The following is a 71,733-nucleotide window of genomic DNA, read 5'->3' as shown; positions in this document are numbered from 1 at the left end:
TGTCTTTTAAATACTTACAGGAATGATGACTCTAACACTTCCCTGGACAGCCTGTTCTGACGCTTGACCACCCTTTCAGTGAAGATATACCTAGTTCTAAATCTTTCTTGGTGCAACTTGAGACAATTCCCTCTCACTCTATTGCTTGCTACTTGAGACAAGAGACTGACCCCCACCTCACTACAGACTCCCTTCAGGTACTTATAGAGAGTGATAATACACTTTATAAAAAAGGATTCTGAGAGTAGTTGCTAGAAAACATGCAAATGTCAATTATAATAGAAGAGATTCTATATTTATCTGTTTTGATTTTATGTTTCTTTGTTTTCCTCAGACAGATACAAATTACTGAGGTCTGAAGAGAGTAGAATATAATCCAGGAGGTTCATGTTAATAAATCCTGAGTTGACAGTCTAGTGCTGGCATACTGTGTGGGTCTCTGCTCTCTGCAGTGCCTTGCTGAAATCAGCTAGACTGTGTGTGGGTGTATAAAGCTAAAATTAGGGGGTTTTGACTGCCACAAAAAGCAAAGCGAGTGAGTGGGTTTGTCCCAGTTGCCTGCAGATAATTCATTATGAGTATTTACTTCCTTTAATCAAAGTCTGGAGTAAGTGTAGGATTTTATTGGAAATTTTTCTGGCAGTTCATGTCAAGCACTGTGTTATTGTATATTTTGGTCTTCTTACATTGCTAGATTTTTTTAAAATAAGCTGTAAGGAAATTAATGACCTGAATAATTTTTATTCTCTGACCATGGAAAACGTTTATTGCAAGAACACTGCACTAAAATAAAAAATTGCTAATATCCTGGGCTTATACATATTAAAAAGATTTGCATTTTCTTCATATTTTACAGGAGAACACGACCAGCTCCCTACCACCACAGTACTGCAAAGCTATTCTGCTACACAGGCAGGCAAGTTGCCTAGCTGCAGCTGTCTTAAATCATGACTTTACAGTTTCTTAACTCAGGTGGGAGCTGTTTGAAGGCTTGCACAAAAAGTGAAATAAGGTAATAAGCATTACATGATAGGCTGTACTTTATGTTCAGCATCTCAAACAGTTTGAAGCAAGTAATATGTGATTTTCTAGTTCCCATGTCAAGTAAAAAAAAACTGCAACTGAATCTTCTTAGAAAACATCTGCCTTCATTAATTTAAGCCAGCATATGCAGATTTGTTAGTTACCTACAGGTATACTCTAATCAGAACCACACTGAGCTGCTTCCAGAGATCCTTCTTGTTTTCCATTCTTGATCCATAAATGTGGTTTTGGACAGATTTTCTGTGACTGTAATTCAGAGTTTCTCTGAATTGCTGTAGGAACAGCAAATAAATAATAAGAAGTATAATTTATCTCCTTTTTTTTCCTCCTTGAATCTGTCTAGGTATGTTGTAGCATTTCTTAACTGAAATACAGATGTAGAACCTGTCACTCTCCATGAAGTGTGTTCATCTCTCCATATGTGATTTTTAAATCAGATTGGTTTTATTGAAAACTTGTCAGATCCAAAGTGACTGGGAATTCAACATGTTTTCTTTCCTTATAATGACTAAGAGCAATCCTTGTGCAAGGCTGTATCATTTAGATATAATCAAGATCTGTGAGCCATCTACTTAAAGAGAATCACTGGAACTGGCAGCTTTCCTTAAATCTGAAAATGGAATTTTAGTACCTATCAAAGGCAGCTATTGTACTGCCTTTGATAGGTACTAAATGAGCAAACTTCATCTGGGAAATATTTATTCTCTTGTGTACTACGGATGCAATGGAGGTAAGGCTAAATTCCCTTGTTTTGGTAAGTGGAATGAACTGTTCTAAATGTAGTATTTCCACTTTCCATGGCAAAGAGAAATGTGCTTTTGATAAAGCAAACAACACCTTGCACTACTCCTACTATCTCATATCTACCCTGCTATGTCAGATGGAATTGGAAATGTTTCCCTGCAGAGCATGAGCAGGAGCACATCTCCATCTCACTGCCTGTTCTAATGGAGAGGGAACGAAGGGAGGATGTATTCTTCTCTTTGGAATTGGAAGTAATTCCATAGAAATTAATGGAGCTTCCCAGCACAAGATGAATGTGAAAGAACCTGGCCTAGTGGTTATAAATTAAGTGTAAGTGAAATTCAGAGAGAGTTTTGTGCCATAAGAAGCCAAATGAAATGTATTCTACTTGACTGGCTGAGAACAAAAATGAATCAAATTATTAATGAATACTGCAGACCAAGAAATAAGATCTGCTTCAGTGCTTCTTTCTTTCCTCTTCTGCTGTTTTCACACTGATTGAGGTTATTGAGAAAGCTAACTCATATGATCTCCTTTTCCATGCAAGTGATCAGGAGAGTCCTTTCATATACAAATTATAATATCTGTAACCTGGAAGGAAAGAACATACTTAATACTTATTTAAAATAAGCTCCAAATTATAAGTCTAATTCTTTAAAAAGAAATGACAACATTCTAATTTAAAACGTGTGTCTTTTTGTTCTAGAAAATTTCTAGGGTAATTTCAGGTGATGCTGAAAGTCTGAATATTATTGTGGTGTATGCCAGACATTGTACTCCACTAATAACTAGCACTCAGCCTGATGGGAATAGGGAAACACAAAAGACTGTGAATCAGTGCTTCTAAAAATAGCCCTGGCTACTCCTTTCCTCCTCAAAAGAAATATAAAACCTTGAAAAAGATGAGGCTGAGAACAAGGTGAAGCAGCTGAATGGAGAAAAGCAGCTTTTGCAAAAACACACCACTTTTCTAGAAAGCGGCTCCTTTCTGCCTGCCTTACTAGCAGGAAAATAAGTAGTGTGCTAATTTGATTGCTGGAGTGGTGTTGAGATGGTAAAAGAATCATATAAACCTAGAAAGATGCAAAAAACCCCACAGAAAATCAAAAATTTTGTTTAGCTGGAATTGATTTATATGGAAAATTTTCTCTGCAGCTCTCCTCTAAGAGATAATCCTGAAGAAAAACTCTTGTTCCAGATGGGCATTTGCAGCTGAAGTTCATTTTTTTGTCTCATAGACATTGAGGGTTGATTACTATGGGATATACTCCTCCTGAGTTACTGTTCAAGCTCAGGACACACTGAAGTTTTAGTTCCCTAAAAACAGATGAGCATATACAATTATGTTTAAGAGCTTGCACTGTGTGACTGTCTTAAAATGCATCTTATGAAATTTCGTCAGTTAAAAAAAATTTTTTTTTAATTTCAAGGCTACAGTTCATCAGTCTTTCATGTGATTTTCCTCATCCTAATATGTGAGGGTGTGTTTGTCCATATACCATTCAGCTTGTGCAAAATTTCCTCTTCATTCCACATGTGGCCTAATTGCTCACTGGCCACTAACTGAAGAGAGGAGGAAGATTGTGCAAGCAGGGTAACAGAACCTGATTCCCTTCCCAAAGTCAGCTGAAAGGGACTTTCCTTCAGAGGTTAAATATATCTACTTCACATGGAGAGAATTATTATTACTTCTCCATTTCTCCATAAGTTATTATTACTTATCCTTTTGCTGATTTATGCTTAGAAATTACAAAAGAGCAGGAATATATAATTTTTTGGAACCTAATTCTGTATCTATTTCAGGAATTTGGAAATACCCTCAAGCAAGCATGTTAAAAAACCCTAATTCTCCTAATGACCCCATTGTGCAACCAGTGTGTCATCTTTTGCTATGTACAATACCTTTGTAAAAATGTTTTCAATGAGTGGCTGACAAGTCCCTTTATAAGTAATGCTCAGTCTTCTAAGCAGGCAGAATAATTATTTTGTTCTTCCTGAATTTGCAGAAAAGGTAGCCAAATTAAACACACATGATTGAGAAATGGTATTGCTGTTTTTCTCAGTTTCCTTGGGTGATTAGAGGAGAGTTATCTGATCCCTTTCACGGCTGGAAAATGCTGGAAATGCTAGTGTTACATATTCATTACAGGGTTAATCTGAATAACTGGTTAAACTGAGTGAAAAACAGGTTTATGACCTCAGTGATGTTCTGAACTATCCACAGACTCACCCACCCCCTTGCCTGGGGCAATACTGGGGACCCTGAACCTGAAGGAGTTTTTGGTTTGTTTTGGAGGACTGTTGGCTCCTCACAAGTTCTACACCTTCAAAACAGGCAACACTCTAACCTTTGAACCTGGGGAACACAGGTAGTCTAAAACAGAAGCTTTTCAGTGCCCAGTAGCCAAGTTTTGGACAGCATGCAAGTAGTATCCCAGATTAACTTCCTAGACAAGAAAGGCATTAGTACATTTGGCGCTGCGCCTTAAAACCACAGAGCGATTTTCTCAGTTACTGGAATTGCCACTGGAACATTAATTGCACATTCCACTTTCATATAATAACCAGTGTTTTTGCTGTTCATTACCTTGGCCATGAAAGTTTATGTGCCATTTTGAAGTCTCCTCTCTTGTTCCCGTTGTGTTACACACTTCAGTAGTGCTGGGGCTCAGGTTAAACATTGTACCCTCACTACCTTTCAACAGCTTCATTTTACAACAGAGGTCTGAAAATAAAACATTGTATCTACTTGAGCCAGTGCTTTTCTCCATGTGTAGTCCCAATGCCACAGGTGAATTTTTTTCACGGGAATTCACCTGGCAATCAAAGTGTCCAGAACTTTTTGCCGCATTTTCTACATTTGGGCGTGCATCTTGTCTACTTTTAAATTAAAACTTTACCTGTGTCCTCTTTGAAGCTGAGATAAATTCAATCCCTGTCAAACTTAAGCATGCAGCAACTTAAAAAGAAAAAAGTCTCACCTTTCAGAAAATTATAACAATTACCTGAAAAGTAGGGAATTCATTATTAGTACTATTGCTTTTACATTTGAAGAGCTCACACACAACATGAAACATCTTTGTTTTGGAGCAATCAAATCCAGAAATAAATTATCAGATAAACAAATTATTTATATTTAGGGAATTTCCTCCGATCTAATTTTTAGGAAAAAAGAGCAAGTCTCATTTATTTGAAAAGGCAATTGTACAGCACTGAGAACAATATACTTTGTCAGTTGGTAGCATTTTTTTAAAGGAACAAAAAGGAAGAATGAACTTATGTGTGGGTATTTTTTGAATACTTTATATACTTCTGATCTGCTCTGCTTTTTCTATTTGTAAAATAAAAAAACCATTGCTTTGGTTTTCAGCTGTTTACAATGGTGTTTTCTTCATGACAGGATTTTGCTGAACAATTATTGGGAGATTTTCCTCCCTCTGAATGCTGCAGAAAAGGTTTTTTTTCAAAAAAAATCAAAAGATGAGAGAAAACACAGTAGAGTATTGTATTGTTCTTTTCTGAAAGGAAAAAGAAGGTTACAATATTGGGACTTAGTTAACTTCCTTTTGACACTAAAAGGCATCAATAAGGTCCTTCACAAAAACTTATTCCAGACAAATTCTATTTCCTGAATTGCATACGAAAATGACTATTTCAATGAGAATTCAATGTTCTTTTAATAATAATGTAAAAAATATGGTAAGCCTGAGAAATTGGTCTTTTACTTCCTTAACATTGTGAAGTACAAAAAACCAGACTTGTAGATTTGGGGTTAACCTAGGGAATTTTATCACTTGCTTATTCCTCAGTGTACGCAGTATATCCAGTTACTTTCTTGATTTTTGCTAAAAACAAATATACATGTGGGTGGATGTAGAAGCACATTTTAATTCAATGACAGCCCAGTGGCAAACAAGGTAAGTGTTCTAAAAGTTGCATAAGGATTCATGGAGTTAGGATTAGCAACGTGATTCTAATAAATATTTATGAGGTATAATTTTTCAGTCAGCCTACAAGGCAACCTGCATCATTCTTTTGTAATTGAATTCAAATGACATCCTTTCCTACTGTCTTAATAAATGATAATATTTCAAAGGACTCTAACCATTCAAACCATATATTTGAGTTTTTTAAGGAAATAAAATCTGTCCTATATCTTACTAAATAAAATAAGGAAAAATATGGTCCTGCAATTTTAACCAATGATTTATCCATTATCTCTTAATAATTTTCCTTTGGGGCTTTTTTTTCCCCCTATGGATTATAATAAGGACAGACTAGAAAAGGATATTTGACATACAACTAAAGTAGATGCTCCAAACTTTTAGGTCAGTTATGTGTTATTGGAATTAATAGTTAATTTTTTAGGTTGGTTTATTACTCACAGCATCACCTTTATAGTTAAAGACTGAAATTTCTGTTTTAGCAAGAGTAATTAAAATTAGTTACCTAGGTTACAGTGGTTCATTAATATGTGGAATCAAAATGACATTTTGTGTTGAGTCATTAACAACTTGCTGCAAATAACTGCCATAGAGTGCTCTAAGTGTGTCTTTTATGCTTGAGTCACCTCTTAGTTTATTAAAGAGTGAGTTGAGGCTGTGAAGAGTGGCCTGTGACAACGAGCTCAATGTTCTTTCACAGGATCTCTGCAACATTAAATTGAAATGGAACCAAACACATGTGGCAAATAAAACATGCTTTTAGAAATTATTCTGCTGTATGGGAATAGGTGGCAAATGCCATCTGAAAGCAAACAGTGGAGATGTTGGGATCAGAATATGCTATGAAAGAAAATCCTCACTCTATTGATAGGGTGGGCTCTACAATGAACTTCAGTCATTGTGCAGCCATTGCCAACTATTGTACATAAAAGTAATTTTGGTCAATTTCAGTTTCATCCTTACCCAGAAGGGTCTGATATTCTCTGGCCATTTATTAGAAAATTAAATATTTTAGATGTAAAAATCTTAAACTGTGAAGATACAATTAAATTCCTAATGTTTCAATAAGTTGTCTGGGCTTTGCAGTGTGCAGAAAGAGAGAGAAAAAACTCCAAAACATTTCTTGAAGACTACTTATTCATTCTAAGTTAGATATTTAAAATATTTCAAGATTCTAAATGGAGAAATATGAAACTTAATTTCCCTGTTCATGGAAAAGGCAAATGACATATATATGATTTGCATTTATGCAAGCTGAATGAAAATAATCTTTAAATTCAATACTTCTCTCTCTCTCTCTCCTGTTGACCTACATGGTGTAAGGTAATGGAAACAGACTGCTGGTTTCACATTGATTATTCACTACTAAATAACTTCTAGCTTTAGCTTTAGCATCCTGGAGAAATGAGGGATTTCTCTCTCCTTCTATTCTATTTTCAGCTCTCCAGTTAAAAGAAGGCTTTATATTCTATATTTTTTCTGGTTGTGTACTTATCATGCAATATTTCAATCTAAGAACACAGTCTCTTTCCAGAGATTGAAAGCTGGATATCATATTTATCTTTGTGGGTAAATGCTCTTTTTATCTCTGCTGGAAAATACAGCAGTATGTTAACGAGATGCTATTTTGGAATCCACCCTCATTTTGCTCCACAATACCTTCTTTTTTCCTTTTCTCTTCCTAGGTTTTGTTCTTTCTCACTGAGAAGCATTCTGTAATAAAGATTATTAAATTTGCTCCTACCCTCTTTTTATTTTAAAAGGTTATTCCCTTCTGTTCAAACCCTATGACATTTTATTATTTTACAAACTGAGGCAACGGCAAATATTGACCCTTGCTAAAGAGTGAATTTCTGTTTGTCTTCGATAATCTGCTGAATAGGCTGATTGATCTTTGTGTTACTGGAACTCTGACATTGCCCAGCAGCCAAGAAATTCTCAACAGTGGTTTCTGGTTTCCTGTCAGGAAAGCTAAAGCAATATGTCTAGGAAATGTCCCAAAATGCAATGTTTTCAGAAAAAAATTCAACACTTAGCATATAATTTAGGAAATGACAGCCAAACAGCATCTAATAAAGCATTTAGAAATGTAACTTGATGCTGTGCCCATCTCCATGTGTGTTACAGCAATGAAATAAAATTATATTCATTTTGCAGGCCAGAATCTGGTGTCCTGCAAAAGGACCCAGTGAAGGCTAAATTACTCATTCAAGGATTAACTAATCACCCTATAATTAGTGTCTGAGGAACAGATTGAAAGCTTTGTTGAATCATGAAGAAGTGACGGTTGTAATTCAAACTTTGATTTTCACAGTTCCACAGCACTTCAGGTTTGCTTATTGGGAGCACAAGTCCAGATTTCATTGCTTTTTAACAGAAAAAAAATCATAGTTGAATTCTGCTTGGGATTTATTTTAATAAAATCAAAAGAAAAATCTTCGTTAATTTTTGACTTTTTTGGTGGGATGGTGGTGAAATCGCTAAAGGGAAAACCTTAAGCCCTTCTTAGTTCTGAAAATTTTTATGATTAAGAATTAAAGGATAACTTTTAGAAGCAGCAACCTCTCTGAGTTTACTGTCACAGATAAGAGTGCATTCCTGGAAGGAAAAAGTTGACTAGGGAGTAGGATTTAAAAGGAAGAAGATAATAATCTGAGATCAATATGTTTGTTTCTTCTGCTCTCACATGTGCCTTTTAATCACTGGAATATAATCTTGCCAGGGAACAAAAAACTGGATCTGAGAGACTGAGATGTTTGTAGATATTTCAACCATTGAAGTCTGCGCACTCTAAAGGCAATGGACTGAATGAACACTCATTACCACCTAACTGCTCCTGCAGAAACAAAAATTGTCTCCAGGAAAAAGAAAATTCAGAAAGCAAAAGCACATGCAGGAAAAACTCTGCTCTCCTTCTGCCTCCCACCACTGAAATGTCTGCAGCCATCTGTCCTTCTCTTGCCTGGACAGGCCATCTGGAGCAGAATAGATGAGACCTAAATCACCAGCAAGGCTGACAGGCTCACTTTGTACCCTTGCAAGGAAATCAAATGCATTACAAGTGAAAATTGAGGGTTGAGAATTCCAAAAATGATTTAAAAACCCCTCTCTTTTTGTCAGTTTATTTCAGTGACAACCTTTTCATTTCCCCATTAGTCTAATGCAGTCCTGTTTTTAAAGAGGGATAGCAGTATACAGAAATTTTCATAGAAATAGATATCTTAATAAAGGCTTGGAAACATGGTCAAGACTAATAAATAAGCAGGATGTGTTCAGAAAGAGTAAAGGGCAGGAGGGTCTTCTCTTGTCTATGGTTGTGGTGCTGGTAGAGCAACCACCTTACAGCACACTGTTCTAACCATACATATCCTAAGCACAAACAAAAACATACTATCAAAAGAGTCAGAAAATTCTCATGAATTAAAAAGTAGGGATAGAAAAACTATTAATTTTAAATTTAATTTTTAGTTTTAATAATGTAACTATTTAATGTCACTGTATCATTGGCATTTCTGTATCAGGTACACGAAGTTCCTCTGTTATTTTATGGAAGTTTGGAAAACTAACCAGAGTTTTGTCTGAAAAGTCATTGCACTTCCTCAGACTCGGGCAAAAGATGATTGCATCTACAGCAGTTTAGCAGAATTGATACCTAGATGGTGTAAATGCCTGCATCCTATTACTGTGCATGGCTCTCATTAAGGTGATTGAGCAGACCTGCAAATCTATGGAAAGAATTGCCGGAGTGTCAAGAAACTGTATTAATTGAAGAGGGGGGTCTAAACATCAGGGTTTTTTCATAATGGACAAAAGAAGAGAATTGAAAGTGGGGAGGGACAAAATTTTGTGACAGGGATTTGGCGGTTTTCTTCTGCTGCTCCCCATTCCTTAGAAAAACAGACACCACTTTTCATTCTCTGCATCACTCTGCCACGCAGACTTGGGTGTACCCACAGACTTGGAAGAAGGAGCAGTCGTTCGACACAAAGACAACCCAAGACTAACTGGTTAATCATGAATTTGAACTTTTGCACCTAAACCAATTTCTAAACAATAAAATGTGCTGACATTGCTGGGATGTTTTTCAGCTGTAAAACCATGAAGATTGCAAGCCTGAACTTTAGCCACAGCTTCCCTTTCTAAGATGCTCTTTCACAAACAACCTCATCTTTAAAAGTGATTGCTTAGGCATTGTTTTGTTGTGTTTGCTGAACATAATTGTTCAATTTGAACTGTAGTCTTTAACCTCTATTTAAATTTAGTAGAACTGTAATAATTATAACCTTGGGTAAAACAGATTATTAGTTGCTGACCCTTCAAATAAAAATATTTAAAAATGAGCATGATCTAATCACAGAAGTCACAGCATGGCTGATGGATTCCAAGCGCATAAATAATACTGGGTAAAGATTCTGTGAATTATTTAGTCCTGCTTCAAAATGTAGAACTTCATCCCTACTTTTCTGCTCCTGGGAGCAGGTTCTCTGATAACTTCCACTGAAATTTGGGCTCTCCATATTCCAGATCTGTGTGGCAGACTCATGACATATCTCCTCTGTGTGGAAAGATCTCTATTATGCCCAAGCCAGTAAATGTTTCACAGATTTTGGTTCAGAGCTAAAACGTTATGAAACTCTATTCCATTAACTGAGTGTTTATTTGCTTGATTATCTTGCTGTGGTTATTTAGGCTACAAAATGTTGAAATGCCCTAAATGGCCTAGCTCACTACACTGTCCTAGACACAGAAGTTATTTCAAGAGGTGGGTGGATACATTTCCTTCTCTGTGACTCAATTTATGTGATCAGCAGGCTGGGAGTTACTAGAATCAGAAATTCAGACTAAACCATTGAATCTATCAGTAATTATTAAATGTATCTCCTCTGGCCCTGATTAATTTTTCTCAAAATTTAATTTTTCAATGCACTAAAATATGCTTCTTTTTGTGTGCTTTTAACTTGCAGTCTGATCATTTGTTTGGAGGATTCCCAGTTTCTGCATTTGGAGAAAAAAAAAAAGGAATAACCACACACTAACTGCCTTCTCCTAGCTGTTAGTTTCCAAAATGAAGTATCCTGACCCATTTAGTTTCCTTCACACAAAAGCCACCCACAGAGCTGCCTATCTTTATTTCACTTCTTGTTGTACTTTTTCAAACTATACTTTTTGAAGATGCAATTATCAGAACTGCAGCCATGACTTTATCTATTAAAAAAGGGAAGTCTTTTTATAAAACACTTAAAAAGTATATTTCTGACTTAATTCCTGATCTATCAAGGAAGCCTGTGTGCACACAAACAACATAAATTCGTGCAGGACTGCAACAGGAACGCAAATATATCTTCTGGATATTTTCATATCCCCTTTCTGCAAATCCCCTATGCCTCTAGGCAAAAGAGAACAGCCTTGGAAAGTTGATAGCTTAGTGTTGACTCTTAAAGCATTTGGGTCATTTAAACTCTTTCTAGACTTAGCTGAACATAAGGAGCTCTAAAATCATCAGCTAAGAATTTTGAACTAGGCCAAACCAAGTGCAGGAATAACTAAAATGATAATATGATTTTTAGGAAATTAAAGCAAGAAAGTATTTTCTGTTGAACAACACACAGTATAAATTAATAATTTTATTTTTTGTTACAGAAATCTATACTTGCAAATGTTTTTTTTTTTGGTGTATTTTCTACAACTGTCCAAATTTACTAAAAAGACAATATAGGAAAAAGATGAAACAAAGGAAAGAGAAAGCACTAGACATTTAAGTCATTAACAGGCCATGTAAATGTTGGGTAATTGTATCAGTATTAGTTGGTCACTTTTGCACAGTTTTTCCAATACAAACTTTTTCCTGTGAATTTTTGTTTGCTTTCCACAGAAGTTGAGTTGCATTTTTTTTTTCTTTGTCACCTTTATTTTTGCTTTATTTCAGTGACAAACTTTGGAAAGTTTTGTTTCCAAAGGGAACTCTGGGGAGGGTACCCAGTGATATAAAAGGGTAGCTTTAAAAATCCTCATGACAAACAGAGAAAGAAAATGTTAACTCCAAAGTAAATAAAATAACCAATTTATCCCCAGTATAACAAAAAAAGAACAGAAGGATGTTAGTCTTTCAGTGTAGTACATGGTAACTTAATAAGTAATATTGCCCTCCTAGGCTGTCAAGTCCAATTCTCTACCACCACTAAAACTCATTTCTCTTCTAATACATGTTGGAAAATAGATGCTTAGCTAGAAGGAACACTTACTTACTTATATAGAAGGTATTATGAATGAAAAAACCTATCCCTATCACAAAACTTATTTTCCAGATTGCCTGTATATGACTTTATGTGCCTTTGATTTCATGTCACTAATCCTAAATTTAAATATAATTTCATATTCATTCATCACCCTGTTTAATTCTCTCCAAAAGCATTCTGAAATGCAGAACCTATTTCCCTTGCATTTTTTCATTGTCTCTCCATTTCAGTTTGCATTAAATATTTACCATGGATTCTGTCAAAAGGTCTTGGGGTAAAAAAGTAGACACTTGGTCAGAAAATGTTCAGATCCAAGATGATGCTGATGTTTTAGTGGATTTATTTAATTTTTGTTTGTTTGTTTGTGGTATGGTTTTTTGTTTGGTTTAATATTTATTCCTAAGTAAATTTAAATATTTAAGACCTTAGTGGTTTTGTTATATTGAGAACACAAAAAATAATTTCAAAATCACAGCTCATAAGACTTCAATATTTATTACTGGTGAAAATCACAGCTCATAAGATTTCAATATTTATTACTGGTTTTGCCACAGGCACCTGGAAAAATTATTCTTAACAAGTTTTCACTTGTGAAAAACTCTCCGAGCAACAAGACACAATTAGAGTCCCTAATTAGATTTTGGCAGACTGATTTCCACAGCAGTTTTCTGTTGCTCTTATTAAGTATATGGAGCTCCATGAATTTCATTTTTGTCACTGTGTTTTCAGATCAAGATAAATTACCAGCATTTAGAAGTAAATTAAAATGGTCACATTTTTGCAAGATATAGACACACAACCATGTGTCTACATCCCTACAATGGAACCAGCAGGTTCTAAATGTAAAACAGATGTAAATTCCTGATGCAGGGATTATTTTCATTTTTTCATTTATACAGACCATAGGACTTGCATTCTCTTCTGTGACTGGGACCTTTGGGTACCAACACCAGCAATAAATAATGTGAATAAATGGCTATCCTAAGGCTGCCTTAGAGCTTGGTAGGATACTTGTTCTTTGCTGTCTTTGGGATAGGAAGTGAACTGGCAGGAAAAACCAACCTGTTGGGTTTTGGGGGCCCTCAGATAGTGCTACAAACAGTCTCATTTTACTGTAGGTTATGCCAAAGGCTATTTTTGCCCTTTTCAGCCTTAATTTTTGTAACTGATGATATGGCCTGGAGTCTGGAAAGAAGGTCTTGTGGCATAATGAACCACACCACCCCTAATCCATAAACACACTTGGAAACATACTGCAAGGAAAACTACCCACTGAAAGAAGCAGTTTTTGCTAACTCTAACAGATGTAGCCTAAAACTGAGATTCAAAATCTACTTTAAATCTAGAACTTAATATGATTATTAAAAACACAAAAAATCCAAACCAAAATAAAACAAAAAGTAAGTAAAAAAATCCAACAACTCTTCAATATTAGTATTCTTTTTATGTAGCCCAGAAAATTCACTGGAATTTTTAACTATTTCTAGAATTTCAGTCTGGGTCTTTATGTATTCTGCACAATAGATATATAACTCTTTCATGTCAGAACACTGCATGAAAGAGTATTATACTTACTTCCCCAAGGAGTAACTGCAACACTGTTATAATGTTTGATTATTTTTTATTTTTATTTTTTTGGCCGAACATATATATTTACTGTCTGTTCTTGGAATTCTGAGAGGCTGGTGAATTCTTTGTCACAACAGAATCTTTAGAATTTCACTTGTTCTAAGAAACCAGTTGCACTAGCAATATTTGTGAAAGTGTTCATGCCCATGACCGAGCAAATAGATAATATTAAAGGCCACTATTTCTTTTTCAATATATTGGGAAATTCAGTTATGACCAAATGGTCTTGCTCTTTTTCTCTCAAGGATATGAAGATTTTTTTTTTCCTACATAAAGATTTTTTTCCTAAGTTTGGGAAAAGCTCATCTTAGGAAAAAACACTATACACAGAATTTTTTTAAAAACAGATCAAATTAATGGTTACTTAAAGGATAGTCAAATAAATGGAAATTTTGTTGCGAGAAATATAAGCAACAAAAATTATGGCAGCATCACTATCTCTACACAACTGTCACTACATGACCCTCTGCATAAATGAGGTTGTATGCATGGAAATACACTTATTAATTTTCAGCCCTCCTTTATTTTTTTCATAACAGAAGCAGAAAAGTAGGAAGATGACTCTTAGGAAAACTTTAGATTATTATGCAAGACACTGCAAGACACTGAAGAGTTTTTCTGAGCAGGAGCATTGCTTCAGCTCTTAAGTTCAAACTGTTTAAACACTATCTCACAAACTAAACAAAGCTGTTATTAAGAACTGAACAAAACAGTGGAATTCCAACAACGGTAACCTTTGCTAAAGATATCTGTGACTTACGCAATTTAAATGAGGCTGTGACAGAAAGCTTAATCAGAAAACATCTGTCTTCTAAGACATAAGATTCTTGTTTCTCTCAAGTCTGTTTAACAAACTCTGATTGCTTTTTCCTAATTGCAGTAGAATGAGTGAGACCAGATTGTTTCTATTTATATATGCAAAGGAATTGCATCTCTGAGGATAAGATTTTAGCCACAAAAAAAACCAAAACAAACAAAGCAAAATCTTCAAGCCTTCCAGAAAATCTTCTATCAATTTATTCCTCCACTGAAGTGATTACCACCCAAACTGCATGATTTAGTTTTGTTCTCTGTTTTTTAAGACTTGAATGACGTTTTTAAAAGCGAGGTTAGGGAAGGAGTCCAAGAGTGTAAGCTTATCCTGAAGTCCTCTCTTATTATTTCTTAGTCACTCACCATTTCCAACAATGTTCTAATGAACAGCTATTAATCCAAATGCAGCAAATAGAAGTTTCAGACTAGTTCTGATGTGAGTAGTTCAGGCTGTAAAAATTCTGATTTCTATAATAAAAATTTGATATTTGTTAGTGATGATTATGTCTCCTGCTGCATTTATTTTCACCTGTACAAGTTACAGTGAAACAAATCCCATGGTTCCCAAAGTTACTTTTTTATCAATCCTTATTTGTGCTACACATACACAGTGATAAAAATGATTTTTTACTTGTACCTTATCCTTGCTACGTAGATTTCAAACAACTGCGCATTCACTGTTTAGAGGACTATGAACACCATCTAATGCAAGATATTGTCTTTTCCACATAAGATGCTTACAATAGTATGGTATAGAAAATAGTTTTATTTGTGACACAATAAAAATTACAAATTGCCTAATCTCAAGATGATAATTATAGAACCATAGAATCATAGGTAATCCTGAGGTCAAAGGGACTCACAGGGGTCACTGAAGTCCAGCTTGTGGCCCTGCACAGCCCCAAGAATCAGACCATGTGCTTGAGAGTGCCGTAAGTTTCAGGCTTGAAGTTGTATTACAAAAGAAAATACCAAACTTTCTCAAAATACTTCCAACCTGACATTTGATTTAATAGTGGGATTATAAAGGATGTAATGAGGTTAGGTCACATGACCCAAAACTTAAGTGAGGTGTTATATTTTTCATTATTTATTGGTGTGAGTTTTATGTGTTTCTGCTACACACTGAAGAATGCTAATTTTCCCAGGGTCTAGATCACCCTGACAAAACTTGATTTTATCTTTAATCATAATTAATCTTTATCATGATCTTTAAAAATCTTACACAGACTGTGCATTTTCTTGGAATTTTCAGGCTTCTTCTTATGCTTCTTATTCTGAGCTTTTTAACTCCAGGCATTTTAACTCCTCATTGACATTACAAGAAGGGTTACTTATAAATTACTGTGCAGGATTTTGGAATGCTGCTGCCCTGTATAACAAAGTGTGATTAATAAAAATCACCCTGCTAAGTCCAAACGAATGAGAAACCAAAGGTATTTACAAAAAATACCAACAAAGTAATTGCTACACGTAGGATTAATAATGAAACCATGTTACGCTCATTTATCAATTTTTATTACTACAATTAAGGGAAACAGAAAAGGCAAGGAAGAGAGCTGAAGCACTAATGGCAAAAGATTTAAGAAGGAAAACCACAGGGAATATTTCATGTATTTCTCTGTAGTCAAGAGAAAGCTGATCACAGAATTTTGCCTGTGGCTCCAAAGGGGTTGCTCGGAGCTAAGGGAAGTTTGTGCCTTGACTGCAGCTCACTGGGTTTGTTTCGAGGACAGGTGGTGAGAGTAGGAAAGAGCTCTTGTAAAAAAATGTGAAAGAATCATTCTGCTTCTTGGGCTGTCAATTACAGCCTAAATAAGGCAGTTGGGCTGGCTTAGATAAAAGTGAAGACAAAGTGACAGCAACCAGAGAGCAAATAGACCTGACTTGACAGTTCCACAATGTAAAGACAGAATGTTGTTGGTACTAATGATTAAACTTGCAGTAAAAAAGAAAAAAAATGCAAGATTTTCAGGACTGATAAGGTACTTTAGTACTTTATTGTTGATAAAAAGTGTTTACATAGATAAATGACAAAAAAATTGTGACAAAACCAAGCAGCCTTTCTATCTGAAATATACAAACTATGGAGGCAGCCAGGTGAAATTTGGTAATGTGGGTAGGAATACTGATTGGAGGAGACAATCTCGAGACACATCATTATGGAAGAGATAAAACAGCTAGTAAAACAAGAGTTTTTATTGCTTTTACCCAGTTCATTCAAAGACTGGGTACAAGCAATAAAAAATAACACAAGCATGTGGCAGTAGATAACCTGGGGAACAGAATGTGGATTTTTAATTTAGTATTGCAGACTGCAAAACTGGATATTAGGTATCATATTCATATGTGTATTCTTTTAACAGCCAGCTCTAACAAATGATCTAAGCAATGCACCACTCTCTACCTCCCTGCATAGTCTCTGACACAGCCTCAGTGATGCTGGCATCAGGCTCAGTTCTTTCCCTTGATGACAGCAGTAGTGTAAGATATTTTGCTTTCCTCAAGGTATTCCTTCCTGGCATTCCTTCCTGCCTGGTGTCTTACAGCACCCTTTGTCCACAATTATAAAGCCATAACAGTGTGAGGTGTCACTCTTTCAAATGGGTTTCCGGAAGCAACCCAGAAAAAAAATCACTAAACCTCTCCCTCCTCCCCTATAAAAAAAAATTGCTGTTACTTTTCTCCAGAAAATCAGTGCCTTGGTTTTGTTAACAGAATATTGTCATGCACAACTGTGCCCATACAGTATGGGAAACCTGTCAATTTTGTATATGCAGTTTCTATGTTGGACTTTATGAAATATGTGAACTTTTGAAATGACTGACAGATGTGTTTCTTACAGCAGCTTTGGAGACACTGATGGTTTTGCAGCTGTTACTCTGATGAGATGATCTAGTTGGATTTTGTGCTTGCTGATCCATAGAAAATTCACTTTGGGATGCTTAGACTGAAAACAGGAATGAGGAAGGAGTTCTCATCTTCTTCCAGAATAACCTATAGTTGTTTAAGGACCTACTGAAGAAACTCCATTGCAAGAGGAAACACAGCAGAGCTGTACACATCCAATGGGATTTCTTCTTCTTACAATAATAAGTGAAGGGCAATATTGTTAATTATTCAAAGAAGGGATCTACATATTGTGCAGCAATCTTTTTACTGAAGAAAGTAATATTTAAAGAAGAGGCTTCAAGGACTATGATCAGAGCAGACACCTGTGCAAAGTCATCTACATAACTGTGAGTTATGCTGCTGCTCCTGCAGTGTCCTGCTGCTGGAGATTCAATTAAACTTGATACATCTATCTTCCAAAATTCCATTTCTTATGTTTCCACAAACATTTCTATATATATGAGTTAATATACTACTCCACAGGTTGTCTCACGCTCATCATAGTAGTGTTGTAAACTCCTACAAAATTGCACCTAACAGCCCAAGTGATCAAACCAAAATTCAGGTTGAGCCAGAGACATGGCATTTGCCTTAGGCAGAGACAGTGATATGCAGGGCACTACTTAATGTTCCTCCACACAAAAGTTAGGGCCAGTCTTAAGATTTCTTGTACCATGGATCTTGCTTTTGTATCTGGCAAGATTCTGTGAGTTGTCATCACATTGATCTTCTAATGTCATTCCCTATGCTTACTGCATAGAAACAGATCTAAAACCATATAAAAAAAATCTAATAAAAGTGGAATGTGGGAGAATCATGAGCCAATTAATAGTCAGTTATTCCAGTTAGCAGAGTAAATCAATAGCTTTAATACATAAAAATAAAGTAGCAATAATGCCACTTCACATATAAAATAAATTTTACTTTAATGTGAGACAGCAACAAGACATAAAAATACAATACATTTTTGCTCCATAAACCCAAGATAATGTCTTATATTACTGTCAGCTTAAGCTTCAACTTTAAATAATATATGTAAATAAATGTTCATTGTTGTATTCCTGTTTTGCATTCTGCTCAACAAAATAAATTACATATATTAAGTTACAAAGCAGTTACTGGCAATTCAGAAACAATTTTGTGACAAAATACATCCCACAATCTATCCCTCTATCTGGTACTGTAGCTGCTCACTCATCCTCCCCCCAGCAGAATCTGGGGTGGGAGGGGGGAGAATTGGAAGGGTGGAAGTCAGAAAATTCCTGGGCTGAGCTAGACAGCTTAGTAGGGAAAGCAATTGCTGTGCACACAAGCAAAGCAAAACAAAAAAAAAAAAGAATTGATTCACTGCTTCCCATGGGAAGGCAGGTGTTCAGTCATCTCCAGGACAGCAGGGCTCCATCATGTAAAGGTTACTTGGGAAGACAAACACTGTCATTTCAAATATCCCTCACTTCCTTCTTGTTCCCTCCACTTTGCATGCTGAGCATGATGTCATATGGTCTGGAATATCCCTTTGGTCACTTGGGGCCACCTGTCCAGCTGTGTCCTCCCAATCTCCCATGTAATCCCAGTCCCCTCGCCATGGTGGCAGTATGAAAAGTAGAAAAGGCCTTGGGTCTGTGCAAGCTCTGCTCAGCAGTAACAAACATGTATCTGTATTATCAACCCCATGTTCAGCCCAAATCCAAAACATATTCCCTATGAGCCACTGTGAAGAAAATTAACTCCCCCCCAGCTAAAACCTGCACAGATACCCATTGCAATAACATCTATCAAAACATAACTGACATGTCTGTGTTTCAGAGCTCAAGGCACAGAATTTCTCTCTCTCCTATGATAACCCTTACTGGGAAATCCTTATCTATGCTCTGCATCAGTGATAATCAGGGAAGCCCATGATGTGGCTATAGATTGTTATTGGGTGTACTGTGTTCCACTGTGCAAATAAATGTTCAACATCCAGCAAGATTTTGACTAAGTAAGCATTTGCTTTTGGTTTTACTATCAATTATTTGCATCACTACCTCACTGATTAACCAATCATTTTGTATTTCTAGCCCTGACGTTTACACATCAACTGACTCGAGGTTTTATACCTGTGGTTAAAAAATACTGATATGTCTGCCTGCAGAGTGTTTTGAAGCAGTTTGCCCATGACTGAAGGAAGTTATAAGGTTGCTCTGTCAGTCTAAAGGATAAGCTCTACTTGACCACGAGCTGCGCTGCGTTGGCAAAATAATTTCTCTCTGTTATTACTGAAACAAGATGAAGAGCATATATTGAAAGGATAAGGGGGAATGGCCTCAAACTGAAAGAGGACAGGTTTAGATTAGATATTAGAAATAGCTAACACTTAATATGAGAGCGGTGAGGCACTGGAAGAGGTTGTGAAGTTGTGAGTGCTCTTGAACTCTGGAAGAGTTCAAGGCCAGGCTGGACTGGGCTCTAAGCAACCTGGTCCGGTGGAAGATGTCCCAGCCCGGGGAGGACAGTCAAAACTAGATGGTCTTCAAGGTTCCTTCCAACTCAAACCATTCTATGACTCTTTGATGACTTCTGAAACAAGATGAAGCCATTAGTAATATTTATTGCATAAAAACCATAGTGCAGTGACTGAGACAAAATTGTAATGTGGGGAGGGAGTGGGGCAACTCTGTACTTCCATTCTTTTGCCCTGTGCCTGACTAAACTCCACACACACTAACAACACAGACCTGGATCCTTGTGCAAATGGATCCTGCTACCACATCAAGTGTGCCCAGGCAGGACCTGGCCTGCTGCCAACCCCTTGGCACACATCTATCCATGACAGCACTCTCCAGAGGAACGGAGCAATTACTGGCTTAACCCTATCGCCCAGCAACTTGTGGCAGCCAAGTTCATTGCCAAAGCAAGAAAGAGCAGAGAATCGATATGGAGCTTCTGCTGCCAACTTTTAAAAAATACCTTTTTAAAGCAATGGCCTTGGGAGTGAACTAGTAATGGAGTGTGTAGAGCATCACATTTAAATTCAGCAAATCCTAAAGTACAAGTGTAGCCAAATTTTCAGGCAATGCTACCTATTCTGCTCTATGGAGAACTCTTGGGTGGCAGAAAGACAGAACCACATAATTGTTATTGTTGGGAGGGACCATCTTCCAAGCCAGGGTCACCTGGAGCAGGTTACACAGGACTGCATGCAGGTGGGTTTTAAATGACCCTCTGAAGAGGGAGCCTCCATGGCATACATCCCTGGGCACCTGCTCCAGTGCTTGGCCATCCTGAATATAAAGAGGTTATTCCTCTTTTACATGTTGAGGTGACGCTTGTGTTTTAGTTTATGGCCATTACTCCTTGTCCTGTCGCTGGGCACCCCTGTGAAAAATCTGGCACCATTAACGAGTTCCCCTCTCAGATCTCTTCTCTAGACTAAGCAGGCCCAGCTCTCATATGAGAGAAGCTGCCAGCCCTGACTCCCGTTTCCAACCGCTCTGCATTAAAACAGCTGGAAGCACAACGACATCCACCCGCGGCACAGCGGCAGCGCCACCTGAAGAAGGGAGGGTAAGGGCGGGCAGCAGCGCTCGAAAGCGGGCACGGGCAGGGCAGGAGCCTGGCCCCTTGTGTTCCGCACAAGGCGGAGGTGACTGCGCACAGAGAAGGTGTGCACACATGCCGGCCGGGCGGGGCGGGACGCGGGGCCCGGCCGATCCGCCTCACGGCTCCCTGCCCCACCCCCCTCCCGCAGCCCGCTGATAGCAACGGTGCGCGCGCAACAGCCAATCGGCGGCCGCGGGCTCGCTCCTCTCTCGCTTCCCATTGGCCTGCGGGCCCGTGGGGGCGGGGCTGGCGCGCGCCCGCCCGCTGCGGTCCCGCAGTGCCGCCGCCGCGCCGGGGCTCGCGCGCGCCACAACCGCCGCAGCGGCCGCGCGGCTCCTCCCGGTGCGGGGCGGCGCGGGAGCCGTGGGGCCGGGCCGAGCCGGGCTGGGCTGGGCTGGGCGCAGCGCGGAGGTGACTCTGCTTGCCCGCAGCGGGGATGCTGCTGCTGCTGCGGCCGCCGCCGCCGCTAGTACGGGGACTGCAGGCGGGAGCGCGGGTGGCCGCGGCGCCCGGCGGCATGTGAGCAGCGGCGGGAGCGTTCCCCGAGCCCCGCGGCAGCGCTAAGGGGGCCCCTCCCTCCGGCGGCGGCTCAGCCCGCCCGGAGGCGCAGCGCGGAGGCGGGCGGGCATCGCCGCTCGGCCGCCCGCGAGGAGACAGCAGGAGCGGCCACAAAGCGCCGCCGCCCGCCCTCCTCCGCACGCCGCGGCGCTGCCCCTGCCAGCCCCGCTCCCGGGGACGGACGGAGGGCGGGAGCTCCCCTCGCCCCCTCGTCACCTTCTCGCCGCCCGATCCATGGGAGGAGCGGGCCGCCTCCCCCTCGGAAGCGCCGCCGCGGCTCGCCGGGACTGAGAGAGCGGCCGGCGGCCGGCGCGGCGGGAGGATGCCCCTGCTGCGGAAGGTGCTGCGCGTCTCCAACCGCTCCATGCTCGCCTTCATCTTCTTCTTCTCCTTTTCCTCGTCCTGCCTCTACTTCATCTATGTGGCCCCCGGGATCGGTGAGTCCGGAGCCGCCTCCGTAGGGAGCGGGGCTGCGGGCGGGGGCCGGGGGCGCGCCCGCCTCCCCCGGGCTGGCACCGCGGCGGGGAGGGCACGGGCGGCGCCGGGCCAGGGGCGGCTCGGCTGTGGGAACGCGATCCCGCCCGCCCGGGAAGGGTCGGGGCGGCCGGCGGGGGCGGCGGTAACGTGCGCGCATCCCGCATCTTTGTTCTGCTGCTTTCAAACGCTCTAGAAGGTTCATCTGCCATCGCGAGGTAGGTGGATGCTGCCCTTGCTTCTCCGGCTGGCAAAGCGAGGCACTGAAGCGGCTCAGCGTTTCGTCGTGTTACAGTGGTACGAATTGGGAAAGAACTACAAAACTGCTGGAGTCACTTAAATGTATTAATCTTTCAGATTGTTAGTAACTGCATTAATAATAAAGCCCGTGTGAATAAAAATGAAGGATCGGTTTGAATATTTGTTTTTTTACTTCTGTTAGAGGGATCTCTCTCTCTTCACAGGTTTTACAGTTTGGTAACTCTTCTGCTTCTGAAGGAATCACTTCAGAGGGAGACAAACCCTCTGATTTAGAAGAAGCTTCATAAAACAACTGTTCAAGTTTGTTTCTAACACAAACCAAAAAAATTTGCTGGTTTTCTTAGTTCACTCTTCTGCTGTTACTGGGAGACCATCAGGCTTTTTCTCAGTGGAAGATCCTTTTAAAACTGGTTAGCATTACCCCAGAGCTAAGGCCAGTGGTATCCTATATGGTGCTCTGTGGGATTTCCTTGTGTTGTGTGTTCCTTGATTAGGGAATGTTTTCATTTTTTCCCCCAGGGAACATTGCCACATATTTCTGCACATCTCCTTGCTTATTAGGTGCTACCTAAGTACTTGCCAAATCATCTCTCTCTTCCTTAGTGCTTAAAACTTCTCTCTGCAGTCATTACTACAAAATGTCCACACTGGTGTGATCACTGAATCTTCAGGAATTGTTTCCTGTTGATTGTGTCTTTATGTTTTTTGGCTCCCTCTTGTTCACTATCTCCTATTTAACTTGTAAACACTTTCAAGGTGCAGTTGTTGCTTCTATACTTAAATAGTTCTATATAGTTCACCTATCATTCTGTGGTTTTCCTTTACTTCCATACTTCCTACAATATTTACAAGTTTGCCAATTATTTTTCTAGTTCAAGTAAATACAGAAAAATATTAGAAGATATATTTATAGGATTAGAGTTCAGAACTTTTTTGTCTGTCAGTGTTTTCCTCTTGAAAGGGATCTGGTGTAGTCTTCCAAGTGAGAATGATGCTGATGTCCACTTAGGCATCTTAGGTCTTTGAGATGCTGATGCAGGACATATATGTAAAGTAGCCTTTAATTGCAAGTAATTGATACATGATTTAAATAGCTGAGTGCAGTTTCTACATCTTTGTAAGTGAAACTTATAACATCTAATGTAATGTATGCAGCTGTAGTTTTACTTTGTTACTTAAATGTTTCTTGCCAGTGGCTACTTTGTTAGGAAGAACCTGTCTCACAAAGCAAGGCTTATGCAGTCCCTTGCTCAGAATCAGAGCCTTTAGTGATGAGGCTTTAAATTTCTGACTTCATCTTTCTGCTCAGCTATTGGGAATTTCATATCTTTCAGCTTCCTTTGTACCGGGAGTGAAATGAAATCAACAGTATGTACGAAAAGTGTTCTTGGGGTAGGTTAATTAGATCTGGTCTAAGGGAAAAAAGAATAATACTCAAACTAGTCTCTCTTCTTGTCTCAGACACAAATACTGTAGTTGGCCTTTTCAAGATGTGGTTTAACAAAAATCTTGGCTAGTTACATGAGTTTGTGAAATTACAGCTCTTTCCAGCCACTGATCAATGCTGTGCTGCCCTAACTGTAGTGTGAACTTATCCAGCTTAAGTCAAAACCAGGCAATAATGAACTTATTCCTTGTCTCTGGCACTTCTTAGGTCCATCTTGAAATGCTGCTGTCCTCTGCTGGTCTGAAGGATCCTGGGGAAGAGAATAGAAAATGGTGAAGGGCAGTGGGAAAGTTTTACATCTCAGCCTATCAGCTTGCAGATGTAATGCTGATTTCCCAGGAATTGCTCGTTAAAATGTTACTGTGTGGAATGGAGAGAAAGAAGGTCAGATATTATCTAAAAACTAACAAGCTTCCTGGCAGTATAGTGAAAATGTAAGTTGTAAGAACAGAAGAGTCTCAAAACACTTAGGAGCACCCAAGTTTATAAGCAGATGATTCATCTAATAATCTTATGCTCGTGGCATTTGCTTATTGTGATAGAATAGAATAGAATATTTCACTGTACTTGCACCTTTTTACTGTGTGTAATGAAGTAGATACATCTAAGTCAAGGCTGATTCTGTGTGTGGAGAGAAGGAAGGCTAAAGGTTGCTTATTGAAGCTCAGCCACCTTACCTGTTAGCAGCTTTTCATTAAAAATGTTCTGCATCTAAGTCATAAATGGTTGGGATCTGTTGTAATTTATGTGTAAAGAAAGATGTGTTTTACTGAAGATATTTTAGTTCACCAGAACATTTTCTTCCTCAACAAGCTACAAGGCACAATGTCAGAGACAAAGAAAATACTGATTTTGTTGTAGGGAACTGGAGCTGCTCCGTGGCTGGCTTCTTCTTGTGGTAGTCAGAGGAACTGAAAAGAGAGGGAGAAGTTGGACTCCCAAATGTTTTATGGAGCAGCAGTGTACTGGAAGGTGGGAGAGGAAAAATACACAAGTTATGCAGCAGAATGATTTTGTGAGATGTCAAAGTTGATTGAAATTTTGAGTTCTTATGGGCTAATGGAGTGGGAGTCCCCCTTAGTAAGCAATTCATGGTTTATCAAAGGGAAAAGATACCTGCACATGTAAGCCCTTAGCACTGGAAGAATTCTCAAAGAGGTCACTGTCACATTCCCTCTGTCCTTCAAACTATTTAGAAAATAGAATTACTGCATTTTTTTGGACAAAACCGCAAATTTTGTAACAAATGGAGTTTAGATCAACTTGAAGTATCGACAATTTGTTTAGAAGAAAGAAGTCGGAATTACTTATATTAAGGTATTTAATTATTTGTCTAATGCTTAAAAGTTTTCATTTGCACCATAATTCCAGATATTGCAATAATATCACTGTTCAGTTTTTGCAGAGAACCCTCAGAATGTTAGTTCTTTGGGAAACAGAAGCTTTTATTATTCCGTGTACTTCAGAATACAAGGGGAGGAAAACCACATTTTCATGTTTTCAGATGTGGTTCTGTGTTTTGAGATGAAGACTGCAATTAATATAAAATATGTATGGTTTAAATGGTTGAGAAGAATTGTTGGGATTGTTTTTGTGCCTGCTTTTCCCTTTTCTGTAAGCACAGATAATTGGATGAGGTAGAGGTGATGGAAACCCTACCTCAGCACCTTGGTAGTCTTTTGATAATCAGAGGAGCTGAAACACAACAGCAGAATGATTTCTAACTATTAATTAGAGAAGACAAATATTTTTCTAATTTTAATTTTTCTTGTTTAATTCAGTGGATGTTTCAGAGGGAAACCTCAATAGATAGGATGGCAAGTTAAAATGGTCGAAAACATTTAAAATGCTTAAAATTTAAAAATTTCATTTAAATGTTTAATGACACTTCTGTGAGATAGTCTCAAGTATTTAATAAAAGGAGATAAGATGTGCTGCTTCTCCAGAATGACCACTTTTGTGACAGTAGTTCATTTTGTGCTCCTCTGGTAAAAGCAGAAACTGAAATTTCTGATCTTGAATTAATAGCCTGTGATTCTGCAACTTCATTGAAAGTTACAAATATTCGTGTATTAGTTAAAGGCTGAAGAAGCTAGAATAAATTCCTAAAAGCAGGAATATTTGGCACCAACATGGGGATTTTTTCAGTGTTATAGATAAAAGCAGTAATAAAAGGGACTCAATTTATGTCTGGTCCTGACAGCCATCCAGAACCAATTTGTAGGTTTGAGTTTACATCATGGAAAGGATCCAAAGGTTAGGAGAATAAGACAAATTAACAAGGCAATGGTGACCATGGGAGAGCATTTGCTGGTCTAATTTCACTGCCAAACCACTCTGAGTACTGCAAGAGAAAATTCTTTTTTTCCTGTTTTTCCCATTTGCCCTCAGCATTAAAACTGAAATTACATTGGACAGATCTCATAAAATGATCTCTTATTCATCCCTGGGTTATTCCTTTCTGTGTTGTTGCAGCAGAGAACCTTTGCCAGATTGGGAGGAAGAGTCTCTTAGAGCTCTCCATATTGTAGTCGATTGCAGTCTAGTTCTTCAGCCAGAGAGTGCTTGAGTACTAGAACAGGCTCTCCAGGGAAGAGGTCACAGCATCATCCTGACAGAGTTCAAGAAGTGCTTGGACAACGTTCTCAGGCACATGGTGACGTTCTTGGAGTGTCCTGTGCAGGGTCAGTAGTTGCACTCCATGGTCCTGATGGGTCCTTTCCAACTCAGCTTATTCTGAGATTCTAGCTTGTCTACCTTGCAGTTCAAGTAAGAACTGGTTATGAAACAGTGCAGTGATCAAAGAAGATGCAGTCTGCTTTGACATCAGTAACTAAGAATTCTGAAGGGTGAAATGAGTTTGAGGAGGAAAAAACAGCTCATGTTTTCTCTCTTGTGATCTTCTGCTTCTTTCATTAAAATCTTGCTACTTTTTTGTTAGTCCCAACCAAAAGGCAGCTTGCATGGAACTTGGAATAATGTCTATTGGTTTTAGCTCACAATTTTATATAAATCTATTTCCTGTTCTGTTACTAGTTTTCCTAATAGGAAGAATGATATCACTCCTTTTTGAACTTGTGCAGAAATAGAGAAAAGAGTCCTGAAAATGCTATCAGCAAAATAAATGCTTATCATGGCTTTTAGGTGCTGAGCCCATAAATATGGGCACAGCCTTTGTGCTGCTATTCTTTGTTACTGGCATCTGTGGCAGTTGTGGCATTTCTAAAGACTTGCTGTTTGATTACAGAATAATTTAGATTGGCAGGGGCACCTGGAAGTCACCTGATCCAACCTCCTGCTGAAAGCAGATCCTACTGGATCACATTTCTCAGTCATGTCCACTTGAGTTTTGGAATAAATCCGGGGATGAAGATTTTGCTGTGTCTCTCAGAAACCTGTTCCAGGGTCAGACAAGTGTGACAAAATTGTAATATGTAATTGTAATAGCCCACCTTATGTTCATTGCCTTGTGTTTTTTGACTGACTACTTTCAAGTGTTCAGTTTAGTCTTCTCTTTACAAGAATACTGTATTGCTGAAGACAGCAAAAAAAAAAAAAAAAAATGCACCCTCCTCTTAGCCATTTATTTCAGACTGAGCAAACCCATTTATTTTAGTTTCTGCTTGTACATAATATGCTTGATTTTGGAAGGTTTCCTCTGGGCTTGTTTTGGTATTAATGTTTGGTTGTTACTGGGATGCCCAAACTGGACAAATATGATTTTACAAGCTGAAGAGACAACAATTGCTCCTATCGATGTGCTGGTTATACTGTTGCCAGTACAGGGCAGGATACTGTTGACTGTGCTTGCCACAATGATAGGTGGCTGGTAATACCTTGTCTGAGGGTTTTGTAATAGAGCCTGTGTATAGGTTTGCTGCACTGAAATAGGACTAATACAGCTTGCTTTTTTCTCATGCTGTGTGGAAGTATCTGATTAAAGGCTGATGAGTTTTGCAGGGTGTGGTAGATGTTCATGTTAGTGTTTTTCTTTCCCTGTCATTGCCTTCTTTTATTTCTTTCTAGGGAATTATTCTCATGGGTCTCTTACAAGTTTCTTGAGTAAATGAAACTTGTCTGTCCCGTTGTTTCATAATTTCTGCAGGGAAATGCCTGCACTACAGAACTGGTTGTTGTTTGGGAGCTATTTTCAGCTATATTCCATTGTTAAAGTTCACCTGTTATTAGAGGCTTCATTTGGAGCAGGAGTAGTTTCATTATCTACAGAGGTCTTCTTCTTGCTTGCATTGCAGTTTTTCATATCGCTCTGACAAATTGCATCAAATCCTTTACCTGTGAAATTGTGGTTTACTTTCTGATTAATAGGGACTTTTTTTATCTTGTGCAGAGAGGAAATGGAGGTTTAAATACTCTGCTTGATCTCTGATTTCCAGTGATCAAATGTTCCTCAGCATTCTGACTAAGTGCTTGAGCTCCTTGAACCCCCTGAACTCGGGGAGTGTCGTGGGCACATTTTCTGCCTTGGTCTGGGAGGCACAAAGACTTCTCCATTATGTTGGCCCAGCACAGTCATTCCTAGCACTTGATTCGGAATAAATTATTGTAGCTCTGTCATTCATGACTGTCTTTCACTTTTACCAACAGATTAACTTTGACTAAACATGCATATTTATTTCTGAATCAGTTGTTCTGCATTTTTATCTGATAGTTTTCCTAAAGCACTTAGATATTACTTGTTATTTGTCAGGGAACTTGCCTGCGTAAGATTTCAATCAGTATTCATTTTGTGATGTGGTTCTTAGTAAGAAAACAGAAAAAAACCCAGATACTTATGGTGTGCAGCTAACTGCACAAGGACAAAGTAATTATGAGACATCATGTGAAATGAGTTTTCACTTCAACCAGCCATTGCATTATTTGAATGCATTCTTCTCATGGGTTGAGAAGGAGAGATTGTATACCCTGGGGACATTTATGGGGGACATCTGAATTGTGATGCCTTACTGACAGGGCCAAAGCTTTAACCATTTCCACATCTGTCTGTGGTGAAAGATAGCTTATCTACTGGCTTTTGATTAATAAGACTATTTCTACAAGTGACTATTTTTACTTGCTTTTCTATAGCTCTTACTCTTAGGTAATCTTTTGTATTCAAATTATGCAATCGTATTATGGGGAGCAGCATGAAATAATTATGCTTTGTGTGGGATCCAGTGCTAGATTCTTGTGAGCACAGTGCAGAAATTTGGTACAGGACTTTAAAATACAAAAGATGGTTTTTTGCAAGGTATTGCCAATGGTCAGTTCACTTTCTTAGATTTGTGCTTGTCCTTCTTTACCTTCAGTTCATTGTGCATTTATTGAATTATTCTACAGCTTACTGTATAATCAACGAATAGCCTGAGAGGATAGAATAGTATCAAATATGTTAGAAATTTTATTGAACATTAAATCCTTATTATGCTTAAAACTACTGTTAGGGAAAGAAATTTTGATTCAATTTTTTCACTGTAAATGGAGATCCCATCATTTGCTGTCTCCCAATAAACAGTGAACTGATATTTATCCAATTCCTCAGGCTTGCAGTCAGAGGATTCATCCATTTGACATATCCACTATTGCAGAGAATATACAGAGGTTGTCTGAAGTATAAAAAAACAATTTGGAGCTTCTCTGTTGCAGCTGATACAGATTTGTCATCTGCACCATTTGAAAGATCACTGTTAGCCACCAGAAACACTGGTAGCTTTTGGTTTTTTTTTTTCAACAGATTGAGGTGATTTATGTCTTTCTAAGATTTTTCTTATAAGGAGGTATACATATACAGACTCAAATGCAGTCTCACTATCCCTGTGACATAAGATTGGATTTATTATTATTTTACAAATAGTGCAAAACTGCTATTGAATATTGAAAAACAAATCAAGTAAAGAATATATTTCAAGGCACAAAGTTTTTTTCTTTTTTCATGCTGTTGTATCTGTTTTAAAAACAACTTCTGATTAACAACAAATGTGTGAAAATAAATATAGTGCTAAGGAAGTTGGACACCTGCAATAGTATTTATTGATGCTTGTTGTAGATTTCCGTTGTTGAATAGGAACCAGTTTACAGCAGTCTTATATTACTTGGGATATTGTCCTTCACAGCTAAATTGTTTAATGAATCAGTTTCACAGACTAAAGTCATTATACTGCAGAGAATATTCTAGCTCCTGGAATTGTAACTGAGATATTTCAGAAGCAATCTCAGCAATCTATTTATTGTTTATTTAGATTAATCATAGAATTTAATCTTTAACACTTCTGTGTCAATTTGCCATGTGTGAACTCAGCAATACTGGAGTTAGAAATACTCTATTGGCAGAGAACAATATCCTATAACCTTGAGATAAGAAGAGACCCTTGTGGGACTTGTTCTAGAAATGCTCCCATGAGATGATTCCCCATTTACAATTACTAGTGGAGACCTTTCTGTTAACCTGTTTGAATCCGTACCAATTTTAATGTAATATGTTGAATTTGCTTTTCAGAAGTCCCATGAAAACAGGTGTTGACTAGCAGATGAATAACTTTAGGGGCAATGGTGAAATGGTCATTTGTCAAGACCTATTGCCTGTAAAGCCATGTTTACCATATTTGGATCTTGCAGAATCCATGGGTTCTCTATGAAATATTTCCTATCTGAGTTTATCAGCATTTTTTTTTCCCGGGAAGATCAGTAAATAATGTTGCTATAACTGCTCTGATGATAGAGCATTTTTTTTTTAAAGGGGCATGCTAACTTTTTGTTAATTGCTTTGAAAATATTCTTGACATAGTGCTTTTTTCCATGTTGTTGGGTTTGTTTGGCCTTGGTTTTCTGGTTTTGCTTTGGTAGAATGAAAGCTGCATTTGAAAATCAAGTTTGTGGCCTCCAAGTTTGTCCATTTTTGTTTGGTATTTAAAAATAATTTGTGGTAATAATTAATACTCTTCTGTGTTTTTAAAGTCATCACATTTCTAACTTCCTAGTCCTGTTCAGAATGTCAGTCATTGACCCAGTTTCAAACTCACTTGTCCTGTTGTATATTTTACTACATTGGTTGCTTCGAAGTGCATGGCATATATTTTTGGCTTTGCTTTGGTGTACGAGTACAGCATGATAACTAAGTTTCTATATAAAAATGAGTCTTGTGCTTTTCCTGTGAAATTGTGGGATGATAAACTAAATCCAATATTGTGAGAAGTGCTTTGATTTTTTGGTGTACTGCTTGGAAGGAGCTTGATTCCCTAATGGAGAGTGATCTGTGAATGATTTAATTTTCTTTAAAAAAAGGGGTAGTCTTCAAGTGAATACCTAAATAACAAAAAGCCACCTGATATAAAACATTGAGCCATTTTTACATTTTTTTATACTTTTAAAATTAATGCATTGCCCTCCCCAACAGTCTAGCAGATAAAACTATTAATAACTAGTGAGCTATAAAAATTTGAGAGAAAAAATTATTCATCTGATACTTTTAATATGTCCTCTGAAATACAGGATGACCCCTTTAATGCTGTAATGTGTGTTATTAGAATGATTTTTATATAATGCCCTCAGACTAGGACTTTTGATTATTGACGTGGGGCTGTGTGTTCATGATTGCTGATGCAGATCTGGACCAATTGATAGGAAAACTTCATGTGAATTAGTTATGAGCTCTGAGCTGACACTTGCAGTTGCTTGAGATGGAACAATGAGTATAGTATTGATTCCAAGGTGTACTATGTGTGTGTGTTGTCTTATATTCCTCACTGCGCTTTCCATCTGATTAACCTGTAAACTGTGTGACAGCCTGGATACTATGTTTCTGCAGCCAAAAATTTGCTTTTTTACTTATTATGAACCATGTGCAGTGAATTAAGAAGAATATGAATAAAATTGCTTCTAGGTGTTACATTGTTAGATGTTTTCTTTGGTTACATGTGAAATTTTGCCTTCCTGGTTTGTGCTTTGCCTGGCACTGTGACAGCGATGGTTGGTACAAATGCAGAAAGACAAAAGTAGTTGAAAAATCACAGATTAGTTGGTGTTGGAAGGGATCTCTGGAGATTATCTAGTCCAACCTCCCTACTCAAGAAGTACCACTTGGAACCAATTGCTCAGGCCCTTGTCCAGAAGGTTTTAGAATATTTCTGAGGAAATTCTCCACAACCACTGTGAGCAATTTGTGCCAGTGCTCTGTCCCACTCACAGTATAGAAGTGTTTCCTGGTGTTCAGGTGGAACATCCTGTGTTTCAGTTTGTGCCCACTGCCTCTGGTTCTGTCCCTGAGCACCACTGAAAAGTGGCTGGCTCTGTCCCTTTTTGCACCTTCCCTTCACAGACATTGTGTACACATACACATGCCCTTTGTACACAGTAATGTGGCCCCTGAACTTTCTCTTTGGGGATCAACAATCCCTGCTCTCTCAGCCTTTCCTGATAGAAGCGATGCTTCAGTCCCTTTGTCTTCTTCATGGCCTGTTGTTGGATGCTCTCCAGGATGTCCACGTTCTTCTCTATTCTACTGTGGAGCTCAGAACTGGACACCACAACAGGTGTGGCTTGAACAGTGCTGAGTGAAGGCTGTGAATAATTACCTTGACCTGCTAGCAGCATTTTTCCTAATGCATCCCAGGATGCTGTGGGCCATCTTTGCAGCACATTGCTGGCTCGTGTTCCACTTGATGTCCACCAGGACTCCAAAACCTCTTCTGTCAAGCTGCTTTCCAGTTGGATGCCTCTAAGCATACTTTGGTATCTGGGGTTTTTCCTCCCCAGATGCAGAAATTTGCACTGTTCCTTGTGAACTGCATGAAGTCCATGTCAGCACATTTCTCCAGCCTGCTGAGGTACCTCTGAGTGGCAGCATGGCCCTTTGGCATACCAGCTACTTACCCCCCTTTTGTGTCTTAAATAAACTTTGTGAGGTTCTGTTCTGCCTGTCATCCAGATTATTAATGAAGGTGTTAAAAAGGAATGAACCTGGTATTGACCCCTGGGCTACATCACTGGTCACTGACCTCACCCTTTGGGCTCGGTCAGTCAGCTTTTGATCCGGCTCACCATTTGCTTAGCCAGCCTGTACATCAACAGTTTGTCTATGAGAGTCTTATGGGATACAGTGTGAAATGCTTAGTGAAGTCCTGGTAGACAATGCCCCCTGCTCTTTCCTTATCTGTCTTTCATCAGAGGTTTCCAGTTGGTTGACTGTTTCTGATGATTTTCTTGTAATTTACGTACTCGAAGAATGGTTTCCAGGATTACCCTCCACCCTCTTCCCTGGGATCAAGCTGAGGCTGATCAGCCTGTACTTCTCTGGGTCTTCCTTCTTGAAGATAGGAGTGACAATTGCTTTCCTGTAGTCCTCAGGCACTTCTTCCACTCATCATGATCAATCACAGATGGTCAGGAGTGGCTGTGCAATGACATCTGCCATCTCCCTGAGCACTTGGTACACCCTATAAGGGCCCATGAACTTAACCTGTGTCCTGTTTGCTTAACTCTTCCACCAAGGGCAAGAGTACAACTTCCTTGCTCCAGACTGGTCTCAGGGAGTTGCCCTTTCTGAAGACTGGTATTGTTAATAAAAATTGAGAAAAGGTGACATTGAGTATTGCAGACTTATCTGTGTGTGTCTTTCTCATCAAGCAATGTATTCACTGAATTTTCTTCTTATTGCCTTTGTACTTATGGAAATGATTCTTGCTGTCTTTGACATCCCTGGCCAGACTCAGTTCCATCTGGGCTTTAGGTTTCCTACATGCATCCTTGGATGCTCAAGTATTTTTTCTGTATTCCTCCTGCATTCCCTGTGATTGCTTCTTCTCACTGAAGCAATTTGGGTTTTTTTCACAGGAGGTCCTTGTTCATCCATGCAGGCCTCCTGGCATTTTACCTGTTTTCATAGCTGTTGACATGGATCTCTTGTAAGCTTGAAGGAATATCCCTGAATATTACCCAGTTTTCTTGCCCCTATCTTCACTTGAGGGCTTTATCCCATGTGACTCCACCACTCAGATAATTGAAGAGGCCAAAGTCTGCTTTCTTGAAATCCAGGGTTGTGAGCTTTCTTTTGCTTCTTCCTGCCCCATGGATCCTGAGTTACACCATCTCATGATCTCTGCAGCCGAGGCTGCCTTTGATCTTCATGTCCCCAGTGAATCCCTCCTCCTTGGTAAGTATGAAGTTCTGCAGATCACTTCCCCTCACTGACTCTGGCACTTGTGGCAGGAAGTTTCCTTCAGGGCACACCAGGAACCCTCTGGAGTTTTATCTGGCTGCCTTCTGCTGTCAGTCATCCCCCACCCCACTGAAAGAAAAGCTGCTTTTCTTTGTTGATGTTTTGGCCTCTGGGGGTTGAATACTTTGTTGCTGTTGCTGCTGGGTGGTGTGGCACCTGAGCTGCACTCTTGGTCACAGCTCTTTGCCAACAAACCTGTGCCAGGAGATGAGATTTGTTTTTAGGACTAAATTAATAGATTTGATTTTTTCCTGATGTTTTAGCTTCTGATGTAATTAATTGGCCGTTCAAGCATCTGCTGCTACCTAAGCAGCTGCTGAATGATGGTGGAATGAACTGAGGAGATCTGAACTCCTTGTAACCGTGATTGTGCTGGAGAGCCAGGTAGTGGGGAAAAAAACCAGCCCAGAAAGGACAATGTTTCATTCCTGATGAATTCCTGTTGTATTTGCGTAAAGTTGGATAGTGAGTTGACAAGCAGCTCAGCAAGAAAGAGGAGGTAGACTACAAGAATTACTTGATAAAAACATGGCAAGGTTGGATCTTCCTGGCAGCAGGAGCAGCTCTTGCATACTTAAGCCAAGGTGGCAGCAGGCTTTACCTGGTTGGGTTTTTTCAATTGTCTTTTCACGATTTCTATTTTGAGACAAATGCCTTTTCTAACTTTCACAAAGGTCTTGTGTGTTTGTTCAAATTTTCTCCTGTGTCAAGGGGTAAGTACTTCACTAAAGGGAAGATGTAGGTGCTTTTGCAGGAAATCTTGTTTTTCCAAGGTTTATGTCTACATTAACTGCAATAACATTTCCCATAAAAATTGAGAACATTTATATGGCCTCTTGTTTTTTTTTTGTGGACTTGTTTGAAAGTTCTTACTCTCCATTCTTTACTATATCAGGTTCGTAAGACTTTTCCCCTTTTTATTGTTTCCTCTGTTTAATTTCAGAGGAGGGAGCAAGCAACTTAGTGAGGACCTAGGTGTTAGCCACATCAACGTACCACACCTGGTTTATGTGAATTATCCTTCTATAAACCTGCTGAAAGCTCTATAAACCTTCTGCAGAGTTAAAAATTCAAGTAACTTTAGCTTTTGGTATCACATTAAAAAGAAGAATAAAGCACACAGTCTTCCAGAGATTAGCTCTGAAATCAGTATTTACTAACGGATTTATATTAAAAAACCCACTTTATTTTAGTGTTGGAATAGGAAGATATTGAAGAGAAGAGCTGTACCTATGGGAGAAAAAAACTTATTTGGGGGAAAAGATGATACCAATTTAAAATATATTAAAGTTTGAAGAAAGACATTTCTTGTTATTTAAGAATTTTTGGTCCTATTTGAAAGGCAAATATATACATGATTTTACTTTCAGGAAAAAAACTTGAATTTTGAAATCATTTGTTTGAAGGTAAATAATTGTTCTTGGAGGAACAGATCAAAATGCCTTTATTTTGATTCCAAAAGGAGGAGGTTTCTTGAGTAGGTAACTTCATATATGAATGAATGAATTGTACAGATTCCTTGAAATGCTTTGTAGAGACGCCCCAAAAATCCTGGTATCTGAATGGAAAACTACAAATGGAATGAAACAATTTGAACCACAGTGTGGTACTTTCCATGAATTGGGTTAAAATTTTGAGAAGTTTTTGTGTAATTTTTGTGAAAAGAAATCTGAATGTTATCTGTTGTCTTGAATCCTGGTAAGAATCGTTCTTCTGGGATTTCCTACCTGTTGTCAGGCTAAGGATTTAGCTTTTTTGTTTTATTTTGCTTCTGTTTGGGTGGCCAGAAAGTGTTGAGACAACTTCAGGATTGTAGCAGCTGTAAACACGTTTACACTCATGTAAACTCTTGTTAACACATGCAGTTGGTCATGCTGGCCAAGGGTTTGAGAATTACATGCCATTCATGGCACCTGGCATGTTCAGAACCTCTTTTTTAGCTGTCAATATTCCTTGTTTTAATAAGGAGTTCTTTGAAAGTCAGGGGAAACCCCTCATTCATTCATTTAAAAATTGAAACATTATTGTAGGACTTAGAAATACAATTCCTTGAAAGATTAAGCTGGTTTTTTATCTCTGTGGGTGTTGGTAGTATTATTTGCTAACGTGGTGGAATTCAGCACTGTGTTTTCCTCTGGAAATGCCCCCAGTCCCTCATACACAGCTCTCTTTGGCTCTGGTCTCCCTGTGTCAGGCTATAAGAAGTTGTTGGTTGATCTGAAGTTACTTGTGTCATGCCACTGGTGCTAGGCCATCTGATGGAGTTCCTGAGATAATTCTCTAACTTTTCTTTAATCTTTTTACTTATTTTTCATCCCTGGTATGTTTAGTTCTTGCCCTCAAAGATGCAGAGCATTTTTTTGTTGTTAGGGTGGTTGCTAGTTACAGGGTGCCAAATATTCCCCAGAGAACTGGGTGCTCAATGTAGGTGAAGTGACAGATGATCCCTTTGACCATTTGTCCTTCCCTTTGCAATATTTCTTTAGCTCTTTGAGTCCTGAGTAGGCATTTGCTCACTCAGATATAAATGCAGCTTAATTTCTACCTTACTAACTTCTGTTGAATACAAAGAAATGTCTTGAGATCGTATTTGGGGCTTTGGGTGCAAGATTGAGACAGAGGAATATTTCATGCTGTTGTTGTTACTGAGTCACTTAATTACTCAGAATGTTGATTTACTCACTCTTGATGCCTATAATAAATATTTCATGTATAATTATAAAACATTAATACTTTGAGATTGGCAGAGATTTGTAACAGTTGTATAACAAAGCAGCTGTTTGGAATGAATGAATAAACAGTACATTTCGACTGGAAGTTGTGTTAACTAGTGAGTAAAAAAGGAACCATTATATGGGTCTAAAAGATTTTCTTGACTTTTTTTGTCCTATATTTAAATTATTTTTTGTAGATCTATATATGAGATGTGTATCTACATATGAAAATGTTTTATTGCTAGATTAAATTTTCTTGTCAGTCTCAGTTGCTTTTTGTTAGTTAAAGAGAAATGAAAGTGTCATATAAAATGTGTATTGATAATCTGTAGGTTTTGGGTTTGAATAGAGCCATTCTTTTCTATTGTTGTTAGTTTTCACTCTGTGGACCTTCATCTCAAAAAATTATTGTTCACTGACCATGGATTCAGACGCAGTAAAAAATGTTGAACACATTGTAGATGTATGTTAGAATAATTTGGAAATACAATGTTTTAATACAAATTCAAAATTGCTTTTTTGTTTTATCAGCAAACACGTATCTATTTATGGTGCAAGCTCGTGGTATAATGTTGAGAGAAAATGTAAAAACAATAGGACACATGATAAGACTGTACACTAACAAAAATACTACACTGAATGGCACAGGTAAGAATATTTTTAATGTATATTTTAAAAGACCTCTTTTTTCAATTTTTAAAAAAAGCCAATCATTAATGACATAGCTTGATTATGAAAACTTAGACCCAAATCCTACTTCTCTGAAATTGGAGTCAAGGTCAAATAGTTACTATTTATCAGTTCACTTCAGTAGGAAATATTTCTATTAGCTATAAGAATGATACTTGTATTTAATTATTATTCCTCTAGAGTAATAAAATGCTTTTGAAATCATGCTGCTAGGAATTTGTTAGCTAAAAATTAATGCTCTCACCTGCATGATGATGAGTTACAATTTCAGTGGGTAACATAGGTTTTTACAGAAATCAATTCTTCTTTTTAAGATTATCCTGAAGGAAGCAATTCTAGTGACTGTGTTGCTCAAACAACAGTGTATCTTCCAGAGAACTTCACCTACTCTCCTTATCAGCCTTGTCCAGAGAAACTGCCTTACATGAGTAAGTTTTAAAGTGACCTGAAAGTTTATCTAGTAAATGAAACTGTATTTTAAACAAAACACAGTTTTTTAATATAAAACATAATTGTAACAAGTCTAAGTATATAACAGAAATTAATTAATAAAATACATCTGATAATGCACAATGATGCTTAATAGAAGTTTACGTGTAACTAAAGTGTTACTGAAGTTTTGGTCTCTTTATTAATCACCTTTACTAATTTGAAATCAAATAATTGAACTACTGATTTGTAAGAGAGAAAATGTCACATAGTTTCTGAAGTTATTTGTAATGCATTCCAGAATTCTAACCTCTTGTCTTTTAGATATCTGGCTTAATCTGTGGGCTGTCATTCAGCATGAGCAATTAATTAGATATCTAATATAGCAGTTCAGATCCATATCATACCAAAAAAGGTTACTGGCAGCTGAACTGAAATCTGATCAATTTTTCTTTAAAGATTTTATTAGGATAATCTAGATTCCATTATAATATTTTTTTAATCTCAACTGAGTTTATCTGTTGAAGAAAACAGAAACAGTGCCTGTTACCTGTGTTTCTTCTTAATAACGTCAGATTCTAAGCTTTGTTTTATATTTTAAATATATAGGCATGCAGCCAAAAGTATGGATCAGTTGCTGTTGCTTATGAAACTAAATAATTTAGAAAACTGTCTTAAGCCAGGTAGTAATTAGCCCCATGGTATGATAATATCCTTATTTCAACCTCTTTTCCTCCAGACACAGGGTTTGACTTTCAAAATCACCTTTTTGGATATTATTGAACATCTAAACAAATAAAACCAAATTATTTCAATAGCAAGTTTTTAGCTACTTTTTGAAACATAAAAATTTCAGCAAATGGCAAATCTGGATAATCAGAGAGAAACAAGATGTGATGTTTCTGCTGATTGAAAAATGTATATAATTAGTATTCTTCATGTCGCTTTCAGGGTATCTGGCAGGTGGAATTCTGTCAGATTAGTTCAAAACTAAGTCATTCTACTAATAATTTCTCTATAGATCTCCTTGTTACTGCTCTGCTTTTACCACCTTTTTTTGCTGGTGGTGTTTTTTTTGTTAGTAATTGCTCTGTACTTCTTCTATCCTGTTTAATTTAATAGAGAAATAATAATTTTAATAGAAAATAATTCACTGAATAAGTTGCTTTTCAACCAAGGGATATGTGTTTCCCTTTTTGGTTTCCATGTATGACTTTTTAATCATCATCTCTCTTTCTAATTATAATCTAAATAAAGCATCTCAGAAGGTCTTTTAATTTAATGAAATGTTGTAGGAAGTGTGAGATAGCCAGGCAAGAGAGAGTGTTGAATCGTGTATATTTTGAATGTTTAATTAGTCTAAGGTTATTACAGAAGTACATCTTCTCTTCTTTGCATCAGCTTGTCAAGTTTATATCATGAAAGGAGCATGGTAAAATCATATTTGATTTTAGTACATAAGTACATAGGCTATTAAAATAGGAATAGCTATTGCCTTTGTTGTGTGACTCAGTAGAACAGGTTATAACCCACTGGTTGGGCAGTGCTGTTGTAATTTATAAGCAAAACACCATTTTTTGTTATAGAGCAGTGCAAGAATCTGTCTGTTCCTTTAGAGATAAACTGATAATCCCAACCTTTCTAGACTGCATAGTTTCTAAAGCTCTTGTAATTCTTGAATTCTTTGCACTGTAGACTGTCCTTAATTTGATTTCTTTCTAGAGCATCATAACTGGCTTAAATCCTGGTTATAAAACAAATTAGTTTTTGGAAAACTTAGGTTTTTTTCCCACACAGCAGCAGTTAATACATTCCAGGATGAGATTTTCTGGCTTTGTACAATTACATATTGTTGGCTCATATTAATGTGCAATCCATTATAAACTGTAAAACTACCTGGCAGCATAGCCAGATATTGCTTGTTTTGTTTTGCATGCTTCATTTTTCCTTCAGTAAGAAACCATCCTTTATTACTTTAAATTAATTTTACTTTATTGATTTCTGTGTCTACATCATTTGTTGAATTAGTTTTTCCCTGATTTTCTTCTTCAAAATGTTTTTTGCTTTCTCAGCTTTCTTATTTTGTGGGTTGTATAAATACGTTTTATTGCAGCCTGCTAGACACTGATGGAACTAGTGAATAATAAGTGCAGCTATTTACAGAGATGCTTTCTCCTGCCCCTCACCAGTGACAGGGGAAAAAATGCTGATTTCTATTCACTCATCTCCTGTGTGCTTTTGATAGTACCAACACTTCAGGTTTTACTATAGCTTCTTTTTAAACACTCTGGATGGAATTTCATCATGCCCCATGGAGTTAAAACCGCCCTTATCTGAAGGCTTCATCTAAATACTGTCCTACCATTTGATGTTTCTTTCTAATTTAAACTGTAGTCATCTGATCACATCTGAACTTTTCTCAGAATACTGAGGTATCTGAATCACATCATGTGCTATTTCCTTCCCTTTCTGACCTTTATTTATCTTTATTTTCCTTTTAGATTCTGTATTTGAACTGAAAGGCTCTTGTTGCTTTTCTGTCTCTTGCTAGTTGAAATTGATTTTTTAAATTTAGTTTTTAATTTTTAGAAATTTATTTTGTACATGTTCATATACTAGTCCTTTGTTGATTGACCTTGATTCCATGTTCCATAAGATTTCTTTTTTGGGTTATTGAAGAGTTTCAGATGCAACCATTATGATAATCTAAGCTTATTTTTAAATAATTATTTTTAATTATTTTAAAATTTTAATTTCAATCTCTGTAGGACTAGCTTGTTCTAGTGTCTATCTATACAGGTTTTTAGCAACTGCTAGGTTTCCTTTTTTCCTAAAATAATTAAATTAGTATGGGTTTCTTTAAATCTTCTCTTGAAATAGCTCCATAGTGTACTGTTGTTGATTTTTTTTCACCTATGATTTTACATTAAAAAGGTTGCCTTCTTCATTTGCAAGTAGTACCATATTTAATCATATCCCAAACTAAAAGAGCTCTTGCAGTATCTTCTGCCTTCTTCTGAAAATGATAGCTATTCCTAGTACGTTCCAAAAATTTCAATATTTTCAAAAGATTTACATAACTAGTCAATTTGTTGACACAAATGATCTATTTGGCACAAATAGCATCTTTTGTGTATGGACACATGGGAGAAAATGGGAGTAATTTTTGGACTGACTTTAAACCATCCCTCACAAAAACACTTAACTTTGTAGACAAAAATGAGAATAATATTTTATGGTGTTTGCTAGAAAGTTCTTGCAAGATTTTTATGTGATGATTTAGAGTGTAGTAGTTGCTGAAGATAAACTTGAACTTCTGGCTAATGAGTATTACAATAGTCTTCTCCCCAGATTTCCTTGCTTCTTTCTATTGCTTTTGAGGGTATTTACTATGAATCATTATTTCCACTTTTGAACTTTTTACAGATGCATAAGCTAATGACTGACAACTTTCAGCTATCAACTAATGTTAATGTTTTCTCATAGTAGTTGCTAACTTGATTTTTTTCAAATCATATTTGGGTCTTTATTCACTAACTTACTGAGTTTCACTTTCATGCCTTTTGCAAATGCTTTTCCCATTGGGGTCATTAGTTCTACCAATGGTAATTCTCAAATCCAGCCCTTTGCTATGAATTGCTTTGAAGCAGATAGTGGTGAATTACTGGATGAAGACTCTACATGAAATGTGCATATCATCTAAAATTTAAATTGAGGAAGTTTGTTGAGTGTAGTGATGATACATTTTCCTTTAATGTGGAAGTGGAGCAGGAAGGCACACAGAATTTGAGTAAAGGTTCACTAGTGTGGGTGATGTAGAATTGTTAAAAATGGTACTTGAAATGAAAGGCAACCCAAATTTTCTGCAAGAGATGCAGAATTCAAATTACTTTGCTTGTTCTATGCCCTTTGAAATTAGTATTTTCTTTATAAGTTTCATGGAAGGAATGTCTGTTTTTGGAAACACTAGAACTTAGTTCTGTAAGAATGAAAGATTAGGAGGATAGTATAAATTGTTTCTATTTTTCTGTAGGTAGTATAACTACAAATTTCTGATGCCATTTGTCTATGACATTCCTTGTAGTGTTAGGTCAATTTTCTTAATTGAAATTAATATGTAAGTTTTTTTTCCTCTCTTTAGGAGGCCTTATTGATGTTAATATGAGTGAAATTAGTTTTGATGAAATTCAGCGACTGTTTTCAAAAGATTTAGACATTAAACCAGGAGGACACTGGAAACCAAATGACTGTAAGCCACGGTGGAAGGTTAGATGCTGATTTTCTGTTTTGGTTTATTTCTTCTTGTTGGTATATAAGAATAAATTATCATTGCAAGCACTCAGTCTTTGGTGCTATACATGTAGTATCTTATAGTATTTGTAGTATGCCATCTGTGCTCAAGAAGAAACTTCAGCTAGGAGAAAATATTGAAATGGATCATCAAGAACTTTTAAGGGTTCATTAGCTGTAGTTACCAAACATTTCATCATATGGATGCAAATATGTCCTACGTGTCTGTTGCTTGAAGTATAACTAGAAGCAAGTGAACATAAAACATAAAAGGAAAATCTTATTTACGTTTTATTCAATATTTTTTTCTTAATTATTTGAGCAAGCAAATTTTCAGCACACTTTCCTGGGGGAACCAACATGTAAAACACTGAGCCAATTTAAATGTAAAAGTTGAAAAGCCATAGAAAACTTGATCTGTATTGAAAAATTAAAGTTTTATAATGCTGTTATAATAGCTTTTTTCTTCTTTTTCTGAAGGTGGCTATCCTTATTCCTTTTCGGAATCGTCACGAGCATCTTCCAATTTTTTTCCGTCATCTGATACCTATGTTGCAGAAGCAGCGGCTGGAATTTGCCTTCTATGTTGTTGAGCAGGTAAGAGCATCTACTTGAAAAGTGACTTTTGAGATTCCTTACTAAAAGGGGTTTGATATTCTTACCAAGGTTTGGATGAATCCAGAATTTAAATATTGTTACTCTACTTTGCTACTGTTTTAAATGAAAAAATAAAGCTCTATTTCCATTTCTCATCTTGAGCAGTGGCTGGATAAACAATGCTTTTCTTCAAATATAGCCTATATAAGGTAGTATAGAGGTAATAAGATGGTCTCTTAGAATCTATTGTAGTTGTAAGTTTTCAAGGCAAAAAGTAGGTCAGCAGCAGTGTTCCTCAGGGCTCAGTTCCAGGGCCTTACATTCACTGGATGCAGGAGCTGAATGCACCATCAGCAAGTTCCTGAAAATATCCAGCTGGGAGGTTGTGGTTGACTTTTAAAGGATGGGATGCCTTGCAGAGGGTTCTAGATAAATTGGAGCACTGAGCAGTGATTAATGGGATGAAATTTAATAAGTCAAAATGCTGGACTCTGCACCTAGGATGGAGTAAAGCCAGGCACGAGTGTAAACTGGGAGAGGAGTGAGTGCCTGGAGAACAGCCCTGCCCGAAGGGATCTGGGGGTGCTGTTTGGCAGCAGGAGCCAGGCTCACTCCTGGCTCACAGGACACAGCAATGGTGCACTGGCAGCCAGCAGGGCAAACCCCATCCTCGGGTGCAGCCAACCTAGTAAGGGCTGCCGGTCAAAAGAGGCATCATTGTCAATTTTTGGTTTTTGTGTGTGTGTTAGAGTATGTTTTTCTCATAGTATGGAATTTTTTGTCTCCTCTTGATTTTTACAATGTCTCCTTTGTTTTCTGTGTGAAGACAGGTACACAACCTTTTAATCGTGCAATGCTCTTTAATGTTGGCTTCAAAGAGGCTATGAAGGATGCTGTCTGGGACTGCATAATATTCCATGATGTGGATCACTTACCTGAAAATGACAGAAATTACTATGGATGTGGAGAAATGCCACGCCATTTTGCAGCAAAGCTGGACAAGTACATGTACATGTAAGTAAATGGTTTTATTCACATTATTTCTTAAATACTCAGAAATATGTAAAAGTATGAATTTTGTGACACTATATATATACAGTAGGCGAAAACAACAAAGCAGCCTCCTACTATGCTACTTATAGGAATGAATAATTAATAAAAGAAAGAAAAACTTTTAAATTTAGTTTCTACATTTGATGTGTTATTAATTAGAAGATAATATTTATGATTTTCAATGTTGAGCTTGCTGCAATGACGTTGGTCTCAAAAAAAATGGCTTTGTATGTCAAGGGGGAAAATCTTACCTAACTTACTAGAAATTATTTCGGGCTACATAAACACTTCTGCTGGCTGTTACCAAAGAAAAGCAGAAAATCTGCAGCAAAATATCACAGGAATAGTGTCTTTATTTTCTGATAAATGTATACTTTTATTTCTGTTTCATACTGCTTTTTAAACTGAAGATTTTCTCACTGCTATACCATTTTGTATGTTGTCTCTCAGTCTCGACTGACATTGGGTGAATGTAGTGGGACCTGCACTTTTCTTACCTCTTTCTCTTCTGTCAGTTTACATTAATATGTGCCACTTGCTTCTTAACACTCTGCTATCTCATGACATTCTTGGAATCACTTCACAAAAAGCTGTAGCTTATTGCTTGCTACATGTATGTATTTGCTATTCAGGACTCTATTTGTGAAATTAATTTACTTGACAACCTGGTCAATCAACAGATGAAAAACAATGCCTTGAAACCATGGCTCTGTGTCTGGACTTCAGATTGCCAACCAATCAGCAGTTTAATGTTTAAAGATTTCATGTGTACTTAAAAATAAATAAATAAGCACCTATGAATAAATAAGAGATTTCTTCTATCTTTGTATGTACTTATAAAAATCTTAATTCATTTATATAATGTCTACATAGGTAAATAGTTACAAAATTGATAAATTTTCTATAAACAAAACTAGATTTATAAAATAAGAAATAACCTCAAAAAGTCCCATTAACTGTCATATTCCAGTTGGTTTTGGTTTTGGTTGGTGGTCTGGTTTTGGGTTGGCAATGTTTTATTTGTTGGTTATTTTTGAGGTATGTATGTGGGTTTTTTGAGAAGCAGGAGGGGGTTAAAACACCTGCTCTTTCAGTAACATGTTGAAAGGCAAATATAATTGCAATCTTCTCCACATGCTATTAAGATTTGTTGAATCCTGTGTTTCCACAGAGATCTGAAATTACATGATTGTCTATTTCTATTTTCTTTCCTCTTGCATTCTGGAGTTATTCAGTGTGGCAATTGTGTCCTAAGCAATGGTAAATCCTTTTGCAAATGGTCTTAACTCCTTGAAGGTTCCAGATTTGGAAGTGTCTCCGAGACACTTTTGTTTCATGAAATTGTGTGCTGCTTCTGAAAGAAAGCTACTTTACTGTAGCAGCTTCTGGGTTAAAGATGCAAGTTAATATTGATGGAAGTAAATATAGATACTTAAATGTTTTAATTGTTTTTTAGATTTGACAGTGTTTGGAGGACTGGAAATCACATTGTCTGGGGCATAGTGTGTTTTATGGATAGGCTGTTCATGTTGGCCAACTGCTCATTGCTTAATTATATGTGTTAGCAAATACTGACAGGAAAGCCTGTAGATCCTTTTGATTCGAAAGTTTATCTTTTAAAAACTGGAAAATTATTTTTAAATCAGCATGCCATTCGCTGTTTAATATGTACTGTTAAACTGTTTCTCTTAAGTTTTAACAGTTCTGTAGAATATAGTCATAAATTAAAATTATTTAATTGATGCATTACTGGTTAGTAATTTTTCGGTAGATTAAAGAGGGGTTTTTCAGTTGAATAGTGTCAACATAAATAGTTTGAGGGCTTCACTTAACTCTTCAAGTATGGGTCTAAATCAGCCATCTGAAATTCCCAGTATACTTTTGTTTCATATGTGTGATACTAATTGCAGCTACAGTTTAGGAGCACCTTTTATGCAAATCAGACACTACTGCAAACCTTTTGTTCAGCTTGCTGTATGCTACTTAATGCTGGCAATCCATGAACCAGTTTCCCTTGGTGAATACATTCAGCCTCTGGTCATGTCCTTAGCTTGGGGCTCTTGCTTTTTGGAAAGGTATTGTTCAAAGAGAGGCCTACCTATCAAAGTTCAGCTAACAATTTAGAATTTGTCTTTTGTTTCCAGCCTTCCATACAATGAGTTCTTTGGTGGTGTAAGTGGCCTCACAGTGGAACAATTCAAGAAGATCAATGGTTTTCCAAATGCCTTTTGGGGATGGGGTGGAGAAGATGATGATCTTTGGAACAGGTGAGCTTTGAGCGCTTAGGTCTTTCTGTACCATCCAACCTTTGAAACCAATTAGGTGCTTTTTGTTCTGTCACTTGTTATATTTTTGTAATTTGTTTTAAATGGACAAATTCTACAGAGTTTGCTTCAGAAATATCAGAATATACCATTTGAAGGAATAAGTATGATGTTCTTTTTCCTTGGCCGAGGGACAACTAGCAGGTTCTTAAGAGCTAGATCTTGTAGCAACAGATATAACAACAGGTAACCATACTAAGCACATTGCATCACTCTTACTGCTAACATTATGAAATACCATCCACAGACATGTAGTGTAAGCATGAGTTTCATGTCTTAGGGGCAGTGCTTGAGAGAGAGGTTAATTTGTGAGTATATTGATAATCCCAGAGTGGACAACAGACAATCCTGCTCATGGCATTGCCAACTGCTCACAGTGAATGAGTCTAAAGTGTTCTAACAGAGCTGTTGAAAGTGTCTGCATCAGTTTTTCAGAGAAAGAATTTTATAGATAAAGAGGTTTTTTTAGAGTTTTATATATGAAGTGATATCTTTTAAAGGACAAGTTTGTTTTTTTACATTTTTAGTATGCTAAACATGCTATTTTAATGTATTTATGCTGGAACAAGCAGGAAATATTAAATATGAAATTATTATTATTTTGCACTTTGTTTTGCCAGCTTTTTTAGTTGTTGGGTTCGGTGTGTTGCGGGTTTTTTTAGGAAGGGAATATCAGTGAACATAAAGACTTAGCTTTAAAATACTTGATGTGCATTTTTCACTTTACCTTGTATGACAAGTTGTAAGAAGATGTTTTTACAAACGTTTGTGTGTTATACTGCAGGGTTCACTATGCTGGATACAATGTAACAAGACCAGAAGGTGATTTAGGGAAGTACAAATCCATTCCTCATCATCACAGAGGAGAAGTCCAGTTTTTAGGACGGTAAGAAAAACAGAAATAATCTAATACTACAGCTAAAGATGTAAATTTTCTTTTTTTGCATCCACACATATGAATAAGCAGTCAGTTCTTATCAGTGTTATTTCCTCTTTGGTGCTAAAATTTTTATTTTCTTAAATACGTTATGTTTGCTGTTCAGATATTTTTTTTATTTAACTATGAGGGAGACTAAATTTGCATGTCAGAAGATATTATCATCATAACCTTTGATCCATAATATTGTTGTTCCATAATAGTTTGGGCATTAGTGCTGGCAGGGCTCCATTAGTTGGCTATTTTGGATATTTTGCAAAAGGAAGCAGTGCCACTAGGGCAAAGGACTCCTGCATGAAAAATGACTTTTAAAGTCCTCAAGAATTGGTTTCTTCCCTCATATTTCATTATTTTTTTGAGATACAGATCTTCTCATTTCCTGCATACGTTGATTTAAACCTTTTCTTTTGGGGTTCCTTTCTTTTGCTACAAAGATACAAAACACTTAAACTGACCAGTAGGTTCAGGCTGCCCTGGAATGGAATAGAAACCAGAATGCAACAGATGAACTACACATAAAATTTAGAAGGTGAAACACAAAATAAAGGGTTTATGATAAGTGTTTTCAGGCAACTAGAAATACTGTTCAATTCTGTCATCTTTTTCTGAGAGCATATTTTTTCTCTTTTATTCATAGTTTTGAATTATGAATAAAATTATAGGCATGCACAGTAGAGATGAGTAAATCAGTTATAGGACATGAAAATGTGTATATGGATAATCGGGGGGAGGAGAACTTTTTTTTCAATCACCTCAGATTTAGATGTTTGCAAATGCAGGAGTATCAAGAGTGAAATGAAAATAATTTCAGACATTTAAATGTATAATGAAGAATAGTGAAGATTCTTAAATCTTCCCTGAACTCCTTAGTTGAATTTTATAGCAAAAAAACATGAAGAAGTTGAATAATCTTTAAAAATCTGTTTCATTTGGGACCATGAGAAGCTTAAATTTGAATGCTTCCTTTGTTATTTAGTCCTAATGTTAACTTGTATATGTGACCATAAAACCTAATTGTATTAAAAATCTTTAAAAGCTTGTTTTTAAACCTAAGGTAGGTTATTTGGCAATTTCAAGGGTCTGAAAAGCAGTTTCAGAATTTAAGGTATACTTGAAAATTAAATGACTGTCACAGTATCATGTCTAGCATCAACTGAATTTTTTCTTGCAAATTTTTCTCATTTTTCTTCTTCCAACTCCTTCTGCAGATACAAACTTCTGAGGTATTCCAGAGAACGTCAGTATATTGATGGGCTGAACAATTTAGTATATACTCCTAAAATACTTGTCAGTAGATTGTATAAAAATATAACTGTTAATCTCCTACCAGAACTTGCTCCTGTTAGAGACTATTGATGGAAGTGGAATGGCAAGAATCCTACCAGAATAAACTTTTAACACTGGAAGCTACTGATAAACACTGTAAAACAAAACAAAACCAACAAACAACAGCTTAGAATTAGAGTTTTTTGGCCAACTGATGATGCATATTTGGGATGAGAAGTGGTTGTATGTACTGTATGTTTTGGTCTGAAAGAAGAGCCAGCAGCTACCACTCAGATGTTTACAGCATGAGACTACTGTTCAAGCCTTCATTCTTCACACTCTCTATCTTAACTACTCAACTATATAAACTGCAGAAACAGACTTGTAGCTTCTCTGGAAGTAAGGACAGAGGCCTCTTCCAGGAATTTTTTATACTAAACTGCCCCTCCTCATATTTAAATGAATGCTTTTGTTTCTTTTTAAAATGTGTTTTGTAAATATGTGATGTAAATTAATGTGTGTACATTGCTTTTCAGTTGTTCAATATTTTATGCTTCAGTATGTATTTGAGTGTGTTCTTGTTTGAATTCTATAGGAATGTTTTTATTAGCATGAAAGAACAAGTGTAAAATGTACGTATGCTTATAAAAAGGTTATACCTTATGTGAAATGAAGGAAATATTAATTGTTGGCCAGCTATGACTGTAAACTGTTATACTAGTTTTGAGCTCTAGGCCTTCTGCATATCTATTTAGAAAAATCAAATTCTTATATGAACCTGCTAGAAAGAAAGCTTTTGATTTTATTTATTGCCAGCAAAATTGTATGATACCCTGCCTGCCATCTGAATCATATTTATATGCATATTGCATGTCTATTACAGAAAATCTTGCAGCTGTTGCATATTATGATCTACAGGAACTCTTAACTGTGTCCAAGTGTGCCACTAGTGTCAATGTCAGGGATTTTAATGCCTAAAACGATGTGTCTGGGTGCGTACAGTATTTTGGTATTGTTCTTTTTTTTTGTTGTTTGTTTTTTTAATTCTAGTAAACAGCACTTTTATTCCTCCAAAATCAGAAGAGCCAAAAATGTGTCTTCATTGGAAGAATATTAAAGTTAGATTTTTAAGAGAATAATAAAACATAATTCTGATAGTCGAAATGCTTGCATTGTGGGATTCTCAGAAGCACTGTGTTGGTCGTGCTGTTCTGCTGATGAGGATGGTGATGACATAAGTGGAACAGAAAGCAGGCCAATCTCAAGTGCTTTTTAAAATTCCACTCATAATATATTATTAAATATAGCTATTTAAGGGCCTATTCTGGTAGAGTGCTGAGTGCTTCTATGATGCACTGAGGATCCTCAAGTCGATGACTGTCAATGAGATTGAGGTTGCACAGTCCTGCTAAGGATTGGTCCTGTCTGTTTCTCTATTTTTGTGGTGTTAAATGTATGAGTAACTAGCCTCTTTCCTTATCTTCTTATTTCCTCTTTGTTTGTAATGTTTTGCTACCTAAAAGTATCCCACTGCTAAGCATTATTATCTTTGCTAATATTTTTTTACATCCCTTGTTAATACAAAGGAAAAGGACCAGGTCATTTATTTTCTATGTTAATACAAATATAGTGACCAAGATATACTAAACTGTTTTGTTTGTCACAGTTACTCAACTCTTTAGGAACCAAAGACTGACTTCTGCTCCCATAAAGAATGGAAAGCAGTATATATAATAAGGATTGTTTATCCATAGAGTGTTCTGTAAGAGTGTTGACAAAGAATCCTAACTTTAAGTCATTATTATATGTTGGTTTCTTAAATTGCTGCCACAGATGATGTGGTGCTTTTTATATTTTAAGTTTGTTTGCCATAAACACCTTTTATTTCTTTGGCATCCCAACAGCAAATTTTGCCCTTAGCCATCCTTCAGTAACATTATGAGCTTAGCTGTAAACATCCCAAATATTTAGTAGAAATATTATTATTTAATTTAGTAGTTGAGAACAATTGTAAGAGATATTTTATACCATACAGGAATTACCTTAATATCTACCAGTTAATCTAATATGCTTTAGGAATGATGTAATACAATGAAAATAACTAAAAGCATAAAGTGAAGAAAACATCCTTCAAAAGCATGCTTAAGAGGTTTGCTCACCTCCTGATAGTTTTTTCTATAACTGGGTGTATAGAACATTCTGAACCATATGGAGAAAGCTGAGATAATACACTGTATGAAAAAATTATATCCTCAAAATAATATTAGTCTTATTTCATAGCAGACTAATACAGTTCTTTAAGAGCAGTTGAATAAATTTTTAAATCCCTCATGTAATTTTGAAGTGATTTCAGGTTTTCAGTACAGGTGTACCTACAATTTCACATCCACAGTTATGAAACATCCTTTGGTATTGTAGGTCTGTACTATTTTCTGAAGCATGCTTTTGTTCCCATTTCTTAGGTATTCTGTGAAATTTATGTGCAATTTAAAAAAATCTAATGCATATATATGTATATATACTTACATATATGCATACTATATTACATATATGCTGTGGCTGAACTAATATAACTTTACAGCTTTAAGTGATTGATCATGTATGGTCCTAGAAAAATGTGAATTAAACCAGTATGTGAATGGATTGTGACATATAGCTGAGTTCTTAAAAATTTTGCATTTTGGTGCCCCAAAATGATGGATGTTAAATTATGAATTGTTGACAAACACTCTTCTCTAAAAACCTTTTATCACTTTGTTGAGAAGTTTTAGAAGTTGCCATCTTAAATTACATCAAAATAGTGTTTGTATACTACCTGTCTGAACTCAGTACTCTTCTGTAGTGAATTTTAACATAGACAGTGCCTTCAAACAAAATAAATACAATGCAGAACTAAGAGTTGTGCACATTCCTTTTGATAATTTCATGGTTCTTGTAAAATGTAGAGAGAAGCCAATCACATTGGCTTTTGAATTGCTGACAAGGCAAATAAGGGATGTGTTCAAGGAGTGAACGTGGAGGGAGAAGAAGGAGGAAGTGTTTTACAAGATTCTGAAGGTCTTGCAAATTAGCAAGTAAAAACATTACAGAAATATTAAAAGTAGAATCTGGTTAATATGCTAAGATACTCTCAAGCCCATTTTCTATATTTCAAATTTAAGTAGGAGAATAAAATATAAAGTCCATTTTGCAAAGAGGCAGTGTGTTGAAAAGCAAGTGCAAAATGTCCTTTTTCTTGGATCTTGCCACTCTATTTTTCTATTGTTATGTTTACTAATTGTTGTAGTGGGTTACTAATGAGCCAGCTGTTTAAAAAAAATAAAAGGATCCATTGCATATCCGCAAGCGGAAGTGTACTTAAGATTATTTTATTTGTAGAGGTATGTAAGATAGGCTCAATGAAAAAATGCACTGAAACAAATGCTGGGAATTTCCTGTGTACTATCATAGTTTTGGGTTTTTTTGTTGTTCATGAAAATCTTTGTACTTTTTTATCATTGTCTTTTATGAAATATAATGTTCTAAAGATTGTGTTGGTTTGTTTTTTCTGAGATTCTGTGGAAAAGATATTATCTTTGTGTTTTGTTTCTAGACAAAATGCTAGTTTTTCTAGTGCTCAGTACCCCAAAATAACAGCAAAAAGAAAGGACACACCTGTCCAAATTCATCAGGTTAGGCTGTGATGGGATCAGGCCTTGGGCAGGCAGGGCGTTTTCCCTTTCTTTGTATTTACAGGCTTTCAGCTTTGGGTTTTATTAGTCTAAGTGACTCAACCTTTTTGCATACTTTTCCTAGACAGGGTTGCTCTTCTGTTGAATCCCCTAATGGTTCTACCCCATATAGGAATTACTAGAATGGGAATAGAAGGATTCATCCATATTTCTCCTGGCATTAAATAGGAAACTGATTTTCTCAGGATTCATCAGTTATCCTTATTTTTGTTTGCATTTTACAGCTATTATGAAAATGCCTGATGGTTTGAGGTATGCAAGTAATTCTGGGGAGCACTTTAACTTGGGAAAGTATTTGCAGAATTTTCTGCAAATACATGAATAAGCTTCTTCAAGTGATATACTTTTCTGAAACACATGCCTCTGGTCCGTCCTTGAAAATGTCACGAGTTATGATATATTAGAAAACAGGAAAGAAGGCATTTTAAGTATCTGTAGCCTGCTTAGCATCTGTAAATGCTGTTCTGCTATTCTGTCACCTTTACCTGCTTTCACTTCTATGTCTCCAAAATCAGAATTGAGAGGTGAGTTTATCTTGATAATTATGTGAGGCCCTGAGTGAGTAATCCCATGTGACTTCATCTGTTGTGAGCTTCATTAATAAAACATAGGAGATGGTAGTGGTGGACTGTATTTTCCGTCTGCTTGCTTTTCATGAGACACCTTTCACAGATGTGTTTTGTTCAATTGCTTTGCAAGAAGAATTTAGTTTATCAACTTCATGGAAGACTGCTTCATTCTCCGAGTCCCCATAATGAGATTTCAATATATTTTTTTTCTGAGGTTAATGTGTTTTTTTCAAATACTAGACTTTTATTCAGAAGGGCAATACTGACAATACAGAAATGCAGAATACTTCAGAAGACTATTTGAAAACAAAGTCAATACACTTTCTTCCTAAAGTTAACAAAGTGAATAAAAAACTTACTGTTAGTGATTTACTATGAAATCTGAAGCTGGTGATACATTCAGATACTAAGTTCTTATCATTTTTGGAAATTTTAATTTACACAACTGAATTTTCATGCTTAATGTCAGCTTTTATTCCACTGGCTCGCTAACTACTGCTGTGGTTGAGTAAGAGAAGGGAGTGAGCACAACAGCAATCTTGTAACGCCGATTACCAGCATCATTGGCTGTGAACACCACCTGGAACAAGAAAAACAAATATGAGTCAAAATGAGAAGTGATCTCTAGATAAAAGCCTAGATGGAACCATTGTGTGATCATTGTATGTAACTTCACATGAGACTTCAGAAATATTCTCACTCTGAAGTGTGACTGCTTGTAACACAGTTTTTCCACTGGTTAAATACCCTTTATTAAAAGTATAAATGTCACATTATTTAAGACTTTATTCAATTTATTTGTTATCCAAATTGGCATTTCCTTGTTGGTACTCATAAATAACAACAAGACTTTCTTTCTTGTTTCCTTATGAAGGTCTTCTATGAACCCCAGTAATTTTCTTTATTTAAAAAAAAAAAAAAAAAGCTAGCCCATTTGCAGCCCATTTGCCCATTCTTTCAAGTATTGGAATGCTTTTGTTACTAGTACTATGTTCTCTACTTCAAGGAACAGAATTAAACAGTGCTGCAGTAGCTATCATTAGGCCAGAGTATAAAACAATAAGTGTCTTTAGTTCTGATTCAAAATCTAGTAGTTAGAGAAAGACTGCATTAGTTATCTGGACACAGCATGATAATAACCTTACATATGAATGATTTACCACAGCCCTAGTAAAATCTCCCTGACCAGCACATCCTGTCCTTTGATTTCTCACTCCACGTAATACGTTTTGTGTTGTGAGATGAGAGGTGTCAGCTTTTAAAATAGATAGTTTAATAGCATTCTGTGATGCACAGCTTGTGCTCCTTTCAACATTAATAAAAAAGATGCATATGAAACAACCAATGAACTGAGCAAAATGTGTTCTCTACTGAGACTTACTTTTAAGAAAAAAGGAACTGTGGATTAAAATAATTTCCAGTCAATCATTATCTTGATATACAGTCAATTCAATTACATGCTGTAAATCTTTCTTCTTCCCTTTTTTATTTCAGTTCCCACAGAAGGCAAAGCTGTCTAGCCTTCTAACCTTCATTATTGTCTAGTATAAGAATGTCATCTTTCATTTGTTGGAAGACAGAGAATTTAATCCAAGCGTTAGCCACCTTTTTATCACGGAGATAAGGAACAGCTAAGCAGATCTCTCACAGTCCAACAAACAACTAATACAGAGCTGCTGCTACTGAAAGGCCATAGGAAAGCACTAATGCTGTTGAGGGGAAGGAGACAGTCCCCAAATCCCTCAGCAGTATCTGGTTTGGAACACCTTCCTCTAACCAGTTTATTTGTCCCAGGCAAATTAAAGAGGTATGTTGTACCTTTTTTTTTTTCTGTTGTAAACTGGGGCTCCAAGCATCCAGTTTGTTTCTTTAAAAATCTAAATTATGAACTTCGTCTGTAGCCATGAAAATGTTGTCTCCAAAAGACAAATCAATGCTTTTCCCAGGGGACTTCACAGAGTACTCCACTTGTTGTCCCTCAAACACTTAGAATAATCACAAAAACAATCATGGGCTTAAGTAGAGGTAGAAGGAATGACAACCTCTCCATAAATAATGCACTGAGGAGCTTTGAGACTTGTGGGGGAGCTAGTAACTAGGTTCTGTCATGACTGTGTTCCTACAAAGCTTTGAGACTGTGGATTTAAAGTGTTAATGTGAAAATATTTTAAACTGAAAATAAAGTTCAACTTATGCAGTTAGTAACTGAAGTCCACACATATTAAGAATCTTTATTCTTTGCAACTGAAGTAGAGGAAAAAAGGAATACTCACATCAGCGTGTTGGTGGAAGGGATTCAAGCCCATACTCTTCCAGTAAGAGGCTGTATCAAGCTCAAGCTTGTATAACCCTGCTACAAATTGCTCTTTTGTTGTAAGCTCTGAGAGGCCTCCTTTTTCATTGGTTTGTCTGTGTAATGGTAGAAGAACACACTTTTATAGTTTGGTTAAAAGCCTGAGAAAGATGCAGTTTTAGCAATTGAACTTGAGTGGTGTGTGGCTTAAGTAATAGGATGAATACTTCTATTGATCTGGAATGGCTTATGTCCGTCTGTATTATGGATGCCTCAGAGCTTATCTTGGCATTTGCTACTTCCACAGTGACCACAGCAGATGGCTGCCTGCCATCTCATTAACTCTGCATGGTTTGGGGGTGAGCCTAAAACTGGCATTATTGTTCATAGACTCTTGGCAGAGACTTGGAGTTCAATTAAATGAACCCACTCAGAGGGAAAACTTCACCACTGCTGTAAGCAACGTGCAAGCTCTATGAGGCACTCACTGTGCAACTATGTAGGGTCAACTGTCCTGTTTTTTCCATGGTTTTCTTTCTTATTTAAATGCATTGAGTTGTTTTATTAGTGTAAATATTGTTTACAGTTGGCTTTTAGAAATTTGAGGTCTGCTATTTGAAATGACCATAGGTCAGCTAGCAGTGAAGCCTCATGGAATTTCTTGTGGTTTGTACTGGCCTCAACCAGCAGGCAGTTTTGTTTGATTTGAAGATACTATCAGTGTTATCTAAAGCCCTAGTACTGGTATGAAACCATACATCTTTAAACACCAACCCATTTTGGGGTTCAGAGGTAATATTGAACACTGTCTCTCGTGCATGCCCCTTTTTTGAAGCACCTTTCTGTGAAATAAATTTTGTTAATTAGGAATTTTTTTATTAGGTAGGTTAATCACAAATAATAGAGATGCCAGTGGCTGATTTTGGTATGTAAAGACCACTAACTTTTGTTCTAGCTGCCAAATTTTTTCTGAACATATTTTATTCAAATTTCATGCAGAGAAAAGTAATGTCATTGTGCAGTGCAATACTTAAGGCTTATTTTTTCATGTAGCTTAGAAAATATAGAATACCTTTTACACCTTACAAGATGGTCTGTAGTCAGTTATCAGAAGTTTTATATCTGTTCAATTGTCTCCTTTTTTCCCTTTGTCACAGATTGATCATTGCTTGATAACTGGCCACTTCTCTAATAAGCTTTTTCAGATAATACCAAATGCATTTTGATTAAGAACATTTGTTACAGGACATCTTGCTAGCATTCAATTATTTACATATTATTAAGGTTGGAGAGGTTGATTTAGTATCAGCATGACTTTTGCTTACCTTATCTTGAGGTTACTTTGCTCCTTGTTTCAAATATTAACTGTGTTTTTGAGACTTAAATCAACATCCAGCTCTTATGAGTATCTTTATATAGAATCTCTAAGCTCAGAAATGAAGATAAGTGAACTGAACACCCTTACTGGAAAATTTCACACATTGACAGTGATAGAATATGTGTGAAATTGTCTTCTCACTTGAGGGAGTGAGGCAATTTAAGCAGGACAACATGAATAGATTGTTTTCCCCACACTGTACGGGTATGTGTGGCCTTCACTGTACCTGTATTTCTCAAGGACACATGAGAGCAGTGTTGCTTGTGCCAGCCCACTGCCCCGTGACACCAAAGAGGCATTTGAGCAGTTTCTGCAGGAATTTATAGAAATATATCTGAGTCCAGGATTCCACTGTTGAAGTTCATGTGCTATGCCAGCTTGAGAGCCCTTTCTCACTATTTTTAAAAAGTGTAATAGACTGTTAGCATACCTGGAACGGTCTCAGATGAGACTTTGCAACTATCATGAGAAACTTAGTGTGGAAGCAGAATATTGCTTGGTGAATAAAGAATGCTCATTCTGTGTATCCCCTAAGAATTTTTTCAATTAAATTTCAGGCTATACTTTAAGTAAAAATTGTTTTTTATTTTTTTAAGTGTTAATATTTACTAAAATAGAGGGCTATTAAAAAAGTCATCTGCATCTTAAATTATACAATTATGTTTTTCAAAAGACATGACAATATTTATATATCTGGAGATTATTTTTTATCATTTGAGGCATGATTGCTTCTTTGTGGGGGAGAAGGTGAGAAAGATTTATCCCCAAATTTTCTTCTTTTGGCTAAGTCCTTTATCTTGAAGTAAAGTAGGCTAGCAAACATGATGTGGTATATGTTCAAAACAGTTTCTTTTTAAAACTGGTGTTGTAAGAAATGAAAATCCACTTAGAAAGATGGACAATGGCCAACAAAGGTAGGATTCTCTACCAGAATCTTGGTTTCAAAATGTAAGAGTCTATCTGATACTTCTGGTAATAATGTAGCAGTTCATTGCTGGGTACTAAAAATTAATATAGACCTTTGCAACAAAATTAAAGAGAAGTGATGACTGAATTAAAGGATGGCTTAAAATACTTTCTCCTGTTCATAAAATTCATAAAGCTCTATAAAACCATTTTTGTAGTTGAAATTGAAGTACATTTAGAAGACAGTCTGCAGCAAGTTAATTCAATTGTATGTTAACTTTCCTATGAGCAAAACAGACATCTCATTTTAGAGAATGTGGAACTGCTCTTTCAACTCTTTGGCCTCTTCCCATTGCCTTTCTCATCTTTCACTCATTATTTTAGTGTGACTTACTGTGAATTCAACAGTTCCCAAGATCCATCTACAGCTCCTTTGTACAATTTAACTGCAACATTTGTAGCTGGACTTCCTCGGACAGAATCCACAACTTTTACAGATAGAGGATGCTTGGCATCAGGATGGTCCTGCAATAGGGAGAGAATTTTTATGTTGAAAGAAGCATGACATTTCATCATAAAACTGTAAGGAATATAATTCTCCGGATCTACAGTGGAGACCATATTTTCCATGAGAATATTGCTGTGTACTGAGGAAACATAATCTGAAGCTTTCTGGGGGCTGGATATGGTAGAGCCAGGAAGGAAGGTTTCAGGAGCTGTTGGGCATGTAGCCATGCACATCAAGGAGGCACTGCAGGTGTGAGACCACATCTCTATTTCTTCTTTGGCACGGCATAGTACACATCATCTCCAGCATGAAGCTGTAACGAAATTGTGGCCTCAATAGGAAAGAATTGCATCCTCAAAGGTAGTAGCAATGTTTAAATATCTGCCAACTCTTCCCCTGCATTTTGGACTGGCAATTTGAGCACAGCTTTCTGGATTTGATAGCCTCTGATACCCTGTTCCATAGAGCTATCTCTGTTGCCACAGAGTTACAGTTCTTCTGTAAACATGATAAGCACCACATACAGACTCTCTCCTAACAGCATGTTGAATCAGATTTGTCAACCCTGGCAGCTACACAAGGATAGGAGAGAAAAACTTTCCATCAAATACAGGATGGCTATAGTTTCATCCAGATGCATCCATCACAAGTAGTGATTATGGCCTGATGTTTTACTTTTCCAAAAATAGAATTCAACCAGTGCTTTGACCTTACCCAATCCTGCAGATGAAGAGTGAGAAAATAGAGCTTTGTAGAAGGTGCTGATCAGGGATGATCTCAAAATAGCAGTCACTGATATCCATTTAATCATTGTAAAATGAATTGTGGTGTAGATGGTTAAAAATTAGGAGCCCTCTCTTTCATGCCCTCTTACAATCTGGGATGTTCCACATGCCAGGAACCCTGACTAGTATCATACCAATGTGTCAGCATGTATCCATACTGCCTGTATGCCCAGATTCCCCATGCTCCCTTTCTGGAATGCAGTGGCTCCTCACTGGTGATACTCATGAGGCTTTGGCAAGAAGAGCTGCACTGCCACTGCTGATTTTCCTGACTTTTGCACCCTGGGAGTTCAATGAAACCCCAATTCCTCAACAGCGTTAGTCAGGTAATATTTTCCCAAGGATCAGAATTTAGAGAAAAAATGAGTAGTTGAGGAGAGAGAGACAAGGCTGTTGTAGGAGAATTTCAGGCAGAAACATCTGAGTCTTTAGCTTGCTTTCCTGGGATAAATGAGCCCTCTGGAAGAAGAATCCTGGCTTTAGATCTGCTTTGCTTACATGGAATTAAGCTTTAGTGGATAGAGCAGTAAGGCAGAAGTCTAGAGGAGGCATGGATTTCTCTAGCATGGACTTTGCAACAGGAGATGAAATTCCTCATGACACAGCTTGTTCATTATGTTATGAATGCACAAGGTTTTTCGTCTAGTGAATACAATTTCCATGACAGATTTTCCTGTCATGTTTTACATTGTTTTTCATATAGTTGCTGTGTCTAATGACAAGTGCTACTTCTCTACCCATAAAGTCCTCTCACTAATCACTAGAGAAGGAAAAAGAAGGACCAGAAAAGAGTAATAGCAGAGAACTACAGTGAGTACATACTGTAAAATCAAAATAATAATGAAAAAACAATAAAAGAAAATAATTGGGACTACATCAGTAGAAGGACTTCAGTCCTTAGACACTTACCAATGGTGCAGCTTCAGAGGAAAGTGCCAGGCCAGCTAAGAAAACGAGAAATACAGAATGAAAAGCCATTTTGCCTACCACTAGGAAGTCTGTGTCAGCGGGCAGAAAATGGTGGGAGCTGTGATTTTTATATCAAGGCCTCTGAAATGAAGCTACTTATCAGAAAACCCCTATGACTTTCAACACGTAGATTCATACTATTTACTTAGTAAACAATGAGAAAATAAGTAACCCATACAAACATGAACCTTGTCTGTGACAATAAGTCTTTTCTATTCTAGAACTTTGTCTGTGGAAATCTTGTGAACATTGCCTAGTTCAACTGCTGTGTCAATTTTCTTCAAAGAAATGTCTGTTTTCTATTTTTCCCTTTTTATTGAGGAATAATTGCTGTATACACCTGAGAGAAATACAAATTTCATGTCAACTCAGCAATTTCAGTGAGAAATTCTCCATGGTTATGGCTTGCTTTTACCGAGTCAGCCATGCTCATATATTAAGAGATTTCTCTCCATGTTGCTCTCCTCCCCACTTCTAATCAAATGTAGGTGGATAATCTGTGGGCTACTTTGTTATCTTATACTTTCCCTAGGAAGAAAAATATATTACTTTTGGTTTTCAGCATGGCATAGAGATACCTACACACCGACTTCTGAAGCTCATTTTAACAGTGTTTTAAGTTGTGTTTCTTGTCCCTTAGATTCAGTACAAGCTCAGGACTTTCCCCATATAACTGCAAGTCAACCCCTACCAGAAGCATCTGGTTTGACTGAGGGAAATGTGGCTTGAAATTCAACTTTGTCTTTCTGATGTTTGCTCAGACATATGTACATGCACTCTTTTACTAGGTTTCTCCTCTCATCAGAGGGATGACTTCAAGAAGAGTAGTTTTTTTCTCTTTGTTTAGGTTTTTATTCCTCTAGTATATCTATATGAACAAATTTATGTCCTATTTTGAGGGCTTAGCATTACACTTCAAATGAAACCTACCAGTTTTCAAGCTCCAGAAATATCAGGAGCCCATGAAATCTCCATACTTTATGATGGGTGCTGTTCTGAAACTATTTGCGCTGCTTACAAGAGTTATGTAACTATGCTAGCACCTAGAAACCCATGAAAAAGTAACCAGTGAAATGTTAAAGGGAAGCTTTTGTAACCTGCAAATTCACTTGCCATGCCGTCATCCCAGCAGGCTCTGGGTATAAACTCCAAGGTCGGTGGCAAATGAGTGCTGCAGGTTTCTGGCTGGCATGATTTCAGTTTCTTTCTCTGTAGTTTATGTAATCCAGTTAGAACCAATTCCTCTACTTCAGGATATTTTAAATACAATACAGAAATCACTGCTAAAGCCCTCAAAGCCTTTAGTCAGTTTATCAGCAACTTTATTTGAATCACAGTCACTCTACAGCTTACATTTTCCTACTTATAAAAATATGAAGAGACTATTAAGATGATGCTTCTCTTTCTGGACTTTTTTAAAATGATGGCTACAGATTTGACTTATTAGGGATTTAGCTGGAATGCACCTATATAGGATAGCCAGATGTGTTATGTCAAATAATTGCTTTAATATCAAAGATGTTAAAAAGTGTGCTAATTGAAATTACTTCAGTACTTCCTAGATTGATTGAGCAGCCAACTTTCCTCTTGAGACATCAATGTGTTGAGGTTTACTTGAAGTTTTAAGTAAAGGTACACAGATTTCAACTCTTTCAGCTCTCTGGTCATACTTATTTCAATGGTTTCTGTATTGTTTGTTCTGCTGCTAGGTATTCAGAATTTCACCTATTCACCTTATGACCTAGTTGATAGCAAGACCATATTTTCTGTGTGTAAACTTTGAGTAGCACAGATGGCTTTCTTATTTTGAGTACATTTATTTGGTAATTTTTTTTAAGGTAACACAACCATATGAATTTCTTGTTTTGAGCCAATGTATTTGGTGAGACTTCTTTAAGGCAGTGGAGGAAGGTAACAAAACTAAATCAAGTGACATCCTGTGTGTGTTTTTCAGATGTCCTTTGCACTTTAATGCAAATTATAATACTTTAGAAACCAATAAAATTCCACTAATTGAGTCAAAATTGTTTTAAAGAAGTAATATTTTATTGACTTGTCTGAAGTTTGCCAGGTCACAAAATGAAAAAAAAAACCAAACAACTAAAGTAGCAAAAAGTTATGCGTTAGCAATAGGAAAAACCTTCCTCCTAAAAGCCTATGATAGTTCTAGTGGAGGAAAGTGTGAAAAGACAGTACATGTTTATTCCTGGGGGTCAGTGACAACAGCAGTGGTTGAGTAGGAGAAAGGGCTGAGGAGAGCGGCGATGGTGTAGTGGCGGTGGCCGGAGTCATTAGCAGTGAACACCACCTGGAAAAGGGAAAACTCCTGGTCACAATCAGCAACATACAGCCAAAGCAGCTCATTAACAAATAAGCAGCACACCCCACTTCATCTGCAGAGCACTTTGCTGCTTCTGTTCAATGCTTTTGCCCTTCTGCAGGCTAATGCTTCCCATTACTTTGTGATTGCCAAGGACTGAGATACTTGTGGAATTTGGGCTGAGATCCACAGAGAGCCTCAGCTGCAGTGAAGCTGGATGGAAATACCACACCTGAGCCAGGCAAACTGCTTTGTGATGTGGAATAGGAGGGTAAGGGGGAGGTATCTCAAATGACCAGTAAGAAAGACAGGGGTGAAATTCCACCCAGGGAATTTAAATACAACCCCTGTGTGACGTGGCCAACAAGGCAGGTAGCTGGATCCCAAAGCCATTTTCTGTACTTCAGTGCCCCCTCCTGTTTTTAAGACCATTGGTGATGGGTCAGTTTTTGCATTAAGAACTGAGTGTCTAGACTTGCCAGAACAAGGAGAGACCCTTGCCCTAAGACAATTCAAATCTGCTGTTCTTCAAATTAGTCCAATGGGACTTGGGACACCCAATTCCCGGGAAATTTTTTTTGTCACCTGGGTTAAATTCCAGCTTTCTTTAGCCTACTATTTGATCTATTTTCTAAATCATGAGGCACTTTCTATAAGTGAACTAGAGAGTTCTCTCCTATGACCAAAGTCTAAGCTGCTGGGACATGAGGACTGTAGGCTTCAGCTATCCTGTACACACTCCGTCCCTAAACTCTTCCCACTTCCCAGGCTAGCTTGTTGGCCTGTAGGCTGTTATGTCAAGGAAAAGCCTCCTCAGCCTAGCTGGAAAATCTCAGTCAGGCACTTTAAAGCACCTTCTGAGGTGTACCCCTTACAACTTTCAGACATCCAAATGGTTAGGGAATACTTTTGAGGTTTCTTTTTTTGACCTAAATCACCCAAATGGCACCTCAGACTTTATGGACCTGAGACTCAGTCATTTGTTTTAGTCTTCCACTAGGGCTCCATGATCTTGTGGTTTGAAATGTTCTACAAGATCACCAATAGCTGTTCCAGACTACTTAAATTGGGGAAACTTAAATTTAATGACAGATTAAGCCTGAAGAATTGAAACCCATTTTTGGATGTGCTATGTAAATGTAGTAGAATAGAGTACACAATAAAACAGTGTAGCACTGAAAGCAAAGGGACAGACAGGACATTATCACATCGTTGGCCTGCTTTTGAGATTGAATATCAGTAAAACAGTCAACTTTTCCTTTCCCACTATGGTTATTTCTTTACTTTTTTTAATACCTTTATTTCTTAGTTGTATATATTTTTATACCCATATTTTTGGTACTGAACAACATTTAAAAAAAGACACACCAGAAAAAATAGTTTTTTTTCTGTAATTACATGTCATATTAGAATTCAGGGATTTTCATGTGACTGATATAGGGAAAATACCTCTGATGTAAGCATAGCTTATTTCCTGTAAAATTAGGCATTCTAAATCTCTCCATGCCTTCAGCATCAGTAAAAGCAGTTTGTTTGTTTGTTTATTTTTGTTTTTCTTGTTTTTTTTTATAAGAACTGTCAACTATTGAATAATGCAGCTCTTTTCAAGCAAGATTCCCCCCGCTGGTATGAGTGGGTGAATGGGCACAGCTACACTTTGGAAGAGCTGTGTCAGCATTTGCAGGGAAGTTGGCTCCTGCCTGTGGCTTAGCTGGATATTTACTGCCTCTATTTGCCCAGTGCTGTGTGGCAGTGAACCACTTCACTGAGAGCTGCTGCTCCTTCACTATTAGAGGGCTGTGTTTGCTCTTTCCAGCTGATGCCACTAGACAGGCAGTGTGTACTGGTTATCAGTGTGCACTGGTTATCAAGGATATTTGCCACTACTCACATCAGCGTATTCATGGAATGCAGAAAGCCCGAGCGCCTTCCAGTAGGAGCTGGTGTCAAACTTCACCATGTACTTTCCCTCTACAAACTGTTCTTCGGATGTGAGATCATGAATCTCCCCATACTCTGTGGTTTTCCTGTAATGATTAAATATCTATATAAATATTTTATGCTATCATTTAGATGCTAAACAGAAACAGTCAGTGTGGAATATTAAATAGCAGAGGTGCCAAATTCTACATTGAGCAGCCTAATCATCTGAAATAATTCCTTCCCTCTATGTAGTGGATGTTTCCATACATTGCAGAATCTATCCTTGCTACCAACTCACCCATATACATCACAAATCAAAGCTGGCTGGTCCCTCTTTTAGTATCATGTCTAACTTGTACCCAATGTTCTCTGGAACCAAAGGTTACTGTCTTAGGAGAAGGAATGTCATGATGAGAGGCAAGATGCCAAATCTCAAAATAAAACTAAGCAGAGAAGAGAAATTTTATTGGAAAATTATTTTGTTTTCCAGTTATCAGCACTGAGGGTCTGGAGTTTATTCCTATACAATGATGTGATTTTATGTGACCATTAGTGATAATGTCTTGAAAAAGCAATTTAGCATCATAAGATTTTAATAATTTGAATTACAATGCCTTGTTCAAGGAGCAGGGCCCTCTTGCCATGAATATCATATAAATGAGAAATAGGAATTCCCAGCTCAGAGCTTATGTGCTCAGCTCAGAACAAAAAACTGTGGATGGAGAAATTCCAGTAGCAAGAAGGAAGTATAGCTGGCACTGCACCTTATTTGTTTGAAAAGGAGGCTTTTCAAGCTTTGTATGACAGCTGTTTAAATATTTACATACTTAGCTCCTAAACACCATTTATGTCTTTTCCCTCCTATTACTTAGTTTCTGAATTTTTAACCTTTTGTGTTTGTTTGTTTTTGTTTGGGTCTTTTTCTGCTGAAAATATTTATTCGATATTTATAGCACTTCGTAACCACATGATTTAGTTGAAGGAAAAATGAAGAAAGCCTTGACTGGGAGAACTAGTGGAACTTTCCTGTCTTATGGCAAGGAGTAACTGTCTAGGCAGAAAACAAACTTGAGGAGGATGAGTGGAAGTGGAGAAAGCAGTGACATGCTGCTTATCTGGGACAGGATCAGCTGTGTTATTGGGCTTTTCTTTCCCAGTCCCTTTCTCCTCCTTCACCTTATTTGTAATCTTTGGTTAATGGTGTTAAATAAAAAAAGACTGAATGTCAGAGCTTTTGCTTAAATTAAGAGGTAGCAGGATTGAAAATCTCCTACTCATTTTAATTTTTCTTATTTGTCAAGGCTGACAAAAATTTTATTGATCCAATACAATGTATCCAGGGCAGACCAAACTTGCAGGGAATCAAAATCCTATTTGAAACAAGTATCACAGTCAATTTGTAAAATGTACGCATCTGTTTTCTTTTAGTTTAATTAGTAATTTCTGGTTTGATCTATATTGCTTTAATAAAAGAAGAAAGAATTCATTTGTGAGTGTGCCTGAAGCTGTGAAACAGACTTACTGAGATCCTGCAGAAGTCAGCAAATCATGTACTTCTGCCTATAATCTTAATAGTCTAGCCGAACAATTAAAAGGAAAAATGGTGTCTGCCTCAAAATCTTTGTTCAGAAAAACAAATTAGTTTTAGTTTGAGAAAAGTGTGGATGGAGCTGGAATGGTGCTTTTCCTAAGGGGTAGTGCTCCAGAGTGCCAGATGTTCATCCAGAACAGCTGGGAAACTGGAGACAAGAGCTCACTTGAAAATGCATGCCCACTACCAGAAGTTAATGGCACTTTCTTTATTTTAATTATTAAGTGGTAGTCATTCAATGCAACTGGTCACACAAGGAAACCGTTCAGCATCACTGCTGCACTGACAGCCAACAGGACACTGTGTGATTCAGAGCCTGGAGGGGATGAGCACAAGGCAGGGATGCTCAGCATTCAGCCCTGGTAGCAAAATGCCGTGATTGCTTCTGAACAGCACTTGTATTTCTGACTGAGTGGGGGACTAAATATAATATGGTTCCTTATTCTTAACAGGATGTGGACTGCCAGCATCTGCTGTAAGATGGACAGCTAAATTTAAAAGCTGTGCTTTTCCAGTAAAGTTATTACAGTGCCAGCCCATACTGCAGTCCTGATCCTATTTTTGACTGTCTGCACCTTAGCTGTATATTGTAGCCTGGTTAAATCTACACTGCCTGTACAATGATGTTTATGGACTCTTAGAACATACTGCACTGAGATAAACTGTGCTCTCAGATGCAGACTGATGAAGAAATATCTCAGGAACACTTTCAAAATACACAGAAGTCTTCTCTTTCATGACTTGTAACCCAGGTCACATGAAAACTGTGTTCGCTGACTGCAACTCTTGAACCACATGATAAGACCTAGATTTCAAAAAGCTCGTGAGGAGTGAGAAGATCAAAGCTACTCATGGGAGGATCTCATATAGAATCTAAATCACATGTTCTGCACCCTAAACCCTTCCCTGGTATGTCTTAGCTGAAGTTATCTCTTCTTGCGTATTTTTAGCTCGAGTCATTTTGAAATAAGCCTCTTAATAAAGTCAGCTCCTACTATTCTGACTTCCCCACTGCCCCTTAAACACCGTTACTCAAATTCAACAGTTGCTAAGTACATTTGCTTAATTCCATGAAGTGTGCTTGCAAAACATAAGAAAACAAAATGGTAAAAACATAACTACAACAGACATTTGTACAAAATGTAACTTTCCCATATGTATCTGCTATGTACTGTAACTTCAAAATGTTATTCACCTGACAGGAGTATTTACAGATTGTGTTCCTGGATTCATTCACATTTTCACATTTCATTTAACACAGGGAAATTCTGGCTTCCCCAAAAGAATAAAATTGTAATTGCATATGAAAACTTGGTTCAAACAACTGCCATCAGCTAAAGTCAATGGTATCACTGAAAGCAGCCTTGGTTGTGATGCAAGTCAGGAAAAATGTCAAAACCTTTACCGACAATAAAAGTTGTGATTTAATGTTCCTTCACTGCCATCCCCCAGCAAAATGGTTCTCATTTGCCTAGGGTTAATCTTCTCAATTTATATTTAAGAAGATGTGATTAGATTTTCTTGAGTTTACTAACCTAAAGTGTCAGCAGAAGTTGCCTAAGAACCACAGGTTTTGTCTCCATGGGCTTATTGAGAGCAGGGTTGCAAACTGAGCAAGAAAATACTGTTATGCCCCAGAAGTGAGGGCATTTAATAATGACATTACATTTCTCTTATTCTTCTGTAAATTGTATTTTGTATTAACTGTTAAACAGTACTTTTTAAAATGAAACATTTTAAATAAATTTGTTTTCTAATAATGAAAGGAATGCTCACTAGGGATAAGATGTTATCCTTGTCTCTGCTTTCCTTGAAAAAAATGTGTCACTTTTCATAGAGTTTCTCTGTTCATTAAAGAATAGAAATTCATTTTAGGAGTCATTTATTCCTAGGTTAACACTGAGCACATGGGAATGGAGTTTGTTTTTTTAAATCTTGTAAACTTTCTTGCTACTTTTCAATGCAGAAAAACATATTTTGGTTTTCATTATATAAAAAGAAACCATTCAGATGGAGAAAAAGTTATTTCTCCTTATAGTCTTCTTCTCTGGGTTTTTTTTTTCCCCTCCTGCTTATGTGTAAATCATGCTATAAAATATCCTAGTAAAAGACAGTTAGATGTACAGTAGACTCCTGTCCATTCTTGTGCTTATCATTCTGTGCTTGAATATTCTGCTACTACTGGAAACTTCTATTGAGTTATTTAAAAATCTGATTCAACAAAGTTTTGCAATGAAAGTTAAATGTCTAAATGCCTCAGCTACTTGAATTTTAGTAAACCTAGTTCTTCCGTTACTCATACACCTGTCGCAGACTGAAGGCATTATTGTCTGACCCTCTGTGATGTCCTAAGGTATTTGTAAGGATGCTAGATATCTGTTGGTATTGGTCTGTCATTCTAGAAAAACACATTCAGAACTAGAGAAATGACCTCAAACTGCTGGGATTTTGCTTCAGTGTTGTTACAATAGTAACTTAAGTAGTTACAACAGTACTCTTAAAAACTATCTGGTCAAGGAGTTTCTTCCAACCAGCACATTTGATACACAGCAGAAGATGAATAATGAATTATTATTTACATGTGTGCAGACAAAGCCTACAGAGAGGATTTTGTATGTGAGTGCTGCAAATAAAGCTCTATATCCATTGCATGTGAATGTAGGTTTGTCCGGATTACGTATAAAATGCTGGTAAATAGGCTTTTTTTTCTTTTTCTTTCTATAGAAAGGAAGGATAATACTGAAGCTAGGATAAAAAATAAGTATCAAAACTAGTCCCTTACAAAGATAAGATGAGCATCTGAACATATTTTTGCAATTAACATTTCAGTCAGGGATAAGTTCTACTTAAATCTAACAGATTTGAGATCAGAATTCATGTGCTGTGAACACTGATATTGTGGCACATGTGTCAGAAAACATGTTTTGGTTTTGATCAGAGCTCCATTCCTTTAACTATTCAATTGCTTGCCCAAGGCACCCTGAAAACAGCCCCAGAAGACCACACAGCTTACCCAACAGCAAAGTCCTGCCAGCTTCCATCTTCAGCCTGTTTAAAAACTTTAACATTGACACCAGATGCAGGGCTTCCTCTGACTGCATCCAGCACTTTCACCATAAGAGGGCATTTGGAATCAACAGAGCCATGGGAGACCTTGGGGAAAGGAGGAGAAGTTGTATAGGAACAGTTCACCAAGCCTTCAAAAACCTTCTCCCAAAGAAAAGATAGATTCTAATTGCAGAATTACCATTCACTTAAAAGCAAGTTCTCTGCCAATGCTATTCAAAGCTAATTTCCAAGCATCTATTTCTTAAGCAGGATATCTTAGAGCTTTATACTGATACTTTATTACACGCCCACAGATTGCTTGATCAATATTTAGAGTTGCTCTAAATGGCTCTATGAAAAGGGTATAATGCTATACCTTTTTAATATGATCATAAATATGAAAATAGCAAATTCTTTTAAGTGAAGACAAAGTATGTTATCTGGGGAAAGAAATACCAACAAAGAAATACATATGACATACTAAGGCTGAAAGAATATCCCTCTCTTAGACTTCATTACATTATAAGGAATCCTTAGTCATACTTCAAAAGTAGTTTTTAGTGCTTTAGAGAAGCACTTGTTTGGTGAAGCTGCCTCTTTATTGAGGATATGGGATGTGAGTCATGAACAGATAGAAACAAAGCAAAATAAAAGGTCACACCATCTAGAACCCTGACCCTTCCATAATACCTTAAAATAGATGGGTAAATTACAAGAAAAGAAAAAAGTTTTAAGAATTCTGAAAAATACTATAAAAAAACCCCAGAAATAGCATTCTGACAAAGCCCAATGGTTACAGAATTTCATGGATGAGGAGGATGCTAGTCATCTAGAAAATCTAGATTATCATTCTTGTAATGATTGAGTTTGAAAACAAAGAAACTCACCAGTGGTGCAGCTTCAGAGAAAAATACCAGTCCAGCTAAGAAAACAAAGAGCACAGACTGAAAGGCCATTCTGCTTGCTGTTAGTGAGCCCTGGTGCCAGCAGCCAGGAGCTGAGGGGATTTGGGATTTTATAGCCAATCCAACAACAAAACAGGCTGCTTATTGGGTGCCCATATGACTCCAAAACTGCTGATTCAGATTATTTGCTTAGTAAATAGCCCAATCCTAGAGTCAGTCCATTGCTTCATGGCACTGCCATTGAAGTCAATGGAAGGACTGCAGGATCACTAGAGAAAAGAAAATAAGTAACGGACACAAACATGACCCTTGCCTGGGGAGATTACACTCATAGAAAGCCCTCCACAAAATAACAAAAATGACCTTTGTTTGCCCAGAAATCAAACTAGTTCTAGGAGAATTTCTTTATTTTGCCTTCAGGTTGGGCATGATAATGCCCCAATGCTTTCTCTGCACCTGCCCCATGTTTCTTCTCAGTATATCCAGTTCTTTCCGAGGATCAGATCCCACATAGGGATGCAGACTCCGTACATGGGTGATGGAGTTTGTTCATTGCCTGGCTCAAGCAGTCCTGGATTCCCAATCAGTCTCCCTGCTTGTTGGAAAGGAGCAATGTCTCTGTTTTGAGACACAACTTAAATGGTATCTGACACAATCTGTCACCCACCAGAAGTTTGTAATGATTCATCTTGCCCAACCTTCACGTAGACACTGAGGTCTCCTCTTAGTCACTGGCAAAAGACCTGTGGAGAGCTGTTCCCCTAGGAAGCTAAAGATCTCAGAAAAATGAAATGAGTCCTCTCTTGCACCATGTGCAAGAGAGCCAAGGCAGCCAGCAAAAACTGGCAGCTTTTGCTAACATCTGGCTAAGGTTCCAGGTGCCAAACCTTTATTATGCTGGGAATGTTATTGTTACATGTATGTTTGTACATGTCTACATTTGTAAGTGTACAAATATACATTTCAGAGGTTTTTCAGGGGTGGACTCAGCCCCAGACTAAGCTGAGAGAAGTCATCTGGGGGAGTTGGCATGGTATAGCTGGTTTTGTTCAGGTGCATCACATAAACTGTCCATACTGTACCTTGTGCTAGTCGAGAGACAAAGAAACTGCCCTTTTTAGCAGATCCTTTTTCCCACATCCTAAACAACCCTGAATCTACATTTTTCAGGAGCTGGCACTCATTTTTTACTGATTTCACAGTATTCTAACAAAAAGCAGTTTTCTTGAATAGGATTATGATGGAAGTCTTAGAGAGAAATCACAGATGGTATTCTCCAGAGACTTTCATGCCTTCAGGCTGCTTTAGGCAGTTTTTCTCTCTAGGCAAAGTTGATTTTTGAGAAAAAAAATCTATGATACAGTAATCTCCTGCCCTGAAATCAAAGTGCCCTTTGTCCTTACAGCAAAGCAGGCCGATACGTAGGTAACATTCTACACACATTTTGCCTGCATGTAAAAGTCAGGGCAAGGTGCCCACCAGTAACAAACCATGTTCCAATCTAATGCTTGGGGCTTGTATTCAAATCTTGGAAAGTTAAATGCTGCTCCTAGATCTGTGACACAACATATTACCTCATAATTTTGTTCTCATTATTAGTGAATATTTCTCTGAAGCAATGAAGTTTTGTATGTCTGGAAGAGAAATGATCTGTATTCTAGGGCAAGTAGGCTCTCCTGTGTTTTGCTGTCAGCTGTTCTGCAAGGAGATAACACCAAGGAGTTAATTATATTGGCACTTGGCTTCATGTCCATATTATCTCGCTTCCCTCCTTTGTAACATTGATTGACCTTTTGGCAGTTGCTTCTTAGAGTGAATAATGAGCATGAAAAATTCTAACCCCAATATAATTTTTATCCCAATGTCCTTCATTTGCTGTTTTTTTTCAACTCTCAACATAACCCAGACAGGGATTCTTTGACTACTAGCAGGGACACCAGTTTGAGTGGAAAATTAGACTAGACTTTGTGTGTTTGTGAATCTCCTTTCACACATTTTGCACACAACCAGATCCTTTCTATAAGTTCTAAGGTACAGGTGGACTCAGTGAGAATGCAAAAAAAGAGAATCTACTACATCTCATCTCTGATCATGAAGCATCCAGAATTTATACAGAATTCTATTAAAATCCATGCAGACCTAATTTAAAATTACTATAGCCTAATGAAAGCAATGCTAGGTTGATCTTCCCCCTTCCATTGTCAGCCTCAACTTAGTACCACAATGTGGTAATATTTTCCATAAAATGCACGTGAAGGATCAGGGATTTGGAACAGCTGGTGGAGAAGGATGGCTCTCCCTTGGTGGAAAGCCAAAACCAAGCTTATCCCAGATACAAAGTAAGAGAAGCTGAAATGAAAAGAGGCTGAGCTCTGAGATGTAAGTGGAGCTGGCAAACTCTAGGCCTTCTGAAGGAGGAGGAAGCTGCCATGAAGAGCTGGAAAGAGGGCAGCTCCCAGAGACTGCTAGCAGGGTACATGTCCTGGGAAATGTGGTGCAACACAGGGCCTTAGCACAGAGCAGTAGCAAAAATGCCCTTTTGTGAAAAAAGAGCAAGCTGAGTTACTGGAAACTCAACAGAAAGAGATATTTAGGAATTCTGGTGTGGAAGAAGCTGCAGGGTAACATGGCTAAAACAGAGATAGTATGAGGCTATAAAGGGCAAGCATCTAG

At 37.4% G+C, this 71,733-nt stretch overlaps 3 protein-coding genes across 5 annotated transcripts; 1 reads left to right on the top strand and 2 right to left on the bottom strand.

Moving 5' to 3' along the window:
* Positions 1–21,807: 21,807 nt before the first annotated feature.
* On the top strand, positions 21,808–52,188 carry B4GALT6 (beta-1,4-galactosyltransferase 6). Of its 3 annotated transcripts, XM_058804752.1 has the most exons (9): positions 21,808–21,879; positions 37,080–37,196; positions 37,553–37,666; positions 41,809–41,933; positions 42,438–42,554; positions 43,381–43,568; positions 45,752–45,874; positions 46,716–46,817; positions 48,077–52,188. In XM_058804752.1, exons 2-9 carry the CDS (start codon positions 37,097–37,099, stop codon positions 48,222–48,224), a joined length of 1,017 nt encoding a protein of 338 aa, XP_058660735.1. In that variant the 5' UTR covers positions 21,808–21,879; positions 37,080–37,096; the 3' UTR covers positions 48,225–52,188. The 3 variants fall into 3 exon arrangements, with proteins under 3 accessions (XP_058660735.1, XP_058660744.1, XP_058660754.1); XM_058804761.1 differs by lacking the exon at positions 21,808–21,879 and having other exon boundaries at positions 36,971–37,196; XM_058804771.1 differs by lacking the exon at positions 21,808–21,879 and having other exon boundaries at positions 37,179–37,196; positions 41,809–41,916.
* Positions 52,189–52,655: 467 nt separating this feature from the next.
* On the bottom strand, positions 52,656–59,342 carry LOC131557499 (transthyretin-like). Its single transcript, XM_058804784.1, has 4 exons — positions 59,214–59,342; positions 57,406–57,536; positions 54,708–54,843; positions 52,656–53,014 (listed from the first exon to the last, which is right to left on the bottom strand). The coding sequence occupies exons 1-4, from the start codon at positions 59,280–59,282 to the stop codon at positions 52,907–52,909; spliced, it is 444 nt and encodes a 147-aa protein (XP_058660767.1). The 5' UTR covers positions 59,283–59,342; the 3' UTR covers positions 52,656–52,906.
* A 1,955-nt stretch (positions 59,343–61,297) lies between these two features.
* Positions 61,298–69,158, bottom strand: TTR (transthyretin). The gene is made up of 4 exons (XM_058814459.1): positions 69,043–69,158; positions 68,121–68,260; positions 63,485–63,620; positions 61,298–61,581 (listed from the first exon to the last, which is right to left on the bottom strand). The coding sequence occupies exons 1-4, from the start codon at positions 69,109–69,111 to the stop codon at positions 61,474–61,476; spliced, it is 453 nt and encodes a 150-aa protein (XP_058670442.1). The 5' UTR covers positions 69,112–69,158; the 3' UTR covers positions 61,298–61,473.
* Positions 69,159–71,733: the final 2,575 nt, after the last annotated feature.

Source organism: Ammospiza caudacuta, chromosome 1 (genome assembly GCF_027887145.1).
Source record: "Ammospiza caudacuta isolate bAmmCau1 chromosome 1, bAmmCau1.pri, whole genome shotgun sequence".
Taxonomy (NCBI): Eukaryota; Metazoa; Chordata; class Aves; order Passeriformes; family Passerellidae; genus Ammospiza; species Ammospiza caudacuta.
The sequence above is the reverse complement of the archived record's forward strand: the minus strand, read 5'-3'. Positions and strand labels throughout refer to the sequence as shown.

Coding starts and splice junctions, on each gene's coding strand:
- B4GALT6 (XM_058804761.1), top strand. CDS start 37,010: ATGTATGTTAGAATAATTTGGAAATACAATGTTTTAATACAAATTCAA. Junction 37,197..37,552: donor TACTACACTGAATGGCACAG/GTAAGAATATTT, acceptor CTTCTTTTTAAG/ATTATCCTGAAGGAAGCAAT. Junction 46,818..48,076: donor GAAGTCCAGTTTTTAGGACG/GTAAGAAAAACA, acceptor CTCCTTCTGCAG/ATACAAACTTCTGAGGTATT.
- LOC131557499 (XM_058804784.1), bottom strand. CDS start 59,282: ATGGCTTTTCATTCTGTATTTCTCGTTTTCTTAGCTGGCCTGGCACTT. Junction 57,537..59,213: donor CCTCTGAAGCTGCACCATTG/GTAAGTGTCTAA, acceptor TCCCTATTGCAG/GACCATCCTGATGCCAAGCA. Junction 54,844..57,405: donor TGGGAACTGTTGAATTCACA/GTAAGTCACACT, acceptor ACCATTACACAG/ACAAACCAATGAAAAAGGAG.
- TTR (XM_058814459.1), bottom strand. CDS start 69,111: ATGGCCTTTCAGTCTGTGCTCTTTGTTTTCTTAGCTGGACTGGTATTT. Junction 68,261..69,042: donor TCTCTGAAGCTGCACCACTG/GTGAGTTTCTTT, acceptor CCTTTCCCCAAG/GTCTCCCATGGCTCTGTTGA. Junction 61,582..63,484: donor CATTCCATGAATACGCTGAT/GTGAGTAGTGGC, acceptor TCCCTTTTCCAG/GTGGTGTTCACTGCTAATGA.